At 41.3% G+C, this 72,089-nt stretch overlaps 1 protein-coding gene and 1 non-coding gene across 3 annotated transcripts; both read left to right on the top strand.

Annotated features, from left to right (window-relative positions):
• The first annotated feature begins 18,533 nt into the window (after window positions 1–18,533).
• Window positions 18,534–60,017, top strand: slc35b3 (solute carrier family 35 member B3). Of its 2 annotated transcripts, XM_080193877.1 has the most exons (10): window positions 18,540–18,644; window positions 20,411–20,660; window positions 21,826–21,947; window positions 30,436–30,590; window positions 32,543–32,650; window positions 35,112–35,209; window positions 49,075–49,167; window positions 52,492–52,603; window positions 57,433–57,502; window positions 58,931–60,017. In XM_080193877.1, exons 1-10 carry the CDS (start codon window positions 18,622–18,624, stop codon window positions 59,076–59,078), a joined length of 1,179 nt encoding a protein of 392 aa, XP_080050003.1. In that variant the 5' UTR covers window positions 18,540–18,621; the 3' UTR covers window positions 59,079–60,017. The 2 variants fall into 2 exon arrangements, with proteins under 2 accessions (XP_080050004.1, XP_080050003.1); XM_080193878.1 differs by lacking the exon at window positions 32,543–32,650 and having other exon boundaries at window positions 18,534–18,644.
• A 5,126-nt stretch (window positions 60,018–65,143) lies between these two features.
• On the top strand, window positions 65,144–65,326 carry LOC145347145 (U2 spliceosomal RNA). The gene has a single exon (XR_013887796.1). It is a non-coding gene; the product is annotated as a U2 spliceosomal RNA (small nuclear RNA).
• The last annotated feature ends 6,763 nt before the right edge of the window (window positions 65,327–72,089 follow it).

Genomic DNA, 72,089 nt, shown 5'->3' with positions numbered 1-72,089 from the left:
TTGGGCCTTGTATCATGTCAAAATATGAACATATGGATTAGGAATAAGCCCCTCGAGCCTGCTCCACTATTTGATAAGATCATGACAGATTTGATTGTGGTCTCAACTCCACTTTCCTGTCGATCCCCTATGACTCTCTTGTCAATCAAGAATCTAGCTATCTAACTCAGCCTTAAAAATATTAAATGATCCTGCCTCCACTGCTCACCAGGGAAGAGAATTCCATGGGCTATAGGCCCACAGAGAAAAAAATTCTCCTCATTTCCACTTTAAGTGGAAACCCCCTTATTTTTAAGTGTGTGTCTTAGATCTAGTCTCTTTCATAAGGGGAAACATTCTCTTAGCATCCAATCTGTGAAGTCCCCACAGGATCTTATGCGTTTCAATAAGATCACCTCTCATTCATTGCATAGAAAACCACAGAAACATTACAGTGCAGAAAGAGGCCATTCGGCCCATCGAGTCAGCACTGACCACAATCCCACCCAGGCTCTATCCCTGTATCCCTACCTATTTACCCGCTAATCACTCTAACCTACACATCCCAGGATACTAAGGGGCAATTGAGCTTGGCCAATCCACCTAACCCACACATCTTTGGGCTGTGGGAGGAAACAGGAGCACCCAGAGAAAACCCACACAGACACGGGGAGAATGTGCAAACTCCGCACAGACAGTGACCCGAGCCGGGAATCAAACCCAGGTCCCTGGAGCTGTGAAGCAACAGTGCTAACCACTATGCTACCGTGCCGCATATATTGGGTCTGTATCCATTGGTGCTTAGAAGAATCATAGACTCACAGAATCCCTACAATGCAGAAGGAGGCCATTCAGCCCATCGTGCCTGCACCGACAACAATCCTACCCAGGCCCCATCCCCTTTACTCCATGTATTTACCCTGCTAGTCCCCCTGATACTAAGGGGCAATTTAGCATGGCCAGTCTGCCTAACCTTCACATCTTTGAACTGTGGGAGGAAACCGGAGCACTTGGAGGGAACCCACATAGACACGTGGAGAACCTGCAGACTCCAGATGGACCATGGCCTAAGCTGGGAATCGAACCCAGGTTCCTGGTGCTGTGAGGCAGCAGCGCTAACAACTGTGTCACCATGTCACCCATTTGGGACGTCACATGTAAAATCAAACCTAGTTTCTGCACCTCATGACAATCAGCTCACCGAACTTCAGGTGTAATTTTGAATGAGGCTTACATGAGGCTCAAACATGTGTCTGTGTGTGCTCTTTATTAGAGCACACATAACAAGAGAGTGAGGATACAGGAGAGCAACTGGTGTCAGGAGAACTGAACTGCAGGGAGCTATGAAGTCAAGCACACAGCAGGTGCTCTCTCAGCTTCTGTAATACTGGTTATGCTCTGAAAGATTCTGAGTGCTCTTTATCTGTTTGGGAAAGAACTTGACCTGCATCTATTTGTTTGCATAATAACACAAGCTGAGAGTACAATAATAAAAAACTCTTGTGGCCTGGACTGAATGCTTTAATTAATTTTTTCAATCATTCCCAAGGTGAAGTGGCTCGCTGATATAAACATCCAATCTGAATCATAATATAGCAACCAAATAAACACTTGTAGTTATAGGGTGCCTTTCACGACTTCAGGGCATTGCATCATGGTTTTACAGCCAATGAAATACTCTTGAAAGATAGGCACTGTTGCAATGTAGGAAATGTGGCAACCAACTGGTACACAGCAAATTCTCACAAACAGCTATGTGAATTATCAATCTGTTTCTAAGGCAGGATATGCTAGCCTTGGAAAGAGTCCACAGGAGGTTCACAAGAACGATCTCTGGAATGAAGAGCTTATCGTATGAGAAACGGTTGAGGACTCTGGGTCTGGGAGTTTAGAAAAATGTTTGAATGGCGAAGCAAACTCGAAGGGCCAAGTGGCCTAATTCTGCTCCTGTGTGCTATGGTCTTATGAGCGGGGATCTTATTGAAACTTACAGGATACTGCAAGGCCTGAATAGAGTGGATGGGGAGAGGATGTTTCCACCAGTAGAAAAAACCATAACCAGAGGGCACAACCTCAGACTAAAGGGACGATCCTTTAAAACAGAGATGAGGAGGAATTTCTTCAGCCAGAGAGTGGTGAATCTGTGGAACTCTTTGCCGCAGAAGGCTTTGGAGGTCAGGTTATTGAGTGTCTTTAAGACAGAGTGAGATAGGTTCTTGATTAATAAGGGGATCAGAGGTTATGGGGAAAAGGCAGGAGAATAGGAATGAGAAAAATATCAGCCATGATTGAATGGCGGAGCTGACTCGATGAGCCGAGTGGCCTAACTGCTCCTGTGTCTTGTGGTCTTATGGTTTCTCTCATGTTGAGTTGGACCAAATATTGCTTAAAGCACCAGGGATAATTCTCTTGTGAAGTAGCACCATGGGATCTTGTACATGTTCTTGAGGGGATAGTTGGGGCCTTGGTTTAATGTCAGATGGCATCTCAGACAGTGCACCACAGGAGCAGACTCAAGTCTCTGCAGTGGACTTAGAGTCCGTAATCTTTTAACTCAATACGAGTGTACTGTTGACACCTCCAAGTGTATGACTGAGACTGCTGAGTGAATGACTGTGATGTATCTGACAGCCATCCCTGCTACCCCTTAGTTCTAAGCCCCAGAAGATGAGATTTAGCTCATTGCAACATTTTTTTTTAACAATGACAAAGGTCTCCTCTTGGAGGCCTGCTCCCAATATGTGACACTCGCCAACAAGTGAATGCACTCAGCAAGGGTGAGGGAAAGTTATCACAGGAATTCAGAAATCTTAGAAATCATAGGAACCCCAGTGCAAAAGTTGGCCATTCAGCCCATCGTGTCTGCTTTGACCCAGCCCCTATCCCCACATATTTACCCTGCTAATCCCTCTAACCTACACATCCCGGGACACTAAGGGGCAATTTAGTATGGCCAATCAACCTAACCTACGCATCTTTGGACTGTGGGAGGAAACAGGAGCACCCAGAGGTGACCCATGCAGACACAAAGAGAACATGCAGACTCCACACAGACAGTGACCCAAGCCAGGAATCAAATCCAAATCCTTGGTGCTGTGAAACAGCACTGCTAACCGCTGTGCCACCGTGCCACCCCATTAAAGACTTTGGAAGTGATAGCCAGGTGGAGCTCAGAAGGCGAAAGAATTGTGATTTATTGGTTTCTCATACCCTACTGTCATCAGCTGCTGAAGGTACAGGTTAGGCCAACCCTCCATGATTGCTCTGGCATCTCAGGGAACTAAAGATCAATCACCCCAACACAGCCACAAGCAGTGCCTTGGGGCACAGTTTTCTCAGTTTGAACACCATCATGTATTAGTTTTAAAAATAGTGGAGTGGTGAGGTGGCCGGGATGGGGACGGTGAGGGGTCGCTTTTACTGGACAGGGCAGTTAGAACCAAGAGGTCCTGTGGTGAAAGATCGAGAACACTTCCAACCAGAGTTGGTAACACGAGCACAGGCAAAGGCTCTGAGAAAAGATGATGGTTCCATCGATCCTCTCAGGATACAGGTGACCCAGACGGATGAGTTAAGGGGAAAACATAACAGTATAAAAGTAAAATAAAACCCAGATCCTTCTACAATAAAAGAAAAATGGAACTATTTGAACTAAAAACACTTGAACATTGAATTCCAGGAATGACACCTCTGGATCCAGTTTTGGCCCAATCTCACCTCTGATTCTAACAGTTGTGGGTTTAATTCACACTCTCAAGATTTAAATACATGGTGCAAGCTGGCATTTGGGTTTATACTATACATGAGGTGTTACACTGGAGGTGGCATCTTTGGTACAAGACATTAACTGAGATTTTTCAGGTGGAAATAAAAGATACCTTTACACTATTCAAAGAGCAATAGAGTTCTCCCAGTGGCCTGGCCAACATCTATTCCTCAACCAATATAACTAGTACAGATTATCTTATCATTCGTTTAATTTCTGCTTGTGGGAAACTGTTGTGTGCAAATTGGCCTCCCCAAATACAATGTTGCAACAGGGATTACAGTTCAAAAGTGCCTCACTGATTGTAAACCATTGTAAAATCCTGAGGTTGCAGGATAAACCATATAGACGTTTGGTAGTACCGAACTTGAGTTTTACTGGGAAGAAAAGACACACTACGTGAAACTTTTCATCTTGCACCTACCAGGATAACTTGTAAAAAATTTCAAACTGTGACAGAACAACAATTTATACTGCATGAGAAAGTGTTGATTGGTTGGCAAGTGGACTCTGATTGGTGGAGGCATTGCCATGGAGAATGCAGTATGGAACAGTTAACTGCCCAGTTTTATTAAAATTCAGGCTAAGCAAGTCAGCTCTGATTTGTCTGAAAGAGTCAAATCCACTTGCCAATCAATCAACACTCTCTTCTCATGCAGTATACATTGTTGTTCTCCCATTACTGCTGAAAATCCTTCTGAGCTATCCTGATGAGTGCAAAGTAAAAAGCTTTGATGGCATGTCTCTTTTCTTCAGCAGTAAAACAAACCATATAGATTAAAGATATTTTCATATCTCTGACAGTAAAAACATGAACTCAGTTTTGGACAGGGTTATCAGCTTAAATAACACATCTAGGTTCTGAAAATAACATCTTTTGTATTTTATTTTGCTTCAAAAATGTCACACTGTACCCTGCTCAGAATCAGGTATTTCAGATGTGGAAAAACTGACAGATCAATAACTTCTTAGACACTAAGACTCCGTGAAATTGGTATAAATTTAAAAGTTGATTCCTCTACCATGAGCCAAGAAATCATGAACCTGCAGCCTCAGACCTGCTGTTTATAAAATTTAAACAGGCAGAAATTAAAGGTCTGTGAGCTCTTCTGTGCCAAGAGTGCACACAATTAGGAAATCAGACCTTTAATGTTAAATTTGTTTGAATTAAAAAAAAAGGTTCCTATACTTTAGAACAGATAGCACATGATTAGCAGAATGAAATAAAGGCCAGAATGAAATCTCAGGGTTCAGATGGCATCAATAAACTCAGCTTGGTCTCTCTTGCTTTATGCTGTTAGCTAAAAACTCTCACTTAAATGACAGGCTTGTTAGTTACTTCCAGCCATCCATCATTCACCTTCAGGAATAGAGTACAGAATGGTGTCAAGATGCATGAATAGAAATGGACCGAATCCACTCCCCTATCCCCTTTCAGCAAATCAGTGCCGCGAACAAACTCTTTGAAAATAGGGCTCAGGCAAACGGTCTCCAAGATATGTAAAACTAGTTTTCCAGAAAGGTTTAATGCAAAGCTGTCAAGCGTGCGCTTTTCCAGGGGTAAGGTTTTTATGTGAAGAGAAAGATTGAGACAGATTGAAAACCCACTTAGGTTAGCTGTGTTTATTTTCAAAGAGTGCGACACATAAACAGGTTACATTTCTTTAACCAAAATGAATGAGTGTCTCACTTGAAGTGGGCAAGACTAGACAGCGCCTGCAGAAATGACAAACAAGCTTACATCAACTGCCTCTGTTCAGCATTAAGGAGAACAAAAATACTAGCAGAGTTGGCAAATAAAACATGTACCATCGCATAGCCCAAAATCTCCATGGGAAAGTAAGTAGCACCCCCTAGAGAGGAAGCCAGGAAGGTGCCTCCCTGGGATTATTATTTTAAGATTTACTGTAACAAGATGTTACATTTTGAATTGGTATTCCACTTTCTGGTTTTGCATGGGGACTGACTGCAGCGATTAGCTTTTAGAGACAGAATTAAAAATGACCAATAATAATGACAGTGGGAGAGGTAAGTGTAAAACAGAAAGCCTTGCTTGAATCTGGCACCTAAAAAAAACCTTCTGTTAGCATTCAACTATAATTCAAAAATGATCTATAAATGATTGTCTTGATTTTCTCTGGGATTCCAAAACCCAAGAATAGGGGTGGATAAATTACAGGAATCCATCATAACTGAAAGATGAATATTCTGTGAAAGAGCCACATGCACAGCAGCACAGAACTTCAGTATGCAGACTATATTACAAAATGAATATGAATACAACATCTCTTTCTCTGAGGGACTTTCATCCAGAGTGCGGTGAGAGAAAATAATAAATTAATTCTTTGTTTGTCGGAGCACTCTCACCTTATCTATCATGCCATCAATCAAAAGTGTGACATGGAAGTATAAAGGACTGAGGATACAAAAGATTTCATATAAAATGAGTTATTAACAATATTGTCTGTATAAATGGAAAGCTTCAGCCAAACCATTAAAGTGTCATAAAGTGCAGAAATGCTGCAGGCATTGTGAGAAATGTAAGGCCAGACTCTAACAGTCACATATCAGACAAAAGAATGATGGAGCTATCTGTGGTACTGTCAAAGCGACTTCAGGATGCAATCAGCAGGGTGAATACACCTGATATTAAGGCAGATAAATATGAAGAGCCTCCTCAGACTCGTAGCATGTTTAGAAAGGAAGTAATCACACCTAGGCTAGAAAAAAAATGCCATAAGGTATTCCCTACCTAACATAACAGGATGGCTGGCGGAATGATTTATATTGTACGTCAGAATCATATCCTTAAGATTACAATAGACTCATTTCTGTTCCTTGTTCAGAAATCAAATAAATAACTAAAATTGCTTTGCCCTTATCTGAATTACTGCAATTATTTCAATCTGATCATCTTGGTATTAAAAGATGCTTACATTTTATTGCAGCTATATGTTTACTGACAGCCACAATTCTGTATCTGTCTGAGGACACAGACACTGCTAGTTGGTTCATTTTTACTGGGCAGTCCCTGAAGAGATGTACTAATAATTTATGCATGTACGTGCCTCCTCTAAACACTAATAGTGGTGTGTGTCACAAAGACTTGTTAAGTTTACAACTCAAAAATGTCTCAAGGTAATGATAATCGCAACAGTCTGAAGCTGGCAAAAAAAAACTACTTTGGGGTTGCAGCGATGTGTAAAATTTAAATTGCGTATATATTTTACATGGGTAAGGTTCTTGTTTGCCAACACCTAGCCTTGGCAGGTAGTTGCCATGGCATCAGGGTGTTGTTAGAAATACTTCTTTGTGTTAGTTAAAGGCAGTTCATTCAACATTGCCTGTGAGCTCTCAGGTAACCAAAGGCCACCAGCATTAGGCTTTCCTCAGACAAGGAGAATTTTTAGCCCTGCAAGAGTCGGACACAGAAGTAGGCCATGTGGAACGTTGGTTCTGGCAAGTTTGCTGGTTTCTAGGCTCTAACCTGTCCCTGGCTCATTTTCCAGAAGAAAGGTGGCATGGGATTGGGAGGAAAATCGGGGACAGTAGGGGTGAGTAGCCAATTCTAGTCAAGGGCCTACGAACATCCACTGTTGAAATTTTCCGGTTGGCCTCCAGGTCCACAGGGGCCACAGCCAACAACATAGCTGTCAAGAGGCGGCCTCCTGATGATATATCAAGGGCCCCAATTTCCAGACAGGCTTAAAGGCACTCTTGCCTGCCGAGCTTCAGCTACAATCATAGACCACACTCTGAAGGAGTTCCCTCCCCTACCCACCCAAACAAGGGTGGCCCGTCATCTGAAAGTTTTTTATTTAAAACTTCGAGAAGTTGGAGAGGGACTCCTCCTCCGCACACCACCCCCACCCCTTATACCCACCCCTCCCCCCCCCCACCTCTATTACCATCTTGAGGTTTCCTCTCCCTCACGTACTTGCAAAGGCAGCCAGCTGCTACTTCCAAGTTGGTGAGCCTCCTATTGTTCCTCCAGCTTCCAGGGCCTGCCTGGCATCCTCAACTGGAGAATGAATCCTCTCCCCAGCAACTAATTGGCCAAATGAGTGACTCTTTTTGCCAATAATGCAGGTTTCAGACCCTGCCTTAGCTTGATATCATTGATTCCTGTGGCCTGTTGGGAAGGTCCTGCATAACATATCTGCGTTGCTTCCATTATAATGCAACGATATCTTGAACCCAGTTGCATAGACAGCCAGGTATTTTGCAAGGAAAAGCTACAGAGTGCCCTAAATTCTGAAAAAGGAATTGAAGAAAATTTTATTAGCCAGGACATGGTCAGCTGATATGACAAGGGGCAGCTTTAGGCCTAGTTATAGGGAATGACGTTGAACAGGAGGAAGGGGTACTGGTGGGAGAGAATTGCAGTGGCAGAGTTCGTAATTCAGTTAGGTTTGCTACAATTATGAAAAGGAATAGAGATAGAAGATAGGACAGGAGCAAAAATTTTCACTTGGGAAAAACAAAGTTGAGATGTGATTTAGCAAAAGGAAACTGGAAGCAACTGCAAAACAGGAGTGAATTTTACAGTTCCCCCACAAATTTACAGTCGCTGACCAACGCATTTGAAGGCAGTGTCACTCATAAAACAGGTGGCTTGCCAGTTACCTACCCGCCCACCCGTGGCATGTCCCTCATATTACAGTAAATGGACAAGGTGTCAGGTAGCCCATCCACCCTTGGGCCTAATGAAGTCCTCAAATGGCCAATTAATAGCCTTATTCTGTGTCTGCTGCGATTTATTGCCCAGCTGAGAAAGGCGGAGACAAGGTGAGCAACCCAGCAGCTTTCACTGCATGGGCTACTATTGAACAGGAAGGGGAAGCACCCTTTTGGAGGGTCCCCTGTGCCCATCAGGTGCATCCCACCCCCAAGATCGGATTCCTCCAACCCTTGGCTTCTAAAATACGACCACTTACCACCTCAGCCACCCCTTCCTTGCTGGGTCTGCTATGTAGGCCTGACCAAAATTCCTGATCAGGTTGGAGTTCCACCTGCTCTTCATCCTGGACTGTTCGTAGTCTTTGCAGTGGCCTCTACTTGCTTCTGGCATGGCTGGGACTACGGACAAGTTGGGACTTGGTGAGGGCAGAAGTCCCACACCAAATCAATTAAGGCTGCCCAAAGCACATTATTATTGAGAGTCTGCTGGATTAATGGATGGTGCAGTGCCAAGGGACCTTTTTGTAAAAGTCCAGCCCTAGGTCCCAGATCAGAGGGAGGCATTCAAAGATAAAATAGCAAGAGTTCAGAACAAATATGGTTTCCACAAGTCCCAACTCTTTAGGGTAGCACGGTGGCAGTGGTGGCACTGCTGCCTCATAGCAGCAGGAACCCTGGTTCGATTGCCGGCTTTGGTGACTGTGTTCAGTTTTCACACATCTCCCAGCGTCTGTGTGGGTTTACTCCAGGCACTCCAGTTTCCTCCCACAATCCAAAGATGTGCAGGTTAGGTGGATTGGCCATGCTAAATTGCCCCTTAGTTGTCAGGGGAGCTATCTAGGGTAAATGCATGGAATTATGAGGGTGGGGTCTGGATGGGATTGTGGTCAGTGCAGACATGATGGGCCGACTGGCTTCCTTCTGTACTGTAGGATTCTATTGAGTCTACAGCTTCGATCTGCATGTCAAGGAGCACGCAGAGTAGGATAAAGCAAAATTGAAAAGATCATGTTTAGACTGGAGGAGAATAGAAAACACAAGAGTGGAAGTTAAAAAGTTAGGAAAGCAAAGTTGGAATAGGAAAATATAGTGGCAAGTAAAATTAAGGAAACCAAGAGGTGGTTTAAAAGTACATGAAAAACAATTAGACGATTAATGATAAAGTAGCTCCGTTAGGAACCAAAAACTGTGAAGACAGAACATGTTGCATCATTCCAAATGGATACTTTGTACCCATCTTCCTGCAGGAGGGAGAGAATGCAGACATTGTAGTTCAGGATGAGGACTGTGCAATATTAGAAAGGATATGCATGATAAGAGAGGAATTATGCAGGGCTTTAGAATTTTTGAAAGTAGATAAATTGCCAGATCCTAGGCTGTAAAAAGAAGCAAAGGATTAAATAGCAGAGGCTCTGACCATCATTTCCCAATCTGCTGGCACATGTGTGATGCAAGGGAGATGGAGAACTGCCAATGTTGCACCCTTGCTTGAAAAGTGAAAAAAGGTTAGACTCAGTCAGCCAACCTTGGTAGTGAGCAAGTCATTTAGAAAAATAAAATGTTTTACTTGTCATTTCAAAGCCATGGACTATTAAGGACAGTCAGCGTGGATTTGTTCATCAAAGGTTGCGGCTGATTAACTTGACAACATTGTTTGAGAATGTAATGAAGTGAGTCGATAAGGGTTATGCATTCAGTGTTATCAACAATGGGTCATAGCAAGGTTTCTGACTGGTCTTACATGCCAAACTGATCAACCAAGGGATACAAAGGTAAGGGATCCAAAATTGGTTGAGTGGCAGGAAGAGAAATGAAATGGTTGATGGCATTCTCTCTCCTACGATCACATCTCTTTTACATTTGCAATGACCAGGACTGTATAGTTCTCTAGGTGTGGTCTAGATCTGCTTTATATATTTCTAGCTTAACTTTGCTGCTCTTATACACTATGCCACGGCTAATAAGGTATCCTGTGACTGGAAGACTGCTTCCACTGGAATTCCAAAGGACTCCGGATTGATCCCTTGCTTTTTCAATGACTTTGACTTGAATATCATTAAGAAGTTTGCAGGCAACAACATGGTTCATAATGAGGGAGGTAACTGCAGCCTGCAGGAAGATATCAATGGGTTAGTTAGGTAGTCAGAAAAGTTGTGAATGAAATTCATTCTGGAGAATTACAAAGAGATGTATTTGGAGACGGCTAACAAAATAAGGGAATAAACATTATATTATAGGATAATGAAGAGTAGAGGAATAGAAGGATGTTGGGGTGCATGACCCCAAATCCCTAAGTGTAGCGGGACAAGTAGATAAGGTAGTTAAGAAGGCATATGGGATACTTTCCTTTATTGGCTGAGATCGAGGTTAATAATAAGATCAAGAAGGTTATGTTATGAATAAAAATATATCCAGACTACAGTTAGAGAACTGTGAACAGTTCTGGACGCTGCCGTGTGGAAGGGATGCAATTGTTAGACAGTACAGAAGAGATTTCTGAGGCTGTTTTTGGAAGGTTCAACCAAAAGGAAAGACTGGATAAAGTTGTTTTCTTTAGAACAGAGAAAACTGAGGGGAGATTTAATTGAAGTGTTCTTGGGGGGGGTGGCCTATTACTGTAACCATTTATTCTGCTAATCCTCATGACACTAGATCAGTTTAGCATGGCCAATGCACCTAACCTGCACATCTTTGGACTTTGGGAGAAAACAAAACACTTGGAGGAAACCCACACAGACACGGGGAGAACCTGCAAACTCCACACAGACAGTGACCTGAGGCCGGAATTGAACCTGGCGCTGTGAGGCACCGGTGCTAACCATTGTGCCACTGTGCTGCGCATGAGTCACAGAAATGCTTTCATTCAGAGGGTGCTGGACCTGAAAGGCTAGTAGAGATAGAAACCCTCATAGATTTAATAAACGATTAGATATGCACATTACCTACTGGGCTACAGACCAAAATAAGATTAGGCTCACAGCTCTTTCCCAACCAACAGTTCAAAATGTGTCAGTCCTTCTGTTTGTAAATTTCTGTGACTTTATTCCCTTGAAAGATGACTGGCAAATCTTTTATGTTTAAAGTTTATTTATTAGTGTCACAAGTAGGCTTACATTAACACTGCAATGAGGTTACTGTGAAAATCCTCTAATCGTCACACTCCAGCACCTGTTCGGGTGTACTGAGGGAGAATTTAGTATGGCCAATGCAGTTAAACAGCACTTCTTTCAGGCTGGGAAAGAAACCGGACCACCTGGAGGAAACCTATGCAGGCATAGAAAGAATATGCAGACTCCACAGACAGTCATCCAAGCCTCGAACCTGGGAATCAAACCTGGGTCCCTGGCACTGTAGGGCAGCAGTGCTAACCACTGTGCCACTGTGTAATCTTTCGGAAGTGCTGTTGGATTCCTACAGTCTGTAATCTTCTGTTAGTTGCACAAGTCATCTTTACAATTGCCATGCTTATTTTCTTCATTAGCTGGAGAGGTAGAATGTCACAGCAAAAATCAATTTATTCAAATAAAAAGTACATTTTAAAATTAATAATTCCATGCACGTACTATGCCATTGCCAATTTTTTTAATTCATCCATGGGACTGGCCAGCATTTATTGCTCATTCCTAGTTGTCCTTGGAGGGCAGTTGAGAGTCAACCACACTGGTGTGACTCTGGAGTGACATGTAGGCCAGACCAGCTAAGGTAAGTGAACCAGATGCATTTTTCAACAATCGACAATGATTTCATGGTCATCAGTAGATTTTTAATTCAAGATTTTTTTCACTGAATTCATATTCCACCATCTGCCGCAGCAGGATTTGAACCTGGGTCCACAGAGCTTTAGCTGATTAATAGTGTAGCAATAATACCACTAAAGTTAAAAGTTTATTTATTAGTGTTACAAGTAGGCTTACATTAACACTGCAATGAAGTTACTGTGAACCATCGCCTTCCCCAATTTTGAGACTCAGTTTATGTATCAATAAACATATATCTCTTCACACTTTAGTTTGACTCTGATGGCTGATACTCCATGCATAAACTCATCTGAACCAGGCTAATATTATAAATGCCTTAGATTTGCAATAGATTTAATGGTAAGGCTGTCAATTTTAACTTGTTGTAACTGGCAAACCAGACAGCAACTTCTGACATCCACAGAAATAGCTGTGAGATAACATTACTCCTCCACAGGCTGTGCTATTACAGTCCTTGCAGCTCAGCTTAATACTGAAATACATGCAATAGTGTGAAGTTGGAATACTTTAGCATACTGTTTCCCCACTAAAGGCATCAGAAAGAAATTAATGTTCATGAATTCAGGATTTTTTATAAATCATGATAAAACACAAATGCACCCAATCTCTTTCCCTAAAAAAATTTATTTTACAAGAATATAGTTTCATTCCTTTACAAGTTAATTAGTCTGAAGATTTTTTTAAAGTTATTTAGTTTAAATCTTCAACACTCATTAACTTTTGAAGAAATTAGACCCTATATTGTCATTTTGTTTAACATATTTTGCTTTTACTTCTCACCCTTAACCCCATCCTCTTACTGAATCTTCATTATGTTTCCAGGAAATAATTTGAATCTAATTTTCATCTCCTCTTTTATACTTTCTGGTTTAGGCTCTGCGGGGCTCAGTGAGGATTCTTCAGTCTGACTGGTTGTTTCTTAAGTTAGTTACAGATGCTACAGACCCCCTGTAGAGTGTACCCCGCTGAATGAATTGTTCGCTGACATTAAGTCTCTGTTCAAAACCAAGCAAACCTTTTGCAGGTAGCTATCAGCAAGGTGAAAAGTGCTTCTTTGTCACTAATAACATAATCTGAATTAATATTTTGTTCCCTTACACAAGGTGCAGAAAACCAACTCTTCATTTTAATATATATTCAAAAAGATATAAAAAGCAAGAGGAAATAGGCCTATTTTTGAAAAGCAGTGTCAATGTTTTCCATTAAAACCAATCGATTATTTGTTTAAGTGTTAGTGTCACAAATAGGCTTACATTAATACTGCAATGAAGTTACTGTGAAAACTCCCTACTGACCACATTCCGGTGCCTGCTCGGATACACTAAAGGGGAATTTAGCATGGCCAATGAACCTAACCTGCACATCTTTCAGACTGAGAGAGGAAACTGGAGCAACTGGAGGAAGCTCAAACAGACAAGGGGAGAATATGCAGACTCTGCACAGGCATTGACCCAAATACATCTGTGATATGTGTTTTTGTTGTACTACAAGAAAAAAAAGGAATGTCATGTTTTGTATTTTAAAGTACACGTTGCCAACAAAGAAAGTGTTTAGCCAATAGTCTTTTGTTACAGTAAATGTCTTAAAATGTGGGATTGTGTTGTGTCAGCCTTTTAGCTATTAACTGGAACTTTTAAGTTTCTTTTTAAAAGTTATTGCGCCCGATTGAGCCTGTAACCACATAGAGTAAAACAAAACCTTGTTGAATTTAGAATACCAACGAAGACCGAATTGAATGAAGGATGAAGGATCTGACATGGAACAATACAATTTATGTGTAAAAGGATCTGTTGTTGGGATGTGTACTGTTCAATAAGAATAATCATTGATGTGTCAAAAACAAACATAACACGCATTAAAGTCAGTTAATGAGACGTGGAATAGTCAGCCATAATGAGACCAGTTCATCTCTGTACATTTGATTCTTACTAACTGTGTTAGGGTTTGACTGGTGATTTGCATTGAAAGATTTCTTTGCCCATTTGATATAAATAAATATAAATGGTTTGCATGAGGATGTGTTTTGTTAGCCCCACTGTTGCTAATAAGTTCTGTATCTGTAAATACTCCATTGCACCTGACCATATTTCGACAAGTCTCCATTAATTAACACACTGAAAAGCTTTGGGACATTTATTGTGTTGGTGAATAAGTGCAAATGAGGTAAGTGGCTGGGGTGAGTTGGATGGTAGATGGCAGGGTGGGAGAGAAGCTGGGTGGTATGGTGGCAAGGTGAGTAAGGTGCTAGCTGGGTAGGGTGGCAGAGTGGTAGGTGGCAGGGTGGACAGGGTAATAGGATGGGAAAGGGTGACAGATTGGTGTAGGTGACAGGATGGACAGGGTGGTGAGGTCAGATCAGGTCTGGGGGAGTCGGTGGGTGTGGGGGTGGGGGTTGTGGAGTGTGGATTGAAGTTGAGGGAGCCAGAATCAGGGATTGAAGAGGGAAGTCAGAGGGTCAGAGAGGGGCAGGGAGCAATAGGGTGGTGACAGTTGTATGGTTACCCGGGAGGTCACCATGGTTTCTCTCTAATATTTCTGGATAACTCTCCAGGTAAGAGTTGTAGTTTCTTGGAGGGTCCCAGGGAATAAGAGAATTGTTTATTGGAAGTTGAAACTTGCTGGGCAATTCTCACAGCGTACTGGTGTTGGAATTATGAGGAATCACTTAGTACATATTCTGGAATACGTCCAGTCGCCAACATCCAGAAACCACAAGTTCTGGGCTATAATGTTCAAAACAGGTGTATCAAATGGACAGGTGTTAACCTCTTAAAATCCAAAAACATTCCTGTTTATACTGATATAAAAGACCAGGAGCCTTAAGTTCCTGGGTTGTGGAGGACAGAAATCAGGTTTTTTGCTAGGACCGCTTAAGTTGGGATGGAATATCAACTGCATTTGTCATTCACCGGAACCGTATTGTGCAGCCGTGGCCTACATCCCATGAGGGAATTGGATTTGTATCTGGCTGTATTTGTAGGTGCCCCAAGAATTCTTCACAACTTGCTCTTTTAGGGCTAGCAGATTTTCAATTAAGTTAGTTAACACAATACATTTCCAAGTACCATTACATTTCATCCAGGGATATCGTCTCTACAAGTCTGTATCAACATCCTGGGGTTACTATTGATGAGAAACTGAACTGGACCAGCGATATAAGTACTGTAGCTACAAGATCAGGTCAGAGGCTGTGAACTCTGCAGAGAGTAACTCACCTTCTGACCCTCAAAAGCCTGTCCACCATCTACAAGGCACAAGTCAGAGTGTAATGGAATACTCTCCACTTGTCTGGATGAGCGCAGCTCCAGTCACATTCAAGATTGACACCCCGCAGGGTAAAGCTGTCCACTTGACTGACACCCCATCAACCACCTTCAACATTGATTCCCTCCACTACTAATCCACAGAGGCAGCAGCATCTACCATTTACAAGATGCACTGCAGTGGTATAAATGACATCCTTCAACAGCACCTTCCAAACCTGCGACCTCCACCACCCAGAAGGACAAGGGCGGCAAATGGATGGAAACACCGCAACCGACAAGTTCCCTTCCATGCCATACACCATCCTGACTTGGAACTATCAATCATTCCTTCACTATCATTGAGTCAAAATCCCGGCGCACTTTCCCTTAACAATGTTGGTGCACCTATCATAGATGGGCTACAGTGTTTCAAGATGGCGGCTCACCACCATCTCTCAAGAGCATTTAGGGGTGTGCGATAAACGCTGGCCTAGTCAGTGATGCTTGCATCCCATGAAAGAGTAAAAATAATGTTTCCCCAGCTAGATTTATCCCTCTCGCCAACTTTAAATAGTATTTGCAACAACACATGCATTCACAATTGTAGGATATTCACTTTGCCAGCCAGATGAATACATAAGAACATAAGAACATAAGAAATAGGAGCAGGAGTAGGCCATCTAGCCCTTCGAGCCTGCCCCGCCATTCAATAAGATCATGGCTGATCTGTCGTGGCTCAGTTCCACTTTTCCGCCCTCTCCCCATAACCCTTAATCCCCTCTCTTATCAAGAACCCATCAACCCGCTTTTTAAAAATATTTAGCGAGGCAGCCTCCACCACTTCAACGGGCAGAGAATTCCAGAGATTCACCACCCTTTGAGTGAAGAAGTTCCTCCTCAACTCCGTTCTAAACCGCCTCCCCTTTATCTTGAGGCTGTGCCCCCTAGTCCTACTGTCTTTTTTGAGCGGGAAGAGTCTCTCCACCTCTATCCTATCCATCCCATTCATCATCTTATACGTCTCAATGAGATCTCCTGGATTTTTTTCACATACCGTTTCCTTCTGGATATTTATCTCCAGCAGTGACACCTCCATACCCTCCTCAGGCAACATTAAATTTCCATGGTTTTTTTAAAGCATTTTCAACATTCACTCACTCCTAAATGCAAACTGGTTCCCTTCACCTCTGGATGATTCAACTTTTGTTAAACAACCTTTGACTCTGAGGTGCCAAGGAAAATCTTTGCTATTTACCTTTCTGTTGGCAATCAGACACCAACTCAAGCTTCCAAATTTTCCACTAAGTTTCCCTTTCCTACTTCTTACGTAACTTATTCTGTATTATGTTCCTTATACTTCCCAGTTCCATCTTCAAGAAAACCTCATTCTAACTCTCCTTTATTTATCCTCAAATCCGAACATTTGACATGTTGGCCCCCTAAATCCTGCAGGCTGACGGCATTCATGTTCTGAATTGGTCAAAGATGGTAAAACATTAGGCAAGATCCAAAACACCCAGCACTGCGTTTTCCACAGCTTCCTCCTTCTCCAGCAGGTGCTCAAGCTGAATTCAAGAATATCCAGCATAGTGGGGAGGTGATGGACTAGTGGTATTATTGCTGGATTATTAATCCAGAAACTCAGCTGATGTTCTGGGGACCCAGGCTTGAGTCCCACCAAGGCAGATGGTGAAATGTGAACTCAATAAATTTGGAATTAAAAATCTACTGACGACTATGAAACCATTGTCGATTTTCGGAAAAAACCCACTCATTTACTAATGTCCTTTAGGGAAGGAAATCTGCCACACTTACCTGGTCTGGCCTACATGTGACTCCAGAGCCACAGCAATGTGGTTGACTCTCAACTGCCCTGCAAGGGCAACTAGGGAGGGCAATAAATGCCAGTCAGCCAGTGATGCTCCATGTCCCAAGAATGAATAAATAAATGAATAAAAATAAAGCTGTTTAATTGAGATTTACTCTCCAAATTCCAAAAACTCTAGAGAGATCAGGAAAAAAGGTTGCAGGCACTTCCACATCCATATATATTTAGGACCTCCACGTTGCTTCAAGTATGAATGTCTTTAGCCTATTTTTTCATTTTTAATCGTAAGAGTGGTACAATGGTGCAGTTGAGGCATAGCATAGGTGTGGTTAGCACTGCTGCCTCACAGCACCAGGGCCCCTTGTTCAATTCCCAACTTGGGTCACTGTCTGTGCGGCATCTGCATGTTCTCCCCATGTCTGTATGGGTTTCCTCTGGCTGATCCGGTTTCCTCCCACAGTCTGGAAAACGTACTGGTTAAGTCCATTGGCCATGCTTAATTCTCCCTCAATGTGTCCGAACAGGCGCAGTCAGAGTATGACTACTAAGGGATTTTCACAGTAACTTCATTGCAATGTTAATGTAAGCCTACTTGTGACACTAATGAACTTTAAAAGCTTTAAGAAGCTCAAGCAATGCATGACAAAAGGACTGGAAGATTTATGATGTCTGAGGCATTGGTTGGGGGTGGGATGGGGTTTGTATGATTCATAAGTGCCTGCACAGATCAGTTGGGCCAGTGTTGCAACATTCTATTAAGTTTACATATCTCCCATTGATGTACTGCTTGGAGACACACCCACAGCTTTGATTTGAACGAGATTAAAGTTTATTTGAAGCAAAAGGGGACAGCAAGCATCCACAATGGTAGCATTCTATCAGCTCTGCCACATACAGGGTGGCTGGTGTTCCTGGAATTTAGGTAAATGAATAACTTCGAACACAGTTTATAATCCTGGACTTAATTTGCATGATTATCTGACCCCCTTCTTTGAATAATTAAAATATGCCAGCCTGGGTGGGATTGTGGTCGGAGCAGACTCGATGGGCCGAATGGCCTCTTTCTGTACTGAAGGAATTCTATCATTTCTATGATTTGTAATCAGCTAATTAATTTGGTTTTAATTGAAACTATTTTGTTTCTGAAGAGCAACGCAAAGTATGACAAGTTGCTTTACATGACTAGCAGGTTTTCTCACCTTCGCACTCTGATCATTTGAAGCCTTTATTCAAATGATGCTGAGTAAAATCAACAGGCTGGACTCACCCACCTGGGGCGATTACAGTTCAGGAAGTTGACAAGATAATCTGATCCGGGAAGTCAGCAACAGTTCAGAAAGCAACTCAAAATTTACATACCAGGAGATGACCGGCACTGAGACTCCAGGGTAAGATGATAATGTAGCTGTTAGAATAAATAACTGACTTATAGTTAGGAATTGTGCAAAATCCATGCACGTTTCGGCTACAGCCATGCATCTCTAATGCATGGTTTATGGTCAGTTCAGAAAGTATGACAGGAGGCACTGTTTCATCAGAGTGGATTTATAGATCAGGTTGGAGGGCTCGGGGCATTGCTACTTGTGTTTTGCAAACCAAATTCAGTGACTGTGTCCTCAAAACGTTTCATCGGTGGCCTTGCCAACTACCTGCTCCTTTACCAACGGATTTAGTTTTCTTCCCCCTTAAATGCTGGACGTCTGGAGAGGTGGATGGTCCCAGTATCAGGGAGCAAAGCTCGGGAAAGGGCAGCGTCCAGTGGCACTGGGGGGTGGGGGAAGGGGGAAACATGTCCGCGGTAGCACAGCAGGCCGCCTCCAGAGCCCTTCGTCTCCTAAATCCAATGGTCAGTATACAGATTTAATACAAAACGGCTGAAAATGGATGATGGTGGGCATTGATGAGAAGGTGAGGTGGAACGACAGTTGAACTGGTTTCCCGGTGACGCCTGTGCGCATTCAGTCGGGTGTCAGGTTTCAGGATGTGGGTATGCCGGCGTTGGACTGGCGTAAACACAGTAAAAAGTCTGACAACACCAGGTTTTAGTCCAACCGATTTATTTGATAATAGACTCACAAGCTTTCGGGGTTAGCCCCTTCCTCAGGTGAATGGCGAGTTCTGGCCTCAGACAGACAGAGCATATATCCATTCACCTGACGAAGGGGCTAACCCCGAAAGCTTGTGAGTCTATTATCAAATAAATCGGTTGGACTAAAACCTGGTGTTGTCAGACTTTTTAACTGTGTCAGGTTTCAGGCCACACCTTCCCTCTACCCCGGCTCCTAGATTGACAGGGCCAAACTGCGCACGCGCAGCACCTCCACTCAGCTCCTCCTCCCCCGACTCAGATTGACAGGGCGCAAGCTCGGGGGCTCTCCCTTGCCACACCGTTCCCAGATTGGCGTGGACCAACCTGCGCACACGCAACGGCTGCCAGCGCCTCCTCCCTTCCCCCAAGATTGACAAGCTGATTGACCTGCGCAAGCGCAGTGATTGGCCCCATCGCCTCCTCCTCCTCCTCCTCTCCCCCGCCGCCGGAAGACGGCCCTGGCTCCTCCCATTATATTTCATCAGAGCCAAGTCTATGCACGCGCAACAACCGATGTTGCCCCTTCCTCCCTGCTCTCATGTCGACGGGGCACACGCGCACGCGCAGTGGCTGACACTGGCCCCTCCCCCATCACGCCCAGATTAAGGGGGTACGCGCTAGGGCAGGTGCTCCTCCTCCTCCCCTGATTGGCAAGGGGCATATGTTTCCAGGGCGACGGTAGTTCTGGATGGGAAGGGGAGGAGGAAAGAAGGCGGGGCGAGCTGAAAAGAAGCAGGATCGAAGGAATACGCAGGCGTGTGTGCTGCGCCGGATAGTGTAATAGGCCCCGCCTTCCCCTGGGACGGTTGGTAGGGCCGAGGCACGCGCCTGCGCACGGGCAGTGACAGTTGGCAGGTTGTTGTTGTTGTTGTTGGGGGAGGAGGAGGGGACTTGCGGCCTAACCTGGGCAGAGCCGATCCACGGACACTGGCTGCAGCAGTAGTGACTAGGGACGGGTGCAGAATGGCGCTGATCAAGCGGTGATTGTGTCTCCGGGTGGCGGGTCACATTCGCGGCTCTCTATCCCGGTGTTTCATCGATCTGTTTTTATACAATTTATCACAGCGAGCAGCCTGCTGAGGGCGGCCGGTCCTGCTGGCGGCAGTGGCTGGACGAGGCCATGAGCGGCTCCGGGCCCAGGAAGTACATCTCCATCAGCGTGCCCGACAAGCCCGACTCCATGTCCCCGCACATCAAGCCGGCGGATGAACTGCGGGTGATTGGCTTCAACCTGACCGACTTCTCCCGGACCATGCAGTTCCTCATCTGTGTGACCGGGGTCTTCACCTTCTATCTCATCTATGGATACCTGCAGGTCATCATAAATCAGTAGCTTTTAAACATTACAGACAGATGCAGTTTTGTTTAAAAAAAAATTTAATACGCCCTTACACAAAATGCAAAACCAGAAACGATCAGAGCACATTCTGTGTAATCATGTGCTAAATTGTTGCATTTCCAAGTCAATATCGTTGTTTGCAAAAATTGTGTACAATTATTTGCAGAGTTGTTGCATTTCTAAATTAACATTGGTTTTTACAGGAGCTCAATTTATTTAATTAAATTTCCCATTTTTGTAAATGTAGAGAAATCAACCCGACAACTATTGGCAGAGCGGTTGCATTTCTAAGTTAACATCGGTTTTTACAGGAGTTCAGTTTCATACAAAAAAATCAGCACACTGGGCAATCATTTGCAGAATTGTTACATTTTAAGTTAGCATTGTCTTTTATAGCAGCTCAATTTAACTACATTCCCCAATTTATAAATGCAAAAAAACAACACTGCAATTATTGGCAGAAGTGTTGCATTTTTAAGTTTACATTTTTTTTACAGGTGCTCAATTTTATTCCCCTCCCCAAAAATCAGCACACTTTGTGCAATCATTTGAAGAGGTGTTGCATTTCTAAATTAACACCAGTTTTTACTTACCTGCTTGGCCTTTTGACTAAGCTCAAGTGTCAGATCATGCCTAAGTTGGGGTGCAATGTCCTATCTTGTCAGCTTAGATTGTGTTTGTCTCTCTTGTGGGGACCATGAATGGTTTCAGTTGGAATTTGAATTTGGCTTTTGGAACAAGAATGGATTTGAGTTTGCCCAGTCCATTCTCAGCTTTGGCTTTGTAAATTTAAGGATGACGTTTTTAAAAAAAAAAGTTAACACTTTTTTTTACAGGAGTTCCATTTAGTTTAATTCTGATACAAAAAAAGTACTGTGCGGTCATTTGTTGAGTTGTTACATTTTTAAGTTAACATGGTTTTGTACAGGAGGCCAAGTTATTTAATTAAATTTGTTATTTTATAAATACAAAAAAAAACTGCAATTATTGGCAGCCTTATTCATTTCAATGTTAACTTTAGTTGTTGCAGTATGTGTTTAATTCCACGTTATCCATATGCAAAACAAAAAATAATCGCAGGACACATACTGTGCAATAATTTGCACATTTGCATTTCTAAATTAACATTTTTTTCTTACAGGAGCTAATTTTCTCTGTGGAAGGTTTTAAGCCATACGGCTTGTACCTCACTCTGTTGCAGTTTGCGTTTTATTCCACTTTCGGGCTGATCGAGCTGCAACTCACGCAAGACAAGAGGAGGAGGTAATTGTGTAGTTTTTTTAATGATAACCCCTGGTTGGAATTTTAGTAAGCAGCTGTGAGGTAAAGACCAAAGAAGCTATGAACCAGAGTTGCTGAGATCTTGAAAGGGAAATAAAAACAAAAATGTTTGGAAATACTCAATTAAAAGGCTACTTGTTAGGTCACTTTTCTGTGTGAATGTTTACACACCGCTTCCAATTGTTTTCAGTCAGCTATCATTTAAACTCTGTAAACAGATGAAATGACCAAGTATTAGCAATGATGCTTTGAATTACTTGGTAGTCATGAATGTCGAGGGATTCTTGCCAACCATGGGTTGTGTCTACATTTGGGCTCCCCAGAATTGCATATCCAATGTTGGTTTTACTGTGCAATAATAGTTCTTTTAAAACTGCAGAGAAGAACAGAAATTAGTTGTGTATCACAATATCATATAGCATTGAAGAAGAATGTTTAGCTTATGTATATATGCTGGTGCTATCCAACTGATGCCTTTGAAAAATTGGTGCTGAATCTGCTTCCATTGCCAGTCAAGTACCACATTTAGTTTCAAGCCTGGTGACCCTGACCTAAACACGCAATCCAGATATGGCCTATGGAGAACCATCATAGATGTCAAGAGATAATACCAGACAAGCTAGAGTGCCAGGATAGCTTCACAAACACCCACCGATTATGTCAAGGTCAACACTATATTACAGGCTACAAGATGAAGACGAATAGAATTGCTGGCAACTATGCAGCCTTTCCCAATGAGCTCAACGCATGCAATGCTCGTTTTGAGGAAGAGGTTAGCGTGAGGACGTCACCTGCCCCGACAGCCTTGGTCGAACTGGTACCCGAGGTCACCATCGCAGACGTCAGATTCGCCCTCTTAAAAGTTAACCCATGTAAAGCAACTGGTCTGAATGGGGTACCCAGATAAGCACTCAGATCCTGTGCGGACCATATGATGGGGGTATTTGCTGACATCTTTACCCTCTCCTTACTGATCTGAGGCTGCCGTGTGCTTCAAGAAGATGGTCATCAGCCTGTACCAAAAGAAAAGCCAGGCAGCATGCCTTAATGACTATCACCTGGTGGCTCTGACATCCATCATCATGAAGTGCTTCAAAAGGTTAGTTGTGGCACAGATCAACTCTGGTCTCTTAGATTGCCTGGACCACAGCAGATGCCATCTCCCTGACCCTACAGTCAACCCTGGCACACCTGGATAACAAGGACACTTGCGTCACACTCCTTTTCATTGATTACAGTTCAACCTTTTAACACCATTATCTCAACGAAACTCATCTGCAAACTTCTTGGCCTAACACTCAGCAGCTCCTTTTGCGACCAGACTTCCTAACCCACAGACTGCATTCAGGAACGATAGGTAATGACACCTCCTGCAAGGTTAACCTCAACGCCAGTGTCCAGCAAAGCTGTATCCTCAACCCATTACGATACTCCTTATGGCTGCGTGGTCAGAGTTTGCGGATGACACCACTGTAGTGGGTCAGATTTCAAACAGTGACCAAACGGAATACAGGAAAGAGCTAATGAACCTAGTGAAATTGTGCTAACTGTCCCTCAGTGTCAGTAAAATGAAGGAGTTAGTCATCGACTTCAGGAAACGTAGTGGAGGACATGCCCCTGTCTACATCAGAGGTGATGAAGTGGAGATGGATGAGGGCTTCAATCTTCTAGGTGTTCAGATGACCAACGATCTGTCCTAGTCACTCCATACTGACATTAAATGTAAGAAAGCCCAATAATGCTTCTACTTTCTCGAGGCTAAGGAAATTCGGCATGTTCGCTATGATTGTCACCAATTTTTACAGATGCACTATCGAAAGCATCCTTTCTGATGTATCACAGCTTGGTATGGCTTCTGCTCTGACCACAAGAAACTATGAACTGTTGTTAATGTAGCACTGTCCATCATGCAAACCAGCCTTCCATCTATTGACTCCATCTACACTTCCTGCTGCCTCAGGAAAGCAACCAGCATAATCAACACACCCTGGACATACTCCAGTCCACCTTCTTCCTTTGGGAAAAAGATACAGAAGTCTGAAAGCATGTACCAACAGACTCGAGAACAGCTTCTTCCCTGCTGTCATCAGACTTTTGAATAGTCCTATCACATATTAAGCCAATCTTTTTCCTCACTGCAACTCTATATTCTGCATCTTCTCTTTTCCTTTTTATCTGTGTACTCTATGAATGAATGGTATGTTTTGTCTGTATAGCTCACAAGAAATAATACTTTTCACTGTATCTCAATACATGTAATGATCAATTTATTCTAAAACATAACATTAAACAGTAATTAAGTGAAACACTTTGGAAAGAAGTTCAAGGGCAAGCAAAGTAAAGGATTCCATTCTAAACTGTGTGCTTCTAAAGAGGAAATGGAGAGACCTGGGGGGTATATGTATGCTGCAGGTGTACACTGAAGGTGGCAGAGCAGGTTTAGCAAGCATACGATATCCTAGGCTTTGTAAACAGGAATAGAGAACAAAAGTTATGGTGAATCTTAAAACATTGATCTCAGCTAGAGTAATATGTTCAATTCTGGGCACCTGGATATGAAATTGTTAGCGAGGGTGCAAAAAAAGATTCATGAGAATAGGTCCAGGCTTCCGTTATGTGGATAGATTGAAGAAGCTGAAGCTATTTTCTATAGAAGCGATGGTTGAGAGAAGGTTCCATTGAAGTGATCAAAACCGGATGGGATCTGGGCAGACTGGATAGAGAAATTTGTTCCTAGTGGTAGAGAGCAAAAGTATATGGATGTTAAGGATGAATGATGAAAGAACTAAAGGCGATGTGGGGATATCTTGTTTTGCACAGAGAGTGGTTAGTATTTGGAATGTGAAAATGGGGTGGGGGGAGATTCAACTGTGGCTTTCCGAAGATAATTAACTGAAGAGAGAGAGGAAGATTGCTGGGTATGGGAAGAAGGCAGTGCATTGGGGCAAGCTAGTTGCTTCTGTGCTTTAACCAGTTGATAATTTGAAATAAGTTTTGCAGAATGAAAGATGATCTTATTGCAACTATAGGGTAGATGCAGGTAGGATGTTTCCTTTGGATAAGGAGTCTAGAACCTGGAGACACCATTTCAAAATGAGGGGGAAGCCACTTAGAACCAGGACGAGGAGATTTTTACTCAGGTTTATGAATCTTTGGAACTCTCTATCCCAGAGAATTCTGGGAGCTCAGTAATTGAGTATGTTTAAAGTGGAGATTAGCATTTAGAAATCTGTCAGTGATGTGAAAGGATGTGGGCGTAGTGTAGAGAAAAAGGCATTGAGGCGGATGGTCAGCCATGATCATATTGAATGGCAGGGCAGGCTCAGTGGGCTTAATAGCCTACTACCACATATTCCTGTGATCCTACAAACAAAATGTGCAACACTCAAGGGGATAGGCCAGGGTAGATGAAAATGTGGAGTTGAGGTCCAAATCTGATCAGCCATGATCTTGTTGAATTATGGAGTAGCTTGAGGAGCCAAGTGGCCTAAAGGATGGATAACAAGAGGTATTGATTTAGAGTAATTGACAAAAGATGCAAAAATGACATTTTCGTACAGCGAGTGATTGAGATGTGGAATACACTGCCTGAGAGTGTGGTGAAGGCAAGTTCAATCAAGGCATTCCAAAAGAAATTAGATCACTATCTGAAAAGGAAGGAGGTGCAGGATTATGGGAAAAGGTGGGGAATAGCACTCGGTAAACCGCTCATTCAGAGAGCCAGTGCAGACACTATGGGCTGAATGGCCGCCTTCTGTGTTGGCACATTTCTGTGAAGGAAAAGGTAATGGCAAGGGATACTGCACAGTTAGATTTGACAGTGTCCTGAATAGATCAGATTTATAATAGTTCCAGATTTTTTGTGGCCTAGAAAATGTTTCAAGGCAGCTAGTGTCATGCTGCAGTGACAAATTTTTTTTGGCCCTTTTTTTTTTCAAGAAGCTGTCCTGCTTTGCAGTAGAATCAGTTGTAATTCGGCATGGAAGCCACTGTTGCTGTAACAGCTGGGAAGAGTTACCCAGTTTTAATGAGAGGAGATCCATTAATCTTGTACTTTTGCAATTTCTCCAGAAAGATAATATTTGTAACAGTACAGAAGGAAGTGCTGAGGTGGTTTTATATTTGTTATCTTCAGTTTGTTTCCTGCCAATCATAACAGAAAGCTCCAGCAAATAAGGAAATGGTGTTATTGGTTACTGCCTATATAAGAAGCTATTTGTACTGTGCAGCCAATTTAAATTGCATTCTATGAGCTTGGCTGCCTAATGCTCTGGCTTTTGGAAGATTTTGTATTTACCCATATGCAACATAAAAATGGGCAAAGAGAAACGCTTAAAATTACCTCCAGCACAATTTTGAGGATTTGTTTGGCTCATTCATTTTTAAACAGGCCTAAGTAGTTGGTTTGATCTGCTGTGAATGCAAGGATTGCTAGTGCTGCAAAGGCCTCTTTTCATTTGGACAGTTATTTGCTACATAACTTAATCTTTGTTATTTGTTCATTGTTTACAGTCATCCAAACTTTCTCTGAAGGTGTTCCAAATACAGTGTGCATCCAAGGCATTGTTAAAATTACTTTTAGTGGATTAAACAAAACCGGCACTGCTCATTGCATTTGCAGCTGATGATAATCTCCTGCTGCTACAATTTTGGCATAACAATAAAAATCAATCATTTGTAGTACCCATATTCAGTAGGTTTAACATGCTGATCTTTACTCTTCCAAACTGAATAATTAAATAACATAAATTGGTATCATATTCTTTATCTTTTGAAGTAATATAAATATTTGTAGGCAGAAACTTATGCCAGATTAGAAAGATAAGTGGGGTTTTTTCCTTACAGTCATGAACCAATTTTTTTTTTAAGGCATTGCTGGGAGCCATTTTACAAGCAATTGTTGTCTTGTGATCAAGTGACCATAAATGCATGAATGTTGATTGCAACGTCAGTATCAGCAAGCTACTTAACCGTGAGGAACACAGTCCAATCCTGTCCTTCATGATGGGCAGCAGCATTGAGTCACTGGGTAATGGATATAAAGCTAACCCAAAGTAATGATGGCTATTGTAGTGCCAAATCAACAGCCTAGTTGAAGCATTTAATAAGGTGTCGAATGCAAGGCTGTTACATACAGTAAGAGATTGCAGAGTCAAAAATGAAATGTTAGCATGGATAGTAATTTGGTTAATGGACAGAGAATGGGATTGTTTTTATGTTGGCAGACTTACTGGTGAGTGCCACAAGGATCAAATGCTGGAGCCTCAATTATTAACAACAATTTAACTTAGAAGAATAAACTGAATATAATGTATCCAAGAGTGCTGAAAATGCAAGGCCAAGTATAAAAGTAAGCTGGGAGGATACAAACTCTAAAGGATTCTATACAAGTTAGATATTGGGAAAAATTAGCAGATGGAGTATAATGTGGATAAGTATGAGGTTATCTGCTTTAGTAGGAAGAATAGAAAAACAATATTTTTTACATGGTGATAAGCTATTAACCATTGCAGTTCTGAGGGATCCTTATGTCCTTGTACCTGAGGCACAGTTAATATGCAGTTAGAGCAATCAGTTTTGTAATGAAGTTAAAGTACAAGACTAAGGCACGCTGCCTTAGTGAGATCTAGAATACTGGGTAAAGCTTTGGTCTCCGTAATGAAGGAAGGAGAGAGTTTCCTTGGGGTGTATCAGAGGTTCACTGAATTGATTACTGGAATGAGAGTTATACTTGGAGGGCAGACTGAGTAAAATGGACCTCTCAAATTTAGAATGGGAGGTAATCTCGTTGAAACATGTAAGGTTGTAAACGCTCGACAAGGTAAACCATAAGACATTGTTTCCTCTGACTGCAGAGAATTTAACTAGGTGGAATAGTCTCAGATGAAGAGCTCAGCTGTTTCAGAGTTAGGTGAGGCAGCACTTCTTTTGGAGAGTTGTGAAAGATTTGAATTCTCTAGTCTACCTGGTGGGCCTGTGGATGTTTGGTCACTGATTATATTCAAAGCTGAGATCGATTGAGTTTTGGATGAAGAGAATTGGGAGATATGGGGATCAGGCGGTAGAGTTGACGTTGAAGATCAGTCATGATCTTGGATGATGGCACATGCCACGTGACTGTATGGTTTATTCCTACTTCTCCAGCTTGTGTTGTACAGTGTGGGAAGCAAAGCTCAGATCTTTCTGGCCTAGGGATCAAGCCTATGGGCCAAATGCTTGTCCTCTGGGTGCAGTTAGTAAATGGGTGCAAATCTCTGTCCTCATATTCGCATATAGCTGAATTGTGAAATCTTCAATGAACCAGCAGCACCAGGCAGCCTTTAAAACATTTTTTTTAAATAAAGCATTAAGATGCATTCCTTAACATATTTCAGAGTGTAATCTTGTGCAGTTTTATTGATACTGCTGAAAATGGGTTTAATGACAAAAATATTATTTTTAAATGTTGTCTAGTCCAGTGGGCAACCTGACTTTAACTAGTGATTTTTTTTTTAAAAATGCCATGCAGAACCATTTGTTCGTTACACTAGTCTACAGTCTTCAGTTTCCTCAGTAAATATAGAAAATATTAAAAGTTTGCAAACTGCCCATTTTATTTATTCGTGGGACATGGATGTTGCTGGTTGGCCAGCATTTATTGCCCATCCCGAGTTGCCCGAGGGCAGTTGAGAATCAACCACGTTGCAGTGGCTGTGGAGTCACATGTAGGCCAGATTAGCTAAGGACGGCAGATTTCCTCTCCTAAAAGACATTAGTGAACCAGATGGGTTTTTTCTGACAATCAATGATGGTTTTATGGTCATCAATAGATTCTTAATTCCAGATATTTTTTTACTGAATTCAAATTCCGCCTTCTGCCATAGCAGAATTCAAACATGTGTCCCCAGAACATTAGCATTAATACCACTACACCATCATCTTCCCTTGCACATTTTTTAAAAAAGCTAAATTATTAAAACCTCCTTGAAGACCTATAAGCAGTTGGTATAAATGTGCAATATTAATTAATTTGATCTGGCAATGTAGCCAGCTTAATGACAGAACCAGATTCCAGCACAATGTTTTTTTAGACTATTTCTAGGTTATTGAAACTTGATTTGCAATTGAAGTAATTTGCACTTGAAATTTCTTTATCTTTTGCACTGGTTTGATCAATTTTGGGACAATTGCACTGATATTCCTAGTCCCTGTAGCTCAGTTATTCACAGATCCATCAGAAGAGCATGAGTGTTAAAGAAAATTTTTCAAACTTGACTTGTTTGTAATTGCTGCCCAGATTATGATCTAATTTAAATTTTTTTAAAGAAGTTCTGTGGAATTGGTAGACTGGCTGTATTCAATGGCATATTTATTTCCAATTGACTGAAGTTTCCAACATTGCACCTTTTTCTATTTTATATAATTTATGTTCTGTACATGTTTAAAAATTCAGCACGATGCAACTGTGTTAACTTCAAACTATAACTATCCTGAATATTGCTATCAATCTGTATGATCTTTTGGGTTTAATTGCATTAAGGCACTAATCTCTCGTCCTGCCCAGTGGTGCTGGTTTTATCATCCATGTGCCTAATTCCAGATTCCCATAGCAACTGCTGTACTCAAAATGTAATCATAGAAGGACACTCCCAGGAGGACAACAGGGATGTTCTCAAAGCGCACTGAAGAGGTCAAACATCCCTGCCAGCTTGTGGGAGAATCCCTGGCTTGCAAACAACAAAATGTAAAAATTCCTTTCAGGAAAGCTTCGAGCACGTGAGCGACTTCATTGGGAGCATGCAGTGACCAAGTTTGAGGTGTCGGAGAGAGAGCACAAATCTCTAAACAGCTCATCTCCCAACCCTCCAAACAAGTGGCCGAATCTGCAAATTGTACATTCAACTTAATCAACCATCTTGGAACCCGTCAAACCAGCGTGTAAGCAAGTCATCTTCGATCCTGAGGGGCTATTTTAAGAAGAGAACCATACTTAAAATGAATTCACGTATAATGATAATTGGAACAAACATTTGGAATCAAACTGAACCCTTTGCTTTATGCAAGTCACTAATTCTCTGCAGTTGGCCAATTAAAAGAAAAGGTAGAATTACTTGTGCTTATAATGCCTAAGTGCCTCAGGATGTTTCACAGCATTTCCAGCCAATGAAATATCTTTGAAGTGTGGTCACTGTTGTAGGAAACCACAGGGAACAGATGAGCCTATTGGAAACGGTCTAATAAAGAATTATTTAAAATGACCATTGCATAGTAAAATGTAACATTTTAGAAAGTAAGTGGGGTTTATATGTTTGAACATGTTACTTCAGCATTTTTGGACCTGAATATAAATGAAGCTACAATGTTGTGCATTTCTTAAACAGCATTTTTAAAAATTGTAAACCATGATCTCGCCATTGTCTACCAACAATTATTACGAATGAGAATTCACTGAATTTGGCTTACAACCCTTCCTTTATGTTTTGTTTTGCAGAATCCCCTGGAAAACATATATGCTGATAGCATTTCTTACAGTGGGCACTATGGGATTGTCAAATACCTCTCTGGGTTATCTGAATTATCCAACTCAAGTAATCTTTAAATGCTGCAAGCTGATTCCTGTTATGATAGGAGGAGTCTTCATCCAAGGTACACACTAGAGTTGTAAATTCTACAAAATTGCAGTTTCTACAATGTGGTACAATGTTAATTGACAGATTTTGGAAAACAAAACCTCACATGAGATTTATTTTCCAACTCTCTTCTTGGAAGTGTCTTAATCAGCATTGTATATGACTTGTGTCCTATGCTGAGAGTAATGTTGCTGTACATAATGTATAAAACACACTTTTTTTGGAATCATAATTGTTTGCAAAAATTTTCATTTTTCAATGATAGGGATAATAGCAATTAAGAGGTTGCAGTGTATTGCCTTTGAGTGTATTAGGTTACTATATTAAATGTTTAATGGGGATTAATATAGAATACAGAAACAAAAACAAGAAATACTGGAAAATCTCAGCATTCTGACTGCATCTGTGGAGAGAGAACTTCGGCACCTTGTCCCTGTGAAGTGTGAGAATGGTAATGTTATGTCCCTCTCACACTGACACAGTAAAGAGCTGCTGCTGCTGGGGTCCCCCATTCTCCTAACCACCTCCCCAAGAACCCATCCTCCAACCTCCATCCATGGAATGGTGAACCTCTTGCCCCATTCCATCAAAGCACACCCATCTTGTATCTAACAGTGTTGGGTAGTGATCACAGGCTGTCCACCTCAGCTGTAAGATGGATGTGAACACTAGATTACTAACATGGGTGGGCCCAGTAGCAGTTGACACTGTGCACCCTGAGATCTTGATAAGCCTGCTCAAACCATAGGTGGCACAGTGGTTAGCACTGTGCCTCACAGCACCAAGGACCTGGGTTCAATTCCAATCTTAGGTGACTGTCTTTGGAGTTTGCACACTCTCCTCTTGTTTGCGTGGGTTTCCTCTGGGTGCTGTGTTTCCTCCCACAGTTCAAAGATGTGCAGGTTAGGCAGATTGGCCTTAGTAAAATTGTTCCTTATGGTCCCACGATGTGTAGATTAGATGGATTGGCCATGATAAATGTGTGGAATTACAAGGATATAGTGGGGGAAGGGCTTGGGTAAGGTACTCTGTCAGGGAGGGTTGGTACAGACTCAATGGGTTGAATGGCCTCCTGCATTTTTATGAAATGGCAGAACATGTTAAGCTCTCTGTCAGGCAGGAGTTAGGCATATTGCTGAGGATGAGAGGAGCATCACTCCGTCATCAATGCAAGTTGTTATCATCATACTCCTGTAGAGTCTGGCCAATGGCTTCAGTGCCTGGCAACAGCATGGGAGCATACTGCTGGCATCACATAACAACAGGTTAGATGTTGGCCTCCATGCTGGTCAATCCTAGTCCTGCTCATCCCAGTCAGACCCTGAGCACTGCCTGGTCTACAACTGCCTCCACTTCTTCAGCGTGGTTGCCCTCAACAGCCTCCTCAACATCCTCGTCATTCGAGGAGATGTGGTGCTCCTCCAGACCCAGGTGGTCTCCTCTGCAACGCCAAGTTGTGGCGAGCACAGCAGACTACAGTGATGTGGGAGACCCACTGGGGGTTATTTTATAAAACACTCCTGACGAGTCCAGGCAGCTGAACTGCATCTTCAGGCCAATCTGTTACATGTACCAGTAAAGTCCAACAAATAACGAGACACATTGGTACTATTGGTAAGAGAATTAAATGTTGATAAACTTGCCCCACACACACTGTATCAATTCTTCCAGCGATCATTTTCATGATTCCATATTACCTTGATGTCAATTTTACCTACATGCTTTTCAAGTTCTGCGAGTAAAAGTAGATACAATGATCAGTGATGAAAATATTTGGTGCTACATTGTCATTTAGATCAGTACTGAGCAGAATAATTTGTTTTTAAAACAAGCTCAAGTACCTTCTATCTGTGTTTCCCTTAGCCCCACCCCAGACCTGGTAGGTTTTTTAATTGGAAAGCTTTCAGGGAAGTAAAACTATCATTGTACATCTATAATATTTGTTAATCTGTTTGCTTCCTATAACAGGGAAACGCTACAATATTATAGATGTGTCCGCTGCATTTTGTATGAGCTTTGGTCTGATTTGGTTCACTTTGGCTGATAGCAAAGTGACGCCTAATTTCAATCTGACAGGTGAGGCATGTAATTTCTGTCAACTAAAAACATCCGTGGAGTACTTGCATGTTGGCTCTTTTTATGTTAATTCAGAATATCTGGTTTCTCTTTCGGGTGGTTGTGTAACAACTTAATAGTTAGCAGCTGGGAAATTGTGCACTTAAGGGGTCTGATTTATTACATTTGTGCTTAAACTGGTATCTTTGGAACTTTAAGATTTGCAGAATATCTTGCATTCCTTTTTAACCATCCAATTCTTATTATGTCCTTAAATTACAATGACCTTTTGCAGCGTACCTTTTTAAATTACTGTGTCAACATTTGTAGAGTTGCACTGAAACTAGCAAGTAAAGTATCACCTAAGAGAACAGATATGCTCACAAGTTTTACATCTTACAAACAAAGTCAGAATGCAATCAGGGCTTTGAATAGTTAACTTGCTTCCAAAACATTTGAATGTTTCAAAAGTGCATAAGTGCATTTTTTTTTAAGGGAAAGCAAAATCCATTCAATACTGACTTTAAATCTCCCTGATAGTTTCTTGGAATTTGAACATTATTTGTATAAACTGTTCTGATATACTGTGTATTAAGTTTCAGGTTGTGAATACACATGAGGTCAACTGCCTGAGGGTTGATGAGAGTGGCTGACAGCCACTTCAGAGACCAAATTTACTTCTCTAGCGTATATTTGCTACTATTTTGGTATCACTGACACACAAAATAAAACAGGAGCACCTGCATTTTCACTGACCAGCAGTTTCTTCAGAGCAGGAAAATGTCTTGCCAGCTGCATAATCCTGAGTAAATCCGATTTGCAACGGACAGTTTTGCCTTGAGAAGCAAAATTCTGCCTTCTGAGTACAGTGGTGCGTGATGTTATGAAATAAAACTGGCCTGCTAGACAAAGTCAGTTGAAACAGTAGAAGCAGGAGTAAACTAATGTCACTGCAGTCACTTTGTGGCAAAGGGTCACTAACGAGTGGCTTCTGTATCTCTTGAGGCATTCTCTGAAGAACCTATCGATCTGTTGCTGCCTTCTCAAGAGCAGCAGTTCTCACCTATCCCAACAACTCATGGATTTTCCCATCCAGTATGGCTGCTGGTGGCTAATCTTGTCAATCTTTCTTCAGCACATCTCGTTCCAAACACTCGCTGTCTACTTGGACTCTGCCAACAGTTCAGTCACTGCCTGTCTTCCTGATTCCCTTCAGAATGTTTCATTCATTTTGTGTGAAAGGGATTTGCTTTCCTCTTTATTGTGATATTCGTAAATAGTTGACATGATCAGAAATTGCAGGAAATGCTCAGCAGCTCAGGCAGAGAAGAAACCAAATTCTCATTCCAGGATGATGATCTTTCATCACAATGGACCAGCAAATAGTCATCGACCTAAAATGCAACTCTGTTCCTCTCTGCGCAAGTGCTCTCTGTCCTGCTGAGCATTTCCAGCATTTTTTGTTTTCAGATCTTAGATTTTAAAAAATGCATTTTTCAAACATTTTGTTTGAGAAACAAGTTGACTATTTAAAGCCATAATGGTATTGTGACTTTGTAAGATGAGAAATTTACAATTTAGTTTCAGTGCAGCTCTACAAATGTTTTACTATTGTAAATGTGGTTACCTCTCCCATTTAAAATTGTCAATATCAAACGGTTGCTCACAAAATCCACCGCCAACCCTTCTGCCTTGAAATCTGCCTCTCCACCTTCACTCTTCCTATTATCTTGTGCATCTCTTTGCTCCACTATTGCTGGTTGTGACAACAGCAAACACAACCTGAAGCCCTCATCCCACCAGACCTCTTCCCTGACACCTCCACCTTCCACTTTTTTTTAAGACCCTCTTTAAACCCACTTCTCTCACCAGCTCTGTAGTCACTTACCTAAGAGTTTCTCCACCTTTTGGCTTAACTTCCATTTTTGTCATTTTTTTTCCCCTTAGAACTCGCTTGAGCTGTTTTTTGACTTTACAAACACTATATGAAAGCCAGTGCTAAGAATTTTCTGTCTATACAAAGCGCTTGACTCAATATCACACCATGCATATTAATTTAAGATGTTTTTGAAAACCTGTTTGTTGCCCTGTACTCCCTCTGTCCGCATCTACCCATCACCATTGGTGCCAGCATTGCTTCGATTGTTGACGCTGTTGAACTGACCAGATATTAAATATAAAATATTTAAAGTTCTAAATTGAATTAATATTGTACAATTTTTTCATAATGTAGCAGTGAAGAAAATATTGGCCGTCTTGGGACTTGCATATCTTAGCTGAAGAGTTTTCTGGCAAAAGTGCGATGTTAATGCTTGCTTGCATCATTGTCAGTGAAAGTATGTGCAGTTGAAATACAAAGCTTCTTTTAGGCCTTTCCAGAAGTTTTATTAACTGAAATCATAGCAACACATCATGTATGACCAAAATGGATGTTTGTGATTTCCTTATGCTTACGGTTTGTTTGGAAACTCCTGTTCTCTAGGAATAGCACTTATCTCAATGGCACTTTGCGCCGATGCAGCTATTGGAAATGTACAGGAGAAAGCAATGAAACTACATAATGGTTCAAATTCAGAAATGGTGAGTGATTTCATTCCCTGCCTGCTTGGCCAGTTATTTTGGTATCTTTTGAAGGCATGAAAATGTAGCCCAAATTCAAATTACTGGAAGCTTCTTAAAGTAAGTTTTGTGTTCTGCAGTTTGCATTTGGCATAAGACAGGCTTCAGATTTTCACCACGTCGGAGAAGCTCTCCACTGTGGCAGAAATGCTCGAAAATTGGAAGTCCTGCTACAAACGTTTTTTTTTGTGGAGGGCATTTCGAGACAGCTGGCCATTTAAATAATCAATTCCTGTCTGAGGAACCTTCCAGAACTGTCAGGCATATCGCAGAAGCACCTGTCAGGGTGCTGTGGGGGCATTTAAAGCTCCAGCTTTTTAAATGTATAATAAAAATGCAGAGGTGTTTTAAAAAAAACTTGCTATTTCATTCTCTACCTGTTGACATAAGCCCGAGGACTTCATTACTGGATTCGTGCTGCATGACTTTTTACAACCATGCATTATCACAGTAGGGTGCCTACGATTTTTGATCGACAGCTACAAACTCTTACAGATTCTTTGAAGTGGCACTGTGAATTTTAATCTGAAGTCCAAGAAGCCATTTTTAAAGGTCGTTTTCACGGTGCTGGGAATTCTCCTGATTCTACGAACCCAGCCCAGGAGCAAAAATCTGGACAATGCTGTTAAAAGCAGCAGCAACCAATGTTATTGGATTTTAAAAATCAATTTGTTGCAAAATGCCTTCCATTTTCCATTTTAAATCCTGTCCATGAAGCACTTCCCTTTTATAATTTAACTTTTTTAATTTAGGCTATGATGTACAATTTAAAATAAATATATATTGCTAAGTTATAGTTGTACTAAAGTTATCCATTGTTGTAGTCAGACCTATAAACCTCTGACTCTATGACCTCATGTTTTTTTTTGCTACAAACGACTGTTTTTTACAATGTGCTTTCCCATTCCTAACATAATTCAATGAATATGTAGAGCTGGCAGTCATGTCCAGTTTTTTTTTGTTAGATATAGAAATAATGATTTGGACTCAATTAAATGCTCGTAGATGGAACATCTTTTGGTTTGCATAATGTATAAAATTTAAATATGAGGTTCTGGCAGCTGTACTTTGCACTTGGTAGTTAAATGCCTGCATGGAACCCAAGTGTTGTAAACCAGTCATTTGAAAATTTCATCACCTTATTTTCATTGCCAGTTCCAAGTAGAATTCTGTATTAACATTTGACACATAATTAGGGTTGTGTAAAACTGGTATGCACTAAGGCAATGTACCTTAGTCATTTGCAAAACGCCATGGATAGTGCCCTTAATTGAAACAATTGGTAGCTGTACAGCTACATGTGCCAGTTGTACTAAATAGCTGCTGTTACTGGGCTGACAAAGCTACTGGTCTAGCCTAGCCATCAGTTCAATTAGCCATGTTGAATCAACTAAATAAAATGAAATATGATAGCAGATATCTCACAACAATGCCCATGGTAAGTGGATGTTTTTCTTCTTTTAGAACAGTGTCTCTGATTTATCAATATAGTTAAGTGTAGCTTAGAAGCACAGAGAGAGGATTGAGAAACATTGAGGAGAATTGTCATCATGTCACTGATAATTTGACAATGGTTCCAACATCAGGAAGCATTGAAAATGCACTATAAAGTTGACAATCATTGAAAGGCATTCCCAGGGCCCAGCAGCACTGAGGGGAGTTTAAACATAGAGATGGCAAGATAGCAGACACTTTATTTGGTCATCGGATGTGGGCATTGATAGCAAGTGATACTTAAGATATTAAGGCTAATATTGTGCCAATGTATTTATTTATTGTCCATTCCTAATTGTCCTGGAGATGAGAAACCACCTCCTTGAACCGATACAGTCCATGTGATGTGAATACACTACAGTGCATTAGGTAGGGAGTTCCAGGATATTGAACCAGTGACAATGAAGGTACGGTGATATCTTTCCAAGTCAATTTGGAGAGGAACTTGCAGATGTTGGTTTCCCGTGCACCTGATAGCTTTGTTCTTCTAGGCATTAGCTGCCACATATTTGAAAGGTGCTGTTGAAGGAGCCTTGGTGAGTTGCTGCAGCACAACAAGAAACGGTACACGTTGCAGCCACAGTGTGCCAATGGGGGAGGGAATGGCCAAATGTAGTAGGTGAGGTCAGGGTTACCAGCCATCGTTGGTGTACAGACTTTGGAGAGTCAGGTGGCAGGTTACTCGCCACAGAATACCTAGCCCTGTTCCTCTAGCTGCAGCTGGTCCAGTTTCTAGTCAGTGGTAAATCCTGTATGTTGGTGGGGCATTCAGCAATGGTAATGCTGCTGAATGTCCTGGGGAGTTGGCTAGATGTTCTCTTGTTGGAGATCATCATTGCAAGTCATTTTGTTTACTACATGGGCCATAAGAATGAGAAGCAGAATTAGGTCACTTAGTCCATCGAGTCTGCTGCGCCATTCAATCATGGCTGATATTTTTCTCATCCCCATTCTTCTGCCTTTTCCCCATAGCCTTTGATCCCCTTATTAGACAAGAACCCATTTATCTCTGTCTTAAAGACACTCAATGACCTGGTCTCCACAGCCTTCTGCGGCAAAGAGTTCCACAGATTCACCACTCTCTGGCTGAAGAAATTCCTCCTCATTTCTGTTTTAAAGGATCGCCCCTTTAGCCTGAGATTGTGCACTTATCAGCCCAAACCTGATATTGTCTCGGTCTTGCTGCATGTGGGATTGGCATGTTACGGTAATTTTAGCATATAGAAATTGGGTTCTGAGGAGAACTTGGCCTTAGCTGTCCTATATAAGAACATAAGAAATAGGAGCAGGAGTAGGCCATCTAGCCTTTCGAGCCTGCCCCGCCATTCAATAAGATCATGGCTGATCTGTCATGGCTCAGTTCCACATTCCCGCCCTCTCCCCATAACCCTTAATCCCCTCACGTATCAAAAACCCATCAACCCACGTCTTAAAAATATTTAGCGAGGCAGCCTCCACCACTTCAACGGGCAGAGAATTCCAGAGATTCACCACCCTTTGAGTGAAGAAGTTCTTCCTCAACTCCGTTCTAAACCGCCCCCCCTTTATCTTGAGGCTGTGCCCCCTAGTCCTACTGTCCTTTCTGAGCGGGAAGAGTCTCTCCACCTCTATCCTATCCATCCCATTCATCGTCTTATGTGTCTCAATGAGATCTCCCCTCATTCTTCTAAACTCTAACGAGTACAAGCCTAGTTTATTCAGCCTCTCCTCATAGCTCAACCCCCTCAACTCCGGTATCAGCCTAGTAAACCTCCTCTGCACTCCCTCCAAAGCCAAAATATCCTTGCGTAAGTGCGGCGACCAAAACTGCACACAGTACTCCAACTGCGGCCTCACCAATGCCCTATACAGCTGCAGCAAGACCTCCCTACTTTTATATTCAATCCCCCTCCCTATGAAGGCCAGCATCCCATTCGCCTTCCTGACCACCTGCTGCACCTGCAGGCTGGGTTTTTGCGACTCATGCACAAGGACCCCCAGGCCCCTCTGCACCATCGCCTGCTGCAGTTTTTCGCCAAGCAAGTAATAGTCCTTCCTACCATTATTCCTACCAAAGTGGACCACCTCGCACTTGCCAACATTAAATTCCATTTGCCAGTTCCTGGTCCCATTCGCCCAGCCTATCTAGATCCTTCTGCAGACTCTCCACACCCTCCGCGCAATTTGCCGTTCCACCAATCTTGGTGTCATCAGCAAATTTCGACACCATACACTCGGTTCCCTCCTCCAGATCATCTATATAAATGGTAAATAGCTGAGGCCCCAGCACCGACCCCTGGGGCACTCCACTAGTCACCAACCGTCAATCTGAATAGCACCCATTAACCCCCACTCTCTGCCTCCTATTTGACAACCAATCCTCTATCCACGCTAACACCCTACCCCCAACTCCATGCCCCCTTACCTTCGGCAATAACCTCTTGTGAGGTACCTTGTCAAACGCCTTCTGAAAATCAAGAAAGACCACATCCACCGGCTCTCCTCTATCCACAGCCCTAGACACATCCTCATAGAACTCCAATAAATTTGTCAGACACGACTTCCCCTTAACGAAACCGTGCTGCGTCTGCTCTATCAAGCAATTCCCCTCAAGATGCGTCGCTATTTCCTCCTTGATGACGGATTCTAACATTTTACCTACAACAGACGTTAAACTAACCGGCCTATAATTCCCTGCCTTTTGCCTGCCACCCTTCTTAAACAACAGCATAACGTTAGCCGTTTTCCAATCTTCCGGCACTTCCCCAGAATCCAGCGACGTTTGGAAAATAACCACCAAGGCATCCACTATCACCTCCGCCATTTCTTTCAGAACCCTCGGATGCATTCCATCCGGTCCTGGGGACTTGTCCACAATCAGCCCCTCCAGTCTGTCGAGCACCACCTCTCTAGTAACAATAATGTCATTGAGACCCTCCAGTCTTACCACCTTTCCATCGCTAACACCCGGCAAATTATTCGCGTCCTCCTCCGTGAAGACCGAAACAAAAAAGTTATTCAAGACCTCAGCCATTTCCCCATCCCCTACCACTAAGTTCCCCCTCTCATCCTCTAAGGGTCCAACGTTCACCCTAGCCAGCCTCTTCCTTTTTATATATTTATAAAAACTCTTGCTATCCTTTTTTATATTAAGCGCTAGCCCAGCTTCATAGTTTCTCCTACCCTTCTTTATCAACTTCTTTGTCAATCTTTGTTGACATTTAAATCTCGCCCACTACTCTTAGCTACTCTAAACGCCTCCGCTTTTAATTTAACACTTTCCTTCAGCTCCTTCGTTATCCACGGCTTATTACCTGTCTTCCTACGGTCCTTTTTAACCATCGGAATAAATTTCTGCTGAGCACCAAGAAAGATCTCCTTAAAGATCCTCCACTGCTCCTCAGCAGACCTACCTTCCAACGCGCTCCCCCATTCAACATTTGCCAATTCTTCTGTCATCCTACCGTACTCCTCTCTGTTCAAACAAAGGACGCGTGTCCGGGAACCCACTTTCTCCTCTTCCATCTGCACCAGAAACTCCTCCATACAATGATCACTCTCCCCAAGAGGATCCTTCACCACAAGGTCCCTAATTCTACCCGCCTCATTACATAACACCAGATCCAAGATAGCTCGCTCCCTCGTCGGCTCCAACACACACTGTTCAAGGAAACTATCCCGGCAGCATTCCAAGAACTCCTCCTCGAGCCCACCGCGTCCAACATGGGTCGACCAATCAATGTGTAGATTGAAATCCCCCATAATTATTGCCGTTCCGTTCCTGCACGCTGCACTTATTTGCACGTTAACAGCCCGCCCCACCTCCAGATCATTATTTGGGGGCCTATAGACGACACCCACCAGCGTCTTCCTCCCTTTGCTGTTCCTAATCTCCACCCACAACGATTCCACTTTCTGCTCTTTGGTTCCTATATCATCCCTTGCTACCACCCTGATGCTATCCTTAATCAGCAGAGCCAAGGCCACCCCCCCCCCCCCCCCCCTTTATGATCCACAGGATCAGAGAATGTACCCAAAATGTCCATCGTCCTTTTTAAGCTATTTTAATTCAATCCCACTGCTGACAGGTCAATTTCTGCATCCTAAATTTAATTGCCACCTCCCTACATCCAATCTTGTCCGATTGTTACCAGATTAGTGTTTCTGAAAGTTAAATGGTTAAGACTATCGGCTTCAGTTGACACTTTCCTAATGTGTCATCCTGGCTTGGCACCAGGAGGATAGGAATGGAAAATCTGCCCTATACTGCACTTTAGGTAAGATTGCTGACTTGTGTAGTTTTACCAAGCAAAGATGTCCAACAGCAAAAGTTTCCTATGATAATGTTTGTTCATCATTAACTGAGGGGAAAGAATCCTTTAGTCTCTGGTTCGGAAGCTAGACTTTTTTGACTGAATTCTCATGAAAGAAAGAGCTGAGTGGTGAAGTGAGGCACTCTCCCTTGGAAAACAATCTTTGTTTTCTTTTTTAACCATTGGAGAAATACAGTTCTTCTGATCAGTAGTGTTGTCTGCCTGAGCAGTTCTTAACAGAGAACAACATTTGTTGATCAATTAATTGCAAACAATCTTAAATAAAGCTTTGAAAATTGAATTTCTGGATGAAACCTTTTGGAAAAAGCAAAGAAACTGCCATTGTCATAGGATGAAAGGGTCTTCTAGCTTTCATCTCATGCTGTTACTCAAATCGCATGCTGAGAAATTCTACAGAGTGCACATGTTGTGGTTGAATGGTTGAAGGAAATATCCAGTTGAAGCCCAAGCAATTGAGACAGGCTGTGGCTCAAAAGAAGAGCTTTTAAAAGGTATTAAAGCTCACAATTTTCTGGGTAAATTCGATCAAATTATGATTAAATGGATAATTATTTTGTTTTAACAATTAGAAATTTTGATTCTAAAATACCAATAAACATTTTGTAATTTGAATTGGTTTATATAACTACAAAATGTTTGACCTGTTGAAATAATGGCCCATAATCTTCTGGCTCCCTGGCATTGGATTTGGAAGTTACCCCAAAGATGCTTGGGAATTGCTCGAAGTTCCCAGGTTAGGGTTTATATGGAATTGTCCAGAAGTGCTAACATCCCCTGGAAAGTTACCCTTTGCTGGAAACCATTGACAAACTGATTTCAAGTGGATGGTTGTGCCAGTGTTACAGTAATATACTCAGAGTTAGAACAAATAAAAGTATTCTATCTTCAGAGTAACTGTTTTAAATACCCAGACCAGCCCCAGGATACACCCACCCGCTTAATGTCATCCACTTTCAATGGGGCATTTAAACTCAGCTGCTTTAGGGTAGCTAGTACTGTATAGCAGGGGCATGTCCTCCTTCACTCTGCCTCTTTTGGACCCAGGAATGCTCTGTGCTGCCTGAATCACATCTGGCCTGAAACAAGAAGGTTGGGCAAGACGGGCACTTAAAAACTTTAGCACAGATAAGTGGGCATAGAGTGGCAGTCCAATGCTGATTACCATTCTCAAGTAAGCTGTGGCCCAAGATCCTGCCACCCGATATTATGTTGAAGACTGTTTCAAAAAGTAACATTTAGAATGTATGTGTACCGAGGTCTTTTAATTTACGGATATATTTATGTATAAAATACTGGGTAGAATCTCTTCAGATGCAGAATCTGCTCTTGTGGAAACATTATGAGAATTCCCCTGTATACCAGTCAAATCGAGTGAATAGCCTTTTTCTTAATCCATATAATTTCCCATGGAATCTTTTGACTTGTAATCAAGTCCTGAAAGTAATGGCAGAATTTAATCCAGGTGACGAGGATCTCAGCCACCAAGAGCCCCAAGCCAACTCCTTTGAGCATTAACTGTCCACTTAAGAGTCTGACTTGGTGGCAAGACAGGAAGGCTTGTGAACAATGTTATTAACAGAGCACATTAAAATTGGTTTCTGCATCATTCTATGCAATCGTGCCATGGAATCTAAGAAGGAATAAAATATTCATGCACATCTTCTGTTTCTTCTTCACAAGATAATCAATTTAAATACTTTTTAATCGTTATTTTTGGTTAGGTAATAAAACACCCCCTAGTTTTATATTGTGGTAATATAGTAAAACTGATGTATATTTTAGAAAATGGGCAAACTAGGATGTAAATGTTAATTTATTGCAATTTAACTTATTAATAAATGATACTTCTATTACGTAAATCACATTATTTGAAAGCGGACTCACAGATCTCAGTGCCTACCATTCTCATTTTGAAACTCCGGTCTGGGAACCTGCAACCACATCACAAGTGAGTGTAGTGTTGTCCAACAGAAATTCCTGGCTAGCTGTGCATTAATTTTCATTAAAAAGCATAAAAGCGTAAAGTCATAAAAAGCATAAACATAAGTTTTTGTACTTCGCATGTGCATGTTTAATTAGCTGACATGTATTCAATGATGCACTCATAATGATCAAAAGCACTCCCAGTTCTACTTTTCACCTTGTTACTTGCCAACAAATGCACAAAAAGATTAAAGCACACATGCAGCCACTGTTACACTTGAGTAGTGAGATCACGTGCTGTAGCCACAAAAGTAAACACCATCTTAACAAAAGGCAGGTGTCCAGTGAAAACCTAGCAGCAAGCCCTCATTAAAAAATGGTGTCCATTGAATGGGTTGTAAGATGGCATTTGAGATATCATCATTGGAATGAAGCACTATTATGTGGAAAGGCCAGTGAAGCTGCGATTGTTCTCACCGGAGTAGAGAACATTTAAGGGAGACTTAATAAAAGTGCTCAAAGTTACAAGGAGATTTAGCTAATAAATTAAAAAGGAACTGTGTTTCCACTAGCAGAAGGGTTGGTATCACAGGGAACACAGATTTGGGATAATTGGCAAAAGAACCAGAGAGAGAGTGAGCACATTTCTTTTCACATGACAAGTTATGATCTAGAATAATGCCTGAAAGGGAGGTGGAAGCAAATTAATTGTACCTTCCCAGAAGGAATTGAGAATGAACGTAAAAAGGAAAACAATGGCAGGGTTTCAGGAAATAGTAGAGTTGAGTTAGTCATATTGTTGTTTCAAAGAACTAGCATAGGCAAAATGGGCTAAGTGTCCTCCTCTGCATTATAATTCTATGCATGTATCTTTACTGCGCTTTTTTTTAAGACTCTTGTTTGTTTTTCAGTGTCTGCTGTTGAAAACAAATCTGGCTTCGCCAGATCCTATTTTACCATTTTGATTCTAAATGCTGGACGGACTTGAAACTGGGCGTGTTTCAGATCCAACTTTTAGACCTGTTCTCAGGTGCCCCTATACGCACTCTGCCTGCAAAAATATCAGCTGTTCTGAATTGCACTGCACAAGCCCATAGGCGGAGCTTAACACGCCTAAAACCCTGCAGCTCCGATAGGCGCCTCAACAGCGCATGCGCTAAGAACAAAATGATAGAATGCAGCTCCCCTTTCACATCCCTCCTAGGCTGGATAATGCCTCCCACTGGCCCCCACAGATATTGCTCCACCCCCACAACATCACTGACCCCTTTATCCCACACTCCAAGACTGATTGCGACCCCTCCTCCTGTCACCGATCTCAGATGGAGTGGTAGCGGACCCCTCCTCCTTCCCCACCACTGATCTCAAGCAGAGTGGCAGTGGAGGCTCAGCACTTACCTCCGCACTAACTGCAGCGCCCAAATCGGACTTTCGTAGAGTTGTTTTGCACCGAATCTGGATGGGCGATCATGGTGGTAAAGGGAGAAATATTGGTAAGGTTGGGCGTGCAACAAATTGAGCGTCATGCCTGTTTCGGACACAGTCCCAATCACAGCTATTTTCAGGCTTTTGTACAGGGGGAACCGACACGGAGGTGCACACAGATTGCATTACTTGCCTCATGCCTGACTTTACCAAGTTTCAGCGCCTGAAAATGGTTGCAACTTGATATTTAGCAGGGTTTGTGAGGTCCAATTTTCCCCACAGACTTCTCTGGATGGGTGGTTTTGCACTAATTATCAAATGTGAGCAAATAAAGCTTTTAAACTGGCAATAAAAACTGACTTTAACAATCCTTATCATTTGGAGAACTAATAGAAGTGTAAGTGTCTTCCAATGTGATGTACTCTGAAATCTGTTCAGTGGAAAGAATGTGCGTTGGAAATGTTTATTGATTATACATGTGGAGCATGGGATGCTGAAGTATTGCTTGCATGTACTTATTATGCAACGTGTAATCCATGAATTACAGACTATATACGTTTTGTAGCAAGATGTATGAGACAGCATAAGTTAAGAATTCCATTTGCTAGAATCACTGGCACATAATCTAATTTCACCTTCTATCATCCTTCTGTATATTCCAGGTCAAACAATTATTAAATTGTTCTGATGCTGTCCAAACTTCACACACTGATGGACTTCATCAGCTTGCAATCTTGTTTTCCTGTGACTTTGAAAATTGGGTTTTACTTTTTTTAATCGCACTACTTTTTCACCTTCTACGGAGCACGATAATAGACAAATTGGATAAAAACAGAAAATGCTGGAAAATCTCAGCAGGTTTGAAACATCTGTGGAGAGAGAATAGAACCAACGTTTCAAGTCTGGGCTAGATTCGAAACATTGGCTCTATTCTCTCTCCACAGACCTGCTGAGATTTTCCAGCATTTTCTGTTTTTGTTTCAGATTCCAGCATCCGCAGTATTTTGCTTTTATCTTGGTGATCTCTTAGATCTGCTTCATTACAGATTGGCGAGTTGCAGCCATGTTCTTCAGAGCATGGCGATAGCTTGTCTAATGGTCTGCCCTACTCCTGTTTCTTTTCATGTAAATTGGAGTTTGTGCGTGCAACAGAGACAAATATTGCTTGTCCAATAACTTCTCATCACTGCATTGATAAAACATTCCTTTTCTGATTGATTTTGTGTTCTGACTCCATTTCTATACAAAATTTGTACATTAATAGAAACCTCACTCGAGGTCAAGTGGCTTGTTTGTTTTTATGTGGCAAAATTGAACTGTTGAGAAAAACCTTAGTATTCCTAGGAAAATTGTAAATTTTTCATCTTTTCAAACAAATAGAAGCCCAAGGTTCAGATGTCGTTTCACTAACAACAATGATTTAAGACCTTTAGAAGTCATTTGTGGCTTTGCCATTTATGAATAACCTTGCTCACTTATTTTAAAAAAAACTGTATTCCATAAGCACAAGAGAGTAGTTGCTCCTTGAACCTATTTTGATGCATGTTACTTTTTTTTAAAAAAAAACAGCCGCAAGTAGTAGTGAAATACTGAACAAGAAAACTCTTATTTAAGCTGACCATACACTGAAAGATGAGACTTGTAGCTTGGCCATACAGCAAAGGAAACACAGGTTTAAAGCTAGCTAGAATTAGGCAAAATAAATTTTTCATGACCCATTTTAGTAGAATATTAACATGCTTGCACATTTCATTTGAGTTTACTGATCTCACTAAAAGGAGATTGCCTGAATGTCCCTTTTGGCAGTATATTGTATTTTGGTATAATTTATATCCTAAACTGCTTCATGTAAAACCTGAGGGCATGGGGTTGGCAAGTCTAATAGAATCTTTTTTACAATCTTGCCATCTGCAAATAAGATATTGGACAAGTTTATAAAACTAAATGGATTGAAATGGACCCTGAAGTTATGACATGGGATTATAATTTACAAATGCTTAGGTTTGTTTGAAATCCTTATCTATGCCTTATAAATCATAGCGTTGAGATCACGTGCCTAATCAGTATTTGTATTTACTAATCAAAAATGAAATTAGCCACATCTAGAGTTCTGATGTATGACTGTTGGGCAATACTGATAAATAGGTGTTCTATGTTACATCATTATTATTCATCCTTACTGAGATAATTTCACTGATGTGTCATTCTCATTATTACTGCAAGAAATATTATAAAAAAAAAGCTTGTTGCTTGGAAATTATGGGAAGTTTCCAAAATATGTCAGTAGTCAACATTAGAAAAAAACTTGTTAACTTGGGTTAAAGCCCTTTTGTCGTTTTACAGTATTATAATTCAGCCCTTGTCTAGTAAATGATGGCTTGTAATAACATGCAGTGAAATAGGCTGACTAGCTATAGTGAATTTACATAGCACAATCATGCAGAAATAGTCTTGACGAACGAAATGAATAACCCAAGTGCTCAATTCAGATTTATGATAATAGGTTTGAAAAGTACTGGATTGATAATGCTATGCTTCACCAGCTCATGATTTCTGGATTAGCCAGTGTAAAATGTACTCACCAACACTATTAGAAATATGGAAGATTCTCCCTGATGTACTGCTGCGGTGGAGAGTAATAATAAAGTCATGAGAATACAATTTGTTATATTGCCTTGCTCCCAATAATTTTGGAAAAACATTTTTAAGAAACTCGATTAATTGTGCAGTAGCTCAAATATAATGATTTCTTTTTAGAATTTTGCAAAATATTTTGTTTAATGTTTGAGTGCTTGTATCAATTGCTTTTTTTTTAATTCTTCACGTACTCCCGGTCTTTCTCCACTGTTGCAATAACTTATTTCCCTTTTGGTGACCATTAATGTCGTCCTTGCTTTTTTATCCTCGGACTTCGGCTGGTATTTCTTTGTGTTAATCTAGTGATGTGGATGGTTGGGTGGCTGTTACTGCCTGACTGTCCTCTGTACCACTCAATATTACTTTTGGTGCCTTTAATTTTGATGTATGTGATTGAAGTTCTACTTTCCTGAAGAAAATAAGAAAATGCATTGTGAACCTGCTACATATCATTCTGCCAGGTGCTTAGAGAAACTTCTCGCCTCTGAGACAGGTTGAGAACTTCAATTTTTGAATGTGTTGCAAAACAAAAAAAATTGAACGCAATCAATTGAACCGTTCTGCAAAATGAGAAGCAGAACCTTAAGTGAAATTGAGGGGCTCTGAAGAATGAGTCCTTGTTGAGTTTACTTTTTAAATTATTGAATATGATATGATCACTTTCCTTAAAAAAAGGAAACAATCTCAGTATGTAAGTTTGTTACAGTTCCAGTCCAATCTGATGGGTGACCTTAAAATTGTCAACCAGTCAGTCATCCAGTCAGCATTTTTAGAAGTTCGCCCCACTATAATGAGACTAGATGGCATTCTGAAAAGTTGCAATGAACCACAAAAAACAAAACTGTGGCTCAAATGATGACAGCAAATGTCGTCAAATAGAAGTTGTCTGTATTGATATTGAAGTAAGTTGAAGCAAGTCTTTTTGATTTATTTCCTAATGTTCATATCTAATTTTTCTCTATAGTGATCTGTCTCCAGTTTCTCTTATGTGGTTCCCCTATCTAATATAAATCTTTAAACTTGATAGTAAGCAGTTCTGCAAAATATTTAAGAATGCAGGGTGAGCCCTAATGGCAGCACCTCTGATTTCCCCCATAAATAGCTGACTATGTATCTCTTTCCCGTTTCTTCAGTGTATTGTGTCAGTCCTTTACACTTCCATAACAAAATCCTGGGTTATTCAGGTTGCCCTACATTAAACCAATTGTACGATCAGTGGATCTAACTGTGGTCTGTGAGACCTAGCTTTAGGAACCTCCCAGGAGATCCATGAAGAGAGCAGCTTTGTGGGTGGGCATCTGTCCAAGGCACTGTGATGAAGACTAAAAGACCCCCACGTTTGCTGTTGCCCCACGTGTTCCTGCTTTTGCTAGGTGCACGCACGCAAACCTCTCTCCCTCGGCCATTCTTCCCTGATGTTCCTGTTCCCCAAGTGCTTTCTCTGTGCTTCTGATTGCCACACGCTCCTGCCAAGGACAGACTCTACAATGAGAAGCAAGTACACCCAAGTCTATCGATAAGCAAGTAACAGTTTAGTTAAAAACATTACCTAGATATTCTTTGCAGGAAGCATTCTTCGTATTATGATTTTTGTGTGGTATTAAGTTTTAGATGGAAAGTCCATGATTATTTACCCTTTAACCAAAAATGTTTGAGAACCACTGGGCTAGGTAATGAGTGATGTCCTATTAAACCATATATTATTAAATATATGACCACTAGCTGTGCAAAAACATGCTGCAATGGTTAGCATTTATTTTATTTGGCAAAATTACAGAAGGGATCAGCAATTAGCTTTTACAGGTACTTTGATAATTTAGTATGCTTTAACTTGGAAAGCAATTCGGGTCAATTATGTTAAATCCATTCTAGATGTTTTGCCATCTGGCACCTTCACTATCTGTTATTTATCATTTGCTCCGTTCTCTGACCTATTATATCAGTACAAGTTTGCTTGCAAAATGCCTGCTTTCGCTTTGAGCAGTTGCATATCCATGGCTGATGATTCTCATATTTGTCTTCTTTTGCTTCTAGGTTTTATATTCCTATTCAATAGGCTTTCTGTATATATTAACGGGTTTGTTTTGTACCCGTGGACTGAGCCCTGCTTTTGTCTTTTGTTCAAGGGTAAGTGTGTTCAACGTAGTATATTTAAATAATGCGTGCTTTTAAATTTGTTCACACTAAGTTCCAGCAGTCTTCATGTTCATCTAATTGACACCAGGATCCTTTTAAAAAAACTAAGCTTTTTGGCCTAACCATTCATTTTATTTTCTACAGTATAATAATTGAGGTGGAGTTTGACTGATAAGGGCTTTTAATAAATTAGGACTTGACTGTGCTGCTTTATTTCATCTGTTAATGTTACTATGTCGAAATTCCCTATGCTGATATAAGCTATGTTATGGAGACCACTTCATTAGGCTTGACAAAAGTGAAGTGCCTAATATTAGTGAATTAGTTTACTCAGTGATCCATTATTTTCCATTGTTATCATCCGCCTAACTTTTCTGTAGATGATACTAATTTGATTGGTGCTGGGTCAGGGTTCCATTGATGCTGCAGCTCTCGGGTACCTTTCCCAAATGACCATATTGCATATATGAAGGTAGGTGTTATTAATGTAAGAAGATATCATAGCTGTTCCTGACTTCTGTATTTGTGCGTTTTCTGAAATGAGTTGTTGAATAGTAAATGAGTGCAGGGATTGAAGCTATAGATCAAATCAGCTAATGTAGTGCAGACTTGGAATTGGATAAGATTTTCCCGTCTCTGTGGGTAAATATGGTATTGATCCATCAAGCTTGTATTGGATCTTCATAGCACCAGCAAGTGAGATTGACCATTTGGTTTTGGAACAAATTTAAGATAAATTCAGGCTGTTGTTCACACACGACGATAAAATATTCTGAGAAAGATTTTAGTCTGGACTAAATGTGAACCCATGAGTGAATACCACCATTAAGTGCCTCTGTTGGTTAATCCACAGGAAAGTCTTTTTTATTGAATCTGCAACTATTGCTGCACAGTTTAGGGCATTTCTACATTCTCACTCATGCTTTGCAATATATACATGTTTAATAGACATTACAATACATACCATATTTGAATAGCAGTAAAGTGTTTCTGTGAGCACAGAATATTACATTACAAAATGTCTAAATATGAAATTATCATGCAACTGAAATCACTTTTAAACAATTCTAAAGCTACTAAGGTTACATTTGATTTGACTTACTGTTGTCACATGTATTGAGATACAGTGAAAAGTATTTATTGCATGTAATACAGACAAAGCATACCGTACATAAGGGAGTAGGAAAGAAGAATGTACTGTTACTGTCATAGGTAGTGTGTAGCGAAAAATTAACGTAATAGGTCCATTCAAAAGTCTAATGACAGCATGAAAAAAGCTGTTCTTGAGTCAGTTGGTACGTGATCTCAGACTTTTGTATCTTTTTCCTGACGGAAGAAGGTGGAAGAGAGTATGTCCGGTGTGCGTGGGGTCCTTGATTTTGCAGGTTGCTTTTCTGAGGCAGCGGGAAGTGTCAATGTGTAGGAGACCGGGTTGCGTGATGGATTGAACTTTGTTCACAATCCTTTGTAGTTTTTTGCGGTCGCTTCCTTAGAAAATAATTTTGCAAAGTACGTACAAAGAAAATGAGATTTACAATTTTTGGTTCAGTCTTTGACATGTTGAAGTGACCAACAGTCTGAGGGACTTCTAATTTCCATTTCTACAGTATTAATTCAAACACACTGTAAATGCCATTTATGAATATACAAAAATCATTTAGATAAAGATCGACCCTATTCGTCCTGGCATGCTGTGACTTTGCATATCATTTTCCTGCTAGTGTTGAATAATAATTGCCATTGCACTAGACATCGCCAAAGCTTTTAACAAGATCTAATATTATACATTTGTTAAAAATTTATCATGTGGTTTTCAACTGAAACTATATTTGGGCCTAGTTTCCTCTCAAATTGCTGTCCACACTTGTTGAAGTCGCTTAAGCTTTCCCCTCCCACTTATTTTTCTCTTTCAAGACAACGATCACCTCAATATGAGCTTCACCTAATCCTTTTCTGATTATTTTATTGCATAGATTATATCGATTGCATGACCTCTTGAAAATGCAGTTTTCTTTCACAGTACATTGCTTGAACCCATATCCTTCAATGGGGCTTATTTTACCTTTCAATAATGCTAATAGACCATAAGACATTAAGCCATTTGGCCCATCAAATCTGGTCTGCCATTCAATAATGGGTAATAAGTTTCTCAACCCCATTTTCCTGCTTTTTTCCCGTAACCCTTGAACTCATTTTAGCAATCAAGAAGCTATTTACCTTTGTCTTAAATGTACTCAATGACTTGGCCTTCACAGCCTTCTGTGGCAGTAAATTTCATAGTAGCACCACCCAGTGGCTGAAGAAATTCATCCTCATCACATTTCTAAAAGGTTGTCCCTTTATTCTGAGGCTATGCCCTCAGATCCTAGTCTCTCTTACCAATGGAAACATCTTCCCCTGTATCCAGACCTTTCATTATTCTGTAAATTTCAATGAGAATGCCCATATGCATCAGTTGACACCTGGCATCACTGACCTGAAATAGGGACAGATCTGTAGCACTGGATATTTATTATTTTTGCCATCTCCTGCCTGTTCCATTATAATACAATGACATTATGCCATTTTCATTTATTTCTATTTAATCTCCAACCCCCCCATTCCTGTTTCTAACAAAGGCAGGGCAGGGAGCTAGGCAACCAGTCTTTTCCGTGGAGGTACCTTTTCCAGATCAGTACTATAACAAGCTGCATGCTATCCATTTAACCTGCCATGCCTGGCCGGTGGGGGCAGGAGGGACGAAATGTGGAAACCAGCAGCTAAAGGAAGTTGAGGACTGTTCTGTAGGAAAATGTAATTGCCAAAAGAGGTGTTGCATGTGGGTCAGGAGGAGATCCCCCCCCTACTCACTGACCCACTAAGCTTTACCTTCTTCCAAGACTGCTGTCAAAATCCCCCTCCTCTCACTGTATTGTCAGTTTTGTTAAATTCAAGAATTTTTGCACAGTTTCCTACTTTTTTTTGCCCTTGAAAAATGTTGCCATAAACTGCAGTCTGTTAAACCCAAAACTTGGCATCTGCTAATCAATAAGCAGTGATTTACCTGGTCATGCATTATCTTCAACCTTGGTGATGAGCTGCAAGTACACTCTGTTCTATCACCATAAACTGATAACTACTGATTTTTTTTCCCGAAAGGCGAGAACAGATAATTGGTGTTACTGACTTGGAAAATTTACTTTTGGAGAATGCTACTTGTGCAAGTTTTTAGCTTTTTAAATGAACAATGTCAGCCTGTAACATTGCAAGAGACTGTTAATCTCTAATTGGAGTCATTGAGGAGCTATAACTTCCATTTCCGTGTTTGTTTTGCAGCATCCGGTGCAAACGTACGGTTATGCATTCATATTTTCATTGAGTGGATATTTTGGAATTTCCTTTGTATTAGCTTTGATAAAGCTGTTTGGTGCACTTGTTGCTGCAACAGGTAATATACATCTCACCCATTGTTCATCAGAGACATGTTAAAATTGGAAATCGTTTAAATCCATATTTCAAATAATAAAATATGATTTGGAGCCTTTCCTGCTAGGCTGCTTTTTTTTATTCATTCATGGGACATGGGCATCACTGGCTGGCCAGAATTTATTGCCCATCCCTAGTTTTTATTCAGATCATATAAATCTTTCACTTTTTGAGAATAAATCGCATTGCTGTGACTTTGGAGTCGGATGTATGCCAGACCAGGCAAGAAGGGCAGAATTTCGTCCCTAAAGGGCATTAGTGAACCAGGTGGGTTTCCCTGACAATCAACAATGGTTTCACGGTCATCAACAGATTCTTTTTTTTTGTTTTTATTCCAGTTCAATCAAATCAAGTCTAATTCAGAATCTCAACAAGTTGAGACATTCCCAATCCAAGCTGACAAGACAGAACTCTCACCTCCTGTCTTGGGCTTGATCTAAATGACCCAAGCTGATTGGAGTTGACATTGCTTCTCCTCCATGGCTTGATCTCATTTGCATCTTAGCCAAAAGGCTGAGATGCCACTTTTAAAAATTTCTTCAAGTGAAGCTAAAGTATAACCTAGTGCTTTCAACCAAGCACAACATGTCCATATTAACTTTGAATTCAAATTCCATCATTTGCCGTGGCAGGATTCAAACCCAGATCCCCCAAACATTAGCTGAAAATCATTTGCAATCTTAAACAAAAACTTCAGAGAAATTTCAACATTTTTTTTCCTTTGCTAAAATTATAATGTAGTGCACAGATTTTTGCAAAGTTACATCAAATCTGTACAGCAACTAATGCAAGATCCTACTTTTTCTTAAACAACACCCCATTTTGAGAGTAATCATCCTTCCTCATTCTCTGTATCCAGTATAAACTGACTGAATAAGGCCAGAATGTTCTTGCACTCCATCATGGGCAAAAATCAAATGACCTTTCTTTGCGATGTTATGACAATGAGATAGATGATGATGACTTATCATGCATGTGACCTTTCCCCACACAAGCAGCAATCTTAAAAACTTGCATCCTTATTAATGTTTCAAAGTTGGAAGGTGAGACTCCATGTAATGCATTTTTTCTGTTATTCACAAAGTGAACTAGTCTCATCAAAATCTCTTGTCGAAAGCCCCCGGCATGCTTAACATTTTGTGCCTGATGTGTTGTCCCTGCTGTGTTGCCAGCTGCTAATACTTGTTCGTCAGTCTGACAACCTGTTTTACATGCCTGATGTTCTTCTCAGTACTACTTGGCTCTGACCAGTTAAAGATCAAATCAAGCCTGTTGTAAGCTGATGCCATTTGTCCAAAACAACTTAAACCAATCCACAATGTTGGTTATTGGGATCTTTGAGTGACTGTGATCCTGTTGCATCTTATATGAGCAATGGTTTAAAGTTTATTTATTAGTGGCACAAGTAAGCTTACATTAATACTGCACTGAAGTTGCTGTGAAAATCCCCTAGTTGCCACACTCCGGTGCCTGTTCAGGTACACTGAGGGAGAATTTAGCATGGCCAATGCACCTAACCAGCACATCTTTCCAACTAAGAGGAAACCAGAGCGCCCAGAGGAAACCCATGAAGACACAGGGAGAATGTGCAAACTCAACACAGACAGTGACCCAAGCTGTGAATCGAACTAGATCAATGGTGTTGTGAGGCAGCAGTGCTAACCACCGTGCCACTATATTGCCCATTAATATGAATAATGATTCCAAGATGCAAAACTGTTTGCCCCTATTACCATTAAATATTTTGGACCCAACAATGCTGCTGAATCCAATCGATTTTGAAAAGCAACATCTGAGCAGCTCAGGACTGTTAACTCGTTTCTTTTAGAATCCCCTGCTTTCTGGCCATATCAGAGACTACTATTGCTTCTTGCAACAGCTAGGAGATGTGCAGATTCTGAATGATATTTTACCTGGGGAGAACAGCTCAAGTTTATTACAGTTGAGAGTGGTGGGACTTTGAGTTTTGGAGTTTGATTCCATCAGTTTTTAAACTTCTGTCTTGAGTAATACAGCCCTCGGCCAAACTAATGTTTATAGTCCCACTTGTCAAAGTGATGGAGGTTGCTGTGGGGAATCATGATGAGGAGGGGAACGGAAGCCTGGGGGGTGGGGGGAGGGGGGGTCCTTTTGGTTTGAAGGTAAGGAGGAGGCACCTGATTTGATACTAGAGGCTCTGTACACCACCCCGCCCCCAGCTGCATCTGAGGCCCTGCAAACCTATAGACGGGGTAATGGGAGAGAAAGTAAATTTTAAAATTGAATTGAGGTTCTAGGTTTCCCACACAATGCATCCAAAGTTAGCCAACCAGAGCAAAAGAAATTTCGAGCGCAAGTTACATCCTGAGATTTTGCAATCATTTGTGCTGGTTTATAAGGTCAGCCCTGCTCACAAAACTGACACTACCTAATTATTTCCATTGTGAGTTTCTGCTCATTGCAACCATTTTCAGGCCTTCAAGAAGGCTCTTAAAACATGGCCCTTTTATTTAGATGCAAAAACACAAATTACACAACTTAAGTTTTTCAAATATTAAAAACAAAATTCTAACTGTGCCAAGTAAACAGAAAATGGTTCTGTATAGATTTTTGAAGTATTTTTCAGTCATTTAAAATCAGGTGGGGGACTACACTTTTTGGGGTTAAATCCATTTTTGGCTGCGTTGATGGAGCTGCACCAGGTTACCACATTTTCATATTCAACAGAATTTTTTTTAGAAAAAGAAGTGGGCAGCAGAATTTATGGCCAGATTCTTACCACTGCTCACCCTGGTGTGATTTTCCCATCCTGCCGCAGTGAGCAGAGATTTGGCTGGCCGCCAAATTCTCCAACTTTGCGCCAATGGGAGTATGGCATGAACAGCAGGTAAGATCGCGCCCTATATTTTACAACACTGACCGATTGTGCTGATTCATAGAATGTTTTACAATTGTGACCTTAGTTTGCCTTTAAGAGTTTTTTTTAAAATCATATTCTCTGTAGCTCACAGCCTTAGCTGATCTCATTGTGGCACTGGATTGTCTTCTAGGAGCCCTGTTATTACTCCCTAAGTTGCTTAAATGGGGATTGTTTAATTTTACTTTGGGAATTCGTTTTATGACCCTGTGTTGTCAGGAGGAAAAATGTTTGCAGGTCAAATGACAGGAGCTCTTTTATTTTTGGTTCTGAACTGCAGGTTTTTAGTTTAGAAGGGAGTGGACATCAGACTGAAAGCAGTATCTCTCTCTCTCTGTCTCTCTTCCCCCAGTTGGGAAATTCTGCTGGTTAGCTGAAAGTAAGGCTTCTTGCCTTGCTACAGTAGAAAATTTGAAGTTGGTGGCTTGACCAGTCTCCATGGTGTTCTAGGAAGCTGCTATGACTTCAAACTGTTCTGAGTGTATTAATGGAACTGCGGCATTCATCCAAAGGACTCAGTTTCAGTATCACGTGAGCATTAGTCTTTGCTGAGTTAAATCTGTGAAAAGGATTTGTCCAAAGGAAGTTTTTGTTTGATTGGAACATCTGAGATATACTTGTTAAGGGTTATAAATTATTGTGGTTGTTTTGCTTTTATTTATAATTGATAAATGTTTTTGCTAATTTTCCATACATGTTAACTATATTCTTAAATAAACTTTGTTTGATAAAAGCTCCCTAATGGGTTATTTGAATCACACCTGAAGTCAAACATACCATGCTCATCCTTGCCAAATTCATGGTGCAAAACTTACAGTCCAGGTTGGCTCCATAGAACACTCTGGAGTTTCTGACTTGAATCATAACAAATTGTCAGGCTGTTAATAAGTCGTGAATGGAAATTTGGATTATAACTTAATTTAACGTAGGAACCAGGAGCAGAAGTTGGTAAATTTGAGTCCTTCGAGTCTGCTGCGCCATTCAATCAGATCATGGCAGATTTCTCCCTGGTCTCAAGTCCATCTCCCCACCTGTTCTTCATATTTTTTCAACCTTTTTTTATTATAAATATATTTATTTCACTTCACAAAACTAGAGTAATGTTGATGGCGATTAGTAGCCAGATCGCACCCAATGACTACACTGTTGAAATGTGCTGATAATGCAAACATGTGAATGATGAGGAGGACTGTAGGAGGCTTAAGAAAGGCAGGTTAATGAAATGGCCAGTCAGAGGCAGGGGCAAAATTCTTGTGGATGAGCGGAATGCATTTTGGGAAGAGAAACAAGTGAAAGGCACAAAAGGGTAGGATGAAGAGACACCAGAAAGTTTAAATACCTAACTCACTAAAAATGAATGCAGTGAGATGAGAAAATAATGCTCAGTAGCATTTTGGGTTTTAAATAGGAACATAGATACAAGTGGAAAGATGGTTTGCGTACTGTGCATTTTTTTGGGGATGTCAACATCAAAAGACACATTAAAGCCATAGAGATGACACTGCCAAAAAAACAGACATATATAGTGGACCAGAATACACTATAATATCTGTGGTTCTTTAATCATGCAGTCCAATTAATATTGGATCTCATTAATATTGGTCCATGTTGAAGTAGGGTTGGAATTGGTTGCGCAGTTGAACCTGTTTATTGCAAGCTAGAAACACTGGCTCTTTTAGAATTTCCAAGGCTGCCAATATTTTTGCACATAGTGCTATTAACTTGACAAGCCTGTTAATTATCAGTCAACTGATTTGAAACGTGATATTTATTGAGCTTTTCACAGAAATGTTAAGGAAATTACTTCCCTGATTTTTTTTTTCCCCCCCATTTGTCTTTGAAGCTTAAAAAGCACTTTTGAGTAGAAGTGAACATCTGCGTGTATTTATTTGCAGTAACCACTGGAAGAAAAGCAGTAACAATTGGGCTGTCATTTTTCTTCTTTTCAAAGCCTTTCACTTTTCAGTAAGTAGATTTTCATTTTGTGCAAACAACTTGAGTAGCGAGTGCTTTGCTAATTGTTTGAAATTACATATTCTTGTGAGACCTAGCAGTAGTAATGCAGTATGATATTAGACTCTGTTTTTAATGTTTAAAGTTTATTTATTTATTAGTGTCACAAGTTGGCTTACATTAACACTGCAATGAAGTTGCTGTGAAAATCCCCTAGTTGCCACACTCCAGTGCCTGTTCGGGTACATTAAGGGAAAATTTAGCATGGCCAGTGCCCCTAACCAGCACGTCTTTTGGATCATGGGAGGAAACTGGAGCACCCAGAGGAAACTCACGCAGACACGGCAAGAACATGGGGACTCCTCACAGTGACCTAAGCCAGGATTCAAACCCAGTTCCCTGGCGCTGTGAGGCAGAATGCTAACTCACTGTGCCAGCATGCCACCCAGCTTCAAGCAAATACCTAAATAGGTAGGATGGTCCTAGCTGAGCAAGCACAGGGATGCTTAACAGTATTTTGCAGTTTACCATTTTCATAGATCAGTCCCACCTTCCTGTAATTTCTCCATAACCCATTTTCTCCAGAGACAACACAACTGCGATTTTCAGTGGGGGCAAGAATAGGAGCTGGCATTCCTGGATGATGGGTCAGTGTCATGACATCTCCAGGATGCTGTGGAACTTTCACAGTGGGTGGGTGGGGGGTTTTGGAAACCTACTTGCTTCCGATTTAATGGCCTGTTGTGCCCCTTGAGGAACTTGTTAATAGGCCAGGAAGGGCTAGAGGACTGTTTTCAGTTCTTATTGTGTGCACGGGGAGGCTGCTGGCCCTTCACTGCTGCGTCTTTTCTGCAAGACAGCAGGCCTCATCGTAGCTGCTTCAATCTGCTTTTGTTGCTGGTATTCTGCAGGCAGCTCCCGCCCCTCTTAACACCCTATGTCCTAATTAGGTGCCAAATACAGCACTGGCCAAATTAAGACATTTATATTTGAAGGTTGCATTGGGTAGGTGATGCAGAAGCAGCGCGGGGTTAGGACCTGGAAATTGGAGTTTGAGTCCTGACTTGGATTGAAAATCAAACCCATTGTTTATTGCTCTCGGAATAAATAATTTCCTCCTCTTTCTTCTAGCTTCCGAATTTTAATTTTGGTATTTGTATCCTTAACCATTGTGGGCAATTTGCCTGAATCAGTTTTGTCAATTGCTTTTTGTTTTACAGTATTTAGGTTTTGCTACTCCTGGCTCTCAGCATTGGTTTTGGAGGTGGGAGCATTTTTTGGGTATAGAAATACAAAAATGCTGCTCATGTGTAAACTTGTTAGAAGTGTTTGCCACTATTGAGCTGGTATTCTCAGGACGTAAACTTTTAACTGTGTGGTGGAGCACTGCATAATCTACCAATTAGTCAATACTAATTAATTTTTTTCTTCCTCTTTAAGCTACCTATGGTCAGGTCTTGTTGTTGTCCTTGGGATCTTCCTAAATATTTACAGCAAAAATATGGACAAAATCCAGCTGCCATCACTGCTTGATCTTTGGAATGTAATCAAGAAGAAACAAATGAGATCCATGTCCCAGACTGTGTAGAGTCCATGGTAATAACTACTTTTGGGATTTGATCTGACCAAGCAGTCATTAGTTGGCTGAGTGAGGATACTGTGCAGCAGTGGACTAGCGAGATGGAGCCATGCTGCACTTGCGACTGATGACTTCAGTTTTGCTGAAAAGCAAATTTGAACAGTCAACAATTAACAGAATATGAAGGTGTGGCAAAAGGGAACAATTGTTGACCATAATATCACAAAGATTGTTTACTAATAATGTACATAAAATTCCTGATTTCTGGATTTTGGTCACATTGCTTGGCTTGGTTCGATTGCTTTGTAAAAGAATCAAATATGTATTCTGCAATTTTTGTTTCGGTCGGTGGAAGTTTCTGATCAGGGCCAAATGGTTTTTAAAAAAAACATGTTGTTCGTGTACAGCTTGTGTGGTACAGTGGTATTTAAAGTGATTATTTATCATGATCGTACAATTAAATATACCTCTCAAGTACACTTAATGTATCTTAATTGTACTGAGTTCCTAAATTGATGCACAGCAGTTGGAAGATGTGGCATTAAATATTGTGATTACAGAATTTTCATTGGACAGTGATCTTAAATACACAAATATTTCTTTATTGTACTTAATTTATTTGAGTGCAAAAAAAGTGCCATGTTAAGACATAATAATTATTGTACTTTGCCAAAAACACTTCCCAAGTGCACAGCACTCCAAGTGAAGTGTATTTGTTCATCTTTTTGTTAAGAGCAGGCGAAAAGTCAGAAGATGATGAGAGAAGTCCCAACTATCCCATCGCAAAATCAACTTTTGTGTTGTGGCCTTTATATTATTCTGTTTTTTGCACAATGCCTTTTTAAGCCTTTATGATTTTTACAAAAAGGAGAAACTGTATTTTAACGTGTTAGAGCTAAATGTCTTTTAATACAAAAAAAATGGAACTGAGTAAAGCATATTGCTAAACTTTTGAATTTTTTGCAGTCACAATCTTTTGGCCTGGGATTTATGGAAGTTTGCAAACATGGTCATGCCCTGTTCTCACATCATCAGGATTGTTTCAGTGGGGCACACTTTTTATTACAGAATACCAACAGGTTTATTTGTTTATTTGAAGTAAACTTTTCACGATAACTGAATCTTTAACAGTGGACAGAAGAACAGAATTAGGCCACTCGGCCCATTGAGTCTGCTCCACCAATCAATCACGGCTGATATTTTTCTCATCCCCATTCTCCTGCCTTTTCCCCACAACCCCTGATCCCCTCATTAATCAAGAACCTATCTATCTCTGTCTTAAAGACACTCAATGACCTGGTCTCCATAGCCTTCTGCAGCAAAGAGTTTCACAGATTCACCACCCTCTGGCTGAAGAAATTCCTCCTCAAAGGATCGTTCCTTTAGCCTGAAGTTATGCCCTCTGGTTCTAGTTTTTCCTGCTAGTGGAATCATCTTCTCCATGAGAACACTACCTAGGCTTCCAGTATTCTAAGTTTCAATAAAATTTTCCCCCCCTCATCCTTCTCAACTCCAACGAATACAGACCCAGAGTCCTGAACCATCCCTCATACGACAAGCTCTTCATTCCAGGATATACAGCATTGTAACTGAGGCCAGAGTGGAAATTCAACACTATTTGGATAAGCAGGAGGTGTGAATCTGCTCCACTTTAGAGAGTTGAATATTTTTAGTATGTAAATCACAAGGTAACCTAGTTGTGGGTGATTGAACCTTTTAGATTATGCTGTGTTGGAATCCTAGTAATTCGACCAAACCTCAGCTTAGAACTATAGAACTACAGCACAGAAACAGACCTTTTGGCCCTTGGCTGTGCCGAACCATTTTTCTGCCTAGTTTCACTGACCTGCACCTGAACCATATCCCTCCACACCCCTCATCCATGTACCTGTCCAAGTTTTTCTTAAACATTAAAAGGTGAGCTCACATTTACCATTTCATCTGGCAGCTCATTCCACACTCCCACCACACACTGTGTGAAGAAGCCCCCCCCCCCCCCCCCCCCCCCCCAATATTTCCTTTCAACTTTTCCCCCTTCACCCTTAATCCATGTCCTCTAGTTTTTTTGTCTCAGTGGAAAAAGCCTGCTTGCATTCACTCTATCTATGCTCATCATTATTTTATATACCTCTATCAAATCTCCCTTCATTATTTTATGCTCTAGGGAATAAAGTCCTAACCTATTCAACCTTTCTCTGTAACTCAGTTTCTCAAGTCCAGGCAACATCCTTGTAAATCTTCTCTGCACTCTTTCAACCTTATTAATATCCTTCTTGTAATTAGGTGACCAAAACTGCACACAATACTCTAAATTCAGCCTCACCAACGTCTTATACAACCTCACCATAACATTCCAACTCATACTCAATACCTTGATTTATAAAGGCCAGTGTTCCAAAAGCACTCTTTACGACCCTATCTACCTGTGATGCCATTTTTAGGGAATTATGTATCTGTACTTTCAGATCCCTCTGTTCTACTGCACTCTTCAGTGTCCTACCATTTACCTTGTATGTTCTACCTTGGTTTGTCCTTACAAAGTGCAATACCTCTCACTTGTCTGCTTAACCTCCATCTGCCACTTTTCAGCCCATTTTTCTAGCTGGTCCAAATCCCTCTGCAAGCTTTGAAAACCTTCCTCACTGTCCAGTACTCTTCCAATCTTTGTATCATCGGCAAATTTGCTGATCCAGTTTACCACATTATCATCCAGATCATTGCTATAGATGACAAACAACAATGGACCCAGCACTGATCCCTGTGGCACACCACTAGTCACAGGCCTCCACTACCAGTCACTGGTTTCTTCCATTGAGCCAATGTCTAATCCAATTTACTACCTCTCCGTGTATACTTATTGACTAAACCTTCCTAACTAACCTCCCGTGATGGACCTTGTCAAAGGCCTTACTGAAGTCCATGTAGACAACATCCACTACCTTCCCTTCGTCCACTTTCCTGGTATCCTCCTCAAAAAAACTCTAATAGATTGGTTAAACATGACCTACCACACACAAAGCCATGTTGACTCTCCCTTGAAAGTCCCTGTCCATCCAAGTATTTATAGATCCTATCTCTTAGTATTCCTTCCAATAATTTACCTACTACTGACATCAAACTTACCGGCCTGTGATTTCCCAGATTACTTTTTGAGCCTCTTTTAAACAACAGAACAACATGAGCTATCCTCCAATCATCTGGCACCTCACCCGTGGATACTGACATTTTAAATATATCTGCCAGGACCCCTGTAATTTCAGCACTAGTCTCCTTCAAGGGCCAAGACCTTGTTTGGTCCTGGGGATTTATCTACTTATCTACAGCTTAAAACCCTGGTTTTAATTTTTTAAACATGGCAATTAAAAGTACAGTAAGAAGTCTCAACACCAGGTTAAAGTCCAGCAGGTTTATTTGGAATCACGAGCTTTCAGGACGCTGTTCCTTCGTCAGGTGAGTCTAAAAGTAGATATCAGTGCAGAGATCACAATAATGCAGAGGGAATCTTTGATTTTTATATCCACTGTCAGGCAGATAATTCAGATGCAAATAAGCACTAAAACATTTCACAAGCATACCTTGTCACACGTGAAAGTTTTTAAAAGTCATTGGCTGTGACCACCCAGCACTAGTGAAAATGAATGAAAAGTAACATTAGATAATTAGCCCCATTCTCACGCTTTTTTAACTTGGATCATTTCAAGTCTAGAGAAATGTGCACATGATATGTCCACTGCTCCAATTTATGATGTCTCTTTCTCCTTCAATCACATTTTCTTCCGTCGTCACTCATTTTGTGAAGGGTAATGAAGGTCCATTGTTTATGTTGAAAATTGTCAGAGATTTTGACATCACAATAGATCGATGGATGATTTTAGTGGGAGATCATTGCAGCTTTTCAGAGAAGTAGAGATGAGCTACTCAAAAGTTTCAGATAAATGCACATGCAATGGTTTCTTAAAATCCCGACAGTGCAGAAAGGCCGTTTGGCCGATCAAGCCTGCACCAACAACAATCCCATCCGCGCCCTATCCCTGTTACTCAATGCATTTACGCTGCTAATCCGCCTGATAAGATGGGCCGATCAACCTAACCAGCACATCTTTGGACTGTGGGAGGAAACTGGAGCACCCAGAGGGAACCCATGCAGACACAGGGAGAACATGCAAACTCCACGTAGACAGTGACACAAGCTGGGAATCGAACCCAGGTCACTGGTGCTGTGAGGCAGCAGTGCTAACCACAGTGCACAATGCTGCCCTTTTCAAGTCAGCTAAAAATTCACCTTGAATGTTTTGCCCATCATTTATTTATTGAACCTAACACTGGAATGCGTAACTAAAGGTTTATAGCGTTTCATTTTTGACTAAGATTTTAAAATGATCAAAGAATAGGCCACTTATGTCAGACTGAAATTCTCTTTCATCAATGGTGCATGCACCACTAGTTGGGCCATTGTTCAATATTCAAGTTTCAATAATAATTCTTCAGCATTTAGAGGTGAACCTTTTCCAAAAAACACACAAAACAGATCCCATCTATTGTTTGTAGTCATCAAGTTGCACGATATTGGTACTGTGGAAGTGGAATTCTCTCTAGTTCAGTGTTCTTTCAGCTGATGTGGGCATCGCTGCCTAGACCACCATTTATTGCCCATCCCTAATTACCCTTGGGAAGATGGTGGTGAGCCACTTGAACCACTGCAGTCCGTGTGGTGTAGGTACATTCACAATGTTGTCCAGTATTGCCCTATGAGATGCAGTCTGACACACAGTAATTCCACTGCTCCTCTGCAATGTACCATTGACCCAACTTTAGAATGACCACTACCATACCAGTAGTGACGATGGGGTGGACTTTACTGGGTGCTGGAATTCCCTGTTCTAGCAGCTAGACCACAGGCATTTAACAGTCAGGTGAAGCAGTTGGTTTAAGATGGGAATTCCCACTTGTTGAGAGCAATTCTCTAGTCCCAGCAGCACCTGGAGGGGTGAGTGCTGCAGGGACTATTAAGTTCCCAACCATGATAAGAGCATGGGACAGATGGGAGGGACATTGCTGAGAGCTAGGCTAGATGTCCCCAGTGAGTGTGACGTTGGATCTGGCAGGGTCCTCTGATGGAGCCAGAGCTCCTATTAAGAAGGCACCTCCTGTTCGTCATCAGCGCATGCAATAAAAATTGGGCTTGAAGCCTGCTGCATGTTTCCTCTGCTGCTGATTAGATCACCAAGCAGAAACTGATAACCAAGTTCCTCATGCAGGACAGCCTCAACTGGGATCTTGGGTTCATGTCACACTACATGTAACCCCCACCATTTGGCCTGGGTTTGCAAAATCTCACTAATGCCCTGATTATCCCTCTCTCCACTTGCCAACTGTCTGTACCTGTAAAGACTTGATTACCTGTAAAGACTCACATTCTAACCATTATCTTGCAATTGTGTCTGTCTATATATGCTGTATTTATGAAACCTACTTCTCCATTCACCTGTTGGACCTTAACCTGGTGTTGTAAGACTTCTTACTGTCCCCAATCCAATGCTGGCATCTCCTCATGCTGGTTTAATCTTAAATGACCATTAATTGTACACTTGGCCTCAACTCATCCAAATGTGGATGAGCCTCCTGATATCTCCCCCATTGCTGGTTAACATTATGGCATTGGTAGGTACTGCCCATACTACTGGGGTAGGGGGGGAGGGTGCGTGTGGCAGGGGAAATATAATCCAACCCATCATTTCCATTTTCCCACAAACAACAGTCCTGAAGCCTGTATGAGTAATATTGCTAATGAGTTCCTAATTAGGGATGTATTCACTAGTCCATAAATTAGCAGTAAATGCATTTTTTGATTTGATTTATTATTATCACATGTATTAGCATGCAGTGAAAAGTATTGTTTCTTGCATGTTATACAGACGAAGCATAGAGAAGGAAACAAGAGCGTGCAGAATATAGTGTTGCAGTCATAGCTAGGATGTAAAGAAAGATTAACTTAATGTGAGGTAGGTGCATTCAAAAGTCTGATCACAGCAGGGAAGAAACTGTTCTTGAGTCAGTTGATACTTGACCTCAGAATTGCTTCTTGGCCTTTTGGCTAAGATCAAGTGTAGTATTGACATGCTGTGCTTGGTTTAAGTCATTAAGTTACATTTCAGGTTCTTTTGAAGCAATTTTTAAAGTGGCCTTTTGGCTAAGATGCAAATTGGATCAAGCCTTGGAAGAGGAGCTACACCTACTCCAATCAGCTTGGATCATGTAGATTAAGCCCAAGACAGGAGGTGAGAGCCCTGTCTTGTCAGCTTGGATCGGGAATGTCCCAACTTGAGATTCTGAATTGGCTTTAATTTGACTTGATTGGATTGAAATAAAGTAAACAAAAAAAAAATCTTTTTCCTGACAGAAGAAGGTGGAAGAGAGAATATCTGGACTGCATAATTATGCTGGCTACTTTCCCAAGGCAGGAAGTGGGAAATGTAGACTCAGTCAATGGATGGGAAGCTGGTTTGCATGATGGACTGGGCTTAATTCACAACTCTTTGTAGTATTTTGCAGTCTTGGTCATTTCATTGGATAGAACTGCTTTATCAGTCAGAATTTAAATCCAGTTTCCAGATTTGCAAAATAGTTTTGTTTTCCAATCGTTGGCAAAGGAGCCCAGGAAAAGTTCTCTGTACAGCACTAATTAATATAAAGTGGAAAATTTTACTGGCCTGATTGAATTGATGAATGTATTAAATTGTAGCACAGGACAAGATCATTTGGCCCAAATACATGTCCAATTTTACATTTGAACAAGTTAACTCTACTTTCATCTCTCAAGACAGCATTACAGATCATAGCTTACTGAATAAAAATAACTTTCTTCACTTTTTTTGACAATTATTTTAAATCTTTTCATCTCCCAGGTGCCAATCCATCTGCCTATGCAACATAGAATGGTCACAGCCAAGGAGGAGGCCATTCTGCCATGTGGTTGTGCCAGCTCTCTGCAATAGCAAACCAGTGGGCCCCATTCCACAGCCTTTCTCGCCAGAATCCTGACAGTGTAGAAGAGGCCATTTGGCCCATCAAGTCTGCGCCAACTCTGACAACCGAAATATCTTGGGTACTAAGGGGCTATTTAGCATGTCCATTCCCCGAACCAGCACATCTTTGGACCATGTCCTTTACCCTTCTGCTGTAGAATTCTTAGAAAAAGCATGGTGTTTCTAAAAATTTTATGAGATAAGTTCAAAATAATTTTATGAAGATTGTATTTTTTCCAGAAGGATATTGTGCAGTGTAGAGTAGCACCACTAGGTGCCACTAGTGCACTCATTTATTAGAAATTTGCAAGTTTAGTGATTCAAATTTTATTTATTAGTGTCTCCAGTAGGCTTACATTAACACTGCAGAGAAGTTACTGTGAAAATATCCGAGTCACCACACTCTGGCACCTGTTCGGGTACACTGAGCGAGAATTTAGCATAGCCAATGTACCTAACCAGCATGTCTTTCGGACTGGGGGAGGAAACCGGAGCATCCCTCTGATGTTGGGTCAATTTAGCAGGACAAATCAACCTGATCCGCAGATCTTTGGACTATGGGAGGAAACCAGATCACCTGGAGCAAACCCACACAGACACAAAGGAGAACGTGCAGGCTCCACACAGTCACCCATGCTGGGAATCAAATCCGGGTCCTTGGCACTGTAAGACAGCAGTGCCAAGCGCTGTGTCACCACACTGCCTCTGGAAAGGTACCCATTTATAGCAGCCCATTGTTTTCAGATTTTAACCTCAGTCTGAGAGCTGAACTTTGCAAAGAAAAGTGATAATTTTTTCAGCGCAGCTTCTTACAAGCTTACTTTATGGCCATTTAAGAATAAAGCTTTTGCAGTACAGAAGCTATGGTTTAAACTTGCTCACAACTGCTCACTGGGGCGGTCCACAGAGGCCACCATCTCCTTTGTTAATGTCAACTGCATCAGTTGGATCGGTAACCTATGGGTATTTTTTTTCTTCCACTGGTTCTCTAATAAATTATGGCAGATGTCTGGAGTTCATCACAACTACAAATAGGGAAGTATATAATAATGTCGCCCTCTCAAAATTGCCACAGCGGGGAGGGCTGGCAGCACATCCATTACTTGGTTATTTCAGGCTAAAGCTTTTTTATTTTGTCCTTGGACTTGGAGTGTAGGCTACAAACTTCATTTGTTAAAAGAGACATTCTCTGAAACCCTTCTGTTTGGAGGGTGCATCGATATAGGCCTATGAGTTTGGTTGGTAGTGTAGATTGTTTCTGCTCCCCATCTCCATTCTCTCTTCACCGTCTGCAAATAAACTTAAAGGTTAAAATTGATGGAAATTGGTGTGTGCATTTTTCCTCTGACAGTTCACTGGATTTTGGTGTGGCACAGAACAGCCTCACAGCACCAGAGTGTGCTGCATGATGTAAAATTAATGGCGGTTGGTGTGTGTTTCCCACCCCCCCCCCCACTTCAACAAACACTGGATTTGCTTCCAAAGCAATGCAAAGGCAGTGTACAATGTTATATTTAAAGTAAAGTTTATTTATTAGTGTCATAAGTAGGCTTACATTCACACTGTAATGAAGTTACTGTGAAAATCTCCTCATCGCTACACTCCAGCACCCGTTAGATACAATGAGGGAGAATTTAGCACGGCCAGTGCATCTAATCAGCACATCTTTTGGACAGTGGGAGGAAATTGGAGCAACCGGAGGAAACCCACGCAGACATGAAGAACGTGCAGACTCCACACAGACAGTGACCTGAGCCGGGAATTGAACTAGGTCCCTGGTGCCGTGAGGCAGCAGTGCTAACCATTGTGCCACCGTGCTGCCCCTGCCACTGTGCTGAGACCTGTAAGGATGTTTAATGTTTGAAAAAGATGCAATAAAACCTCCCCTTCCCTCCCCCTCCTCCCCACCACACACTTTACAAATAAGGCGAATAAATCTAACCAGTTAATGCTATTATTACCTTTTCTTTTATGTAATCTTACTGACACCAAGTATTGCAACAGAGTAGGTGATGAACCTTTGTGGGAGATTCGCTCTGTCAGCACGCAAGAAACAAATGAGCTCCATCCACTTCATTCACGTCAGAACTCAACAGCTTGAGTTGTACGAACATTCTGCAGTCGCTCATGAAGAGAAATTTTTAATAATAAATATCTAATAATTAATGGGCTAGTAGCAGTGCTTGTCTCCGGGGCATAATATCTAATTTCCTCGCAATGTTTCATATCCTTGCACTTCACGCTGCAACAGTCTATCATTAAAGCCAAATGTAGGTTTCTATCACTTTTATTTATTTTTCAAATCAACTTATAAATCAGTGCCAGGACTGGTTACAGATGAGTTCCAATAAATTATCAGCTGTGGACAAATTCCGCATGTTAAATACTTTCTTTTCCAACGCAGTTGTGGCAAGTCCTCAGGGCCCAGTTTGTGTATGTAATTCTGTTTGGTGCCAAACCATACATTAATTAAATGCTGCAAAATAATACACGTGCTATTTTATGAACACAAATATGTTAGATTCACTTTTGAATAGACTTTACATATAAAAAATTAAAATAGCAAGGGGAAAAAAAATTCCAAGTGCGTTCCAGAGCGTAAATACAGTAATAACTTTACCAGTTGTGTCTTTTCCCGCAAAACAAGAAGTAATTTAACGCACCAGTGGCAGTTGCCTATTAATTCGAACAGAAATACAGAAGCCTAGAAGGGTGGATTTAAGTGACAATATGGCATCAGAAAGTATTATGTATTGCTTCTGATGTAAACAAGCATCAGTGATGCAGTTATATTCCAATCTGACACCGGCTCCTGTAATGAAAATTATGGCACATGAGATATCAAAGCCAAGTTAATTAATGTAGCTTTGGGGTTCTTTCATTTAACCCCTTCAGTGTTAAAGCCTGAAGCTTTGCAACTAATAACGGGCCCTACAGATCCATGGTTTTCTTCTTCAAACCTCTGATCCCTCCCATATTTTCTCCTTTTAAAATTTTATTATTGCCATAAGTAGACTTACATTAAATCCTTACAGTGCAGAAAGAGGCCATTCGGCCCACCAACCACAGGCCTTATTCCCTTTTCCCCACATATCTCCCCTCCTAATGCCCCTGACATTAAGGGGCAATTTATCATGGCCAATCAGCCTAACCCATACATCTTTAGATTGTGGGAGGAAACCAAAGCACCCAGAGGAAACTCACGCAGACACGGGGAGAATGTGCAAACTCCGCACAGACAGTGAACTCAGGCTGGAATTGAACCCAGGTCCCTGGTGCTGTGAGGCAGCAGTGCTAACCACTGTGCCACCGTGCCACCCAGATTCATGTAACTGCAAGCAAATATCCGAATAGATAGGATGGTCCTGGCTGAGCAAGCACTGAAATGCTTAACAGTATTTTGCAGTTTACCATCTTCGTAGGTCAGTCCACCTTCCCATAATTTCTCCATAACTCTCCATCCCATTTTCTCCAGAGATGACACAGCTGGGATTTTCAATGACACAGTAAGAAGTCTGACAACACCAGGTTTAAGTCCAACTGATTTATTTCATAGTAAACTTACAAGCTTTCGAGGTTTCTCTCTTCATCAGGTGAATGGAGAGCTCTGGCCTCAGACAGAGCATATTAACAGCACTGACAGTTTACAGATTACTGATTAGAATGCAAATCTTTACACCTAACCTGCTGTTCAAGTCTTAAAGTGGCTGACAATGTGAGTGGAAGGAGCACTGATCACAGGTTAAAGAGATGTGTATTGTCTCCAGACAGTACAGTAAGTGAGGTTTTGCAAACTCAGGCAAGCCATGGGGGTTACAGATAGTGCGACTAGAACCCAAGATCCCTGTTGAGACCGTCCTCATGTGTGCGGAACTTGGCTATCAGTCTCTGCTCAGCAATTCTGCGCTGTCGTGTGTCATGAAGGCTGCCTTGGAGAATGCTTACCCGTAGGTCAGAGGCCGAATGCCCGTGTATTATTTTGCAGCTTTTTTTGTGAGCGTAATTTCTTATTTGCTCCAGGCCCTTTTTATCAGTCCTGTTTTGGGCACCTCCAAGCAAGCAGGGACAGAAAATAACTCAGAAGGTGTGTTCCCCTAAAAGATGAATATTTTTCTATGGGTTGGGAGGAGCAGGGCTGCTTCACTAGGCCCCAGAATGACACTTTGGGCCTTCCACAGTTCCCTAACCCCAACAACCTTTAGGCAAGGAGGAAGGTCAAATCACTAATTTGAATTTTGCCTTATGTTTTCTGCAAGTGAGTTGAAAAATGACATGAATGTATTGTGGCAATATGTATTAGATATCAAACCGGGGATGGGGGGAGGTGGAGGACTTATTGGTGGATGCAAGGAGAAGTCTGAATAGCATTATTCAACTTCCTCAATTAGGGACTTGAGGGTGGCATGGTGGCACAGTTGTTAGCACTGCTGCCTCACACGCCAGGGACCCAAGTTCAATCCTGGCCACAGGTCACTGCCTGTGTGTAGTTAGCACTTTCTCCCCGTGTCTGCATGGGTTTCCTCCGGGTGCTCTGGTTTCCTCCCACAGTTCAAAGATGTGCAGGTTAGGTTTATTGTCCATGAAAAATTGACCCTAATGTGAGGGGGATTAACAGGGTGAATGAGGGTTACAGGGATAGGGCCTGGGTGGGATTGTGGTCAGTGTAGACCCAAAGGGCTAAATGGCCTTCTTCTGTGCTGTAGGGATTCTAAATGATGTGATCAAAAACAAACAAATAAAGCATATTCATCCTCCCCCTTTCATGTACACACAAACACAAATTTATACTATGTTACCTGCAGCCAAATGGCTTTCAGTGAATGAAACCAAAAGTGGACTATCCTTTAATCTCTGTTCCCTTTCTGCTCAATGTGAAAGTGACGCCCATGAAAACAGCCAAGGTCGGGGTTTTGCAATTTCTGGGGATGATAGTCAGAACTTCACACATCATCACTCTGAACAGCGTCCAGCCAGGCTTGTCAGTTCAGTATTAATAACTAAACAGGAATATAACAGGATAGAAATGAGCCCCCGTGATAACCATAAAAGCAATTAAAGAGAAGCAAAACTATTAATTGGTTAAATAAAATAAAGTTTTATGTGTTGAAAGATGAGTAATGAACTGATTAAAATTTATAAGATCTATTCAAATCATTCACTAGGGTACTTGAGTTAATTGTCACTGCCATCCAACCAAACTGTTGAAATTCCAGCCAGTTGTGACTATCATAGAAAATGTGGAATCCCTACCATACAGAAAGCAGCCATTCTCCCCATCGAGTCAGCACCAACAACAATCCCACCCAGGCCCTATCCCCATAACCCCATTTACCCTGCTAGTCCCCCTGATACTAAGGATCAATTTAGCATGACCAATTTAGCATGACCAATCCACCTAACCTGCACATCCATGGAGTGTGGGAGGAAACCAGAGAACCTGGAGGAAACTCACGCATACATGGGGAGAACATGCAAACTCCACACGGATAGTGACCCGAGGCCAGAATCGAATGTGGCACTGTGAGGCAGCAGTGCTAACCACTGTGCCACCTTGCCTGCCCTACTGCCCTATGGCAGGGATGAAGTAATTTAGCTCTAAGGTTAGTTTGGAGAAGCAGACGTTGTTCTCCTTGGAGCAAAGCAGGTTGAGAGAAAATTGATAAGATTATGACACTGTTAGAGAAGATTGATGAATAAAAGTTCTTCCTATTAGTTTCCCATGGGCTCAGGGATTTGGATTTCAGACTTTGGGGCAGGAGAGAGAGGAGGAATGTGAGGAAGAGGTTTTATAACTCAGCGAGTGCTAATGACTCGAAACTAGCAGCCTATGAGGATGGTGGAAGTGGAGATAATCATTTCAAAAGGAAATTGAATAAGAATTTAAGGGAAATATACTTACAGAGCTACAGAGATGGAGCAGAGGAATGGAACTGACTGGATTGCTTTACAGAGGGCTGGCCTAGATCTGATGAACCAAATAGTCTCCTTTTTGCCA

Source organism: Carcharhinus amblyrhynchos, chromosome 8 (assembly GCF_965287045.1).
Source record: "Carcharhinus amblyrhynchos chromosome 8, sCarAmb.v2.hapA, whole genome shotgun sequence".
Lineage (NCBI taxonomy): Eukaryota > Metazoa > Chordata > Chondrichthyes > Carcharhiniformes > Carcharhinidae > Carcharhinus > Carcharhinus amblyrhynchos.
Note: the sequence above shows the minus strand (reverse complement) of the source record. Positions and strands in the feature narration are given on the sequence as shown.

What these genes read in the sequence shown, in the direction of transcription:
- slc35b3 (XM_080193877.1), top strand. Translation starts at nt 18,622, where the DNA reads ATGACCGGCACTGAGACTCCAGG. An exon ending in ATGGTTCAAATTCAGAAATG is followed by an intron (nt 35,210 to 49,074) that starts GTGAGTGATTTC and finishes TTTTGCTTCTAG; the next exon opens with GTTTTATATTCCTATTCAAT. An exon ending in CTTTTGTCTTTTGTTCAAGG is followed by an intron (nt 49,168 to 52,491) that starts GTAAGTGTGTTC and finishes TTTGTTTTGCAG; the next exon opens with CATCCGGTGCAAACGTACGG.